The sequence below is a fragment of the Vigna umbellata genome, chromosome 3 (genome assembly GCF_029865625.1).
Source record: "Vigna umbellata cultivar VRB3 chromosome 3, Vumbellata_1.0, whole genome shotgun sequence".
Classification (NCBI taxonomy): Eukaryota; Viridiplantae; Streptophyta; class Magnoliopsida; order Fabales; family Fabaceae; genus Vigna; species Vigna umbellata.
The window spans coordinates 52,976,778-53,048,866 of record NC_142167.1 but is presented as its reverse complement, the minus strand read 5'-3'; the positions used below and the strand labels follow the sequence as shown (position 1 = coordinate 53,048,866).

Here is a 72,089-nt window from a genome sequence, read left to right as displayed (position 1 = left end):
CTTAAGTATGAAACTTAACCGATTACATTAATTTCTTAATCGATTAAAATGCATTTTATATGAAAATCTTTTTCTTGAATAATCATAATTGTCATAACGGTCATATTTTTAAATGTTGTGGCTTGTATGTTTTGATTAATCAATTACATGCTTTTCTTAATCTGTTAAATGATGTGAAATGTAAATTTGTTAATGCTGAAAGAATTGCTTAACCAATTACATTAATTGGGTAATTGATTAAAATGCGGAGAAAATCTATAAATAGACGCATTGCTCATTGTATTCAACAACTTCGTGATTCATATCTTTAATATTTGATTTGTTTGTTGAGATTTTATTGTAGGAGCGTCCTGAAACCCTCCAAGAATCAAGATTACCACATTTGAAAGAAATGATCAAAGATTCTTGAAGAATTGAAGTGTTGTCATAGGCTGATCATATCTGCACATTCAGGTGTATTTTTCCAGATCAGAGTTATCTACAATCAAGGCTAATTGTATCCCTGTTTTTGTGGACAAGAAGAGGACTTGGTGAAGTTCTTTGACTTAGAGTGTTGTATCTCTAAGGGTGACAGAAAGAGGTTGTTTTTTTTCTGGGTTTCTATAGTTGACTTGGAGTTAGGAAGGAGATTACATTGAGATGATTGTTCTCTGTAAGTCTTGCTTTGTAAGAACTCAATCAATATAGTGGAATCCTTTAGTGGTTGAACTAGTATAAACAACTGTGTGAATCTCTCTTTCCCTACACTTTTACATTATTTTCATTTTTTTTAATTACATTCTACAAAAAATCTAAAGATTTCAAAAAGATTTTTAAATAACTTATTTTTAAAAGGGAAACCAATTCAACCCCCCTCCCCCTCTTGGTTGGGACATTGGCCTAATCTTTTTCTACAATTGACGCTAGAGCTGATTTTCGAAAGTTACTCGAATTCTAATCGATTAGGTTATTTGCTTAATCTGTTAAATCAATCGTGATGGTCAATATGTCTCTAGTCATGAGCAAGAGTGAAATTGATGATGATGTCTTGAATACAACAGGAAAAGATATATGTTGTTCTGTGATTAATAATTTCTATGAGCTCATTAAGACAGGAACATCATGGAAATTATCTCAGGAGGAGGAAAGAGTCATCAACATTTTGAAACCTGCTACTGAAACTGAATAAAGCTTAGAAGATGGAGAGACTGATCTAATAATGGTAGAAAGGTTCCCTAAATTTTTGTTATGGAAAAGAAAAAATAACTTGAATTTTGCAGAGAATAAAGAGCACTCTAGAAAGCAAGAGGAAAGTGTTGCTTCTTCCAGTACTGTATGTGAAAGAGAAGGAGACACCAAACTAAAACGTTCTTCACTTAAACTGAAGCAAAGACTAGAAAAAGAAGATGAAGTTAGAGATGAACACCAACCCACTAAAGGAGAAGATATTGACTCATTGATTGTGCAAATGTCTACTGCAGCAACTCCCTATAGACCAAAGAATGACTTTGAAAAACATATGGTCAAGAAAATGCAAACACTGGTTAACATCATTCCACCTACACCTCCAAGCTTGACAAACTGAATCAAGAGATTGATGCACTCCATAAGCTAACTGGGAATCAAGATCTAGGTGATGAAAGAGTAGCAATAGATCATGAGGTTGTGGAAGAAGATAATAGAGATGATGGCAGTGAAGAGAAAGAAGGAGAGCAAGAGAAAACATACTTATGCTTGATGGCAAGATCTACAACATCTTAAAGCAGCGTGGGTAGTGTTGAATCTGAAAGCACCGAAAATAGGTATTATCAACTACTTGATGCTTTTTAAGAATTATATGAGGGAGCTATGAAACTCATACACTTAATCAATAAGTGTAAAAGTGAAAACAAGAGGATGGAAAATAAAATAGTGGTTCTAGATAATGAAAATGATAGTCTTAAATCAAAACTAGAATCTCTAGAAAATATCTCTCAAAACACTATGCATGTGAACAAGAAATGTGATCAAAAGTGTAAAACTTGTCCAAGACAGTTGGAAAGAATCAAATATCTTATGAAAAATCTATCAAAATTCACACCAGGAAGCTCAAATCTTGATGCTCTTCTTGGTTCACAAAGGACTCTATTGAATAGAGAAGGAATAGGGTATATTGGTAAAAATAATAGATTAAGAATGAGAAGGTTTTTTTACATAAGCAAACTCTCTTTAATTGTCTGTTTTTACTGCAAACAATTAGGTCATGCATCAAGTCGAAGCAAATCTCACAATTTAAAGTGATCATGTCATCTTGAGAGTCATCAAAAGTGGTAACAAGCTGTAAATTTGATAAAATGTGCATCATTGGTGTTCTACGTAATCATTTGAATTTGTGTGATGTATGTTTGTTGCTTGGCATGAAAACATTAGGTGAAAATCTGCAAAATATCCATTTCTGCGTATTTTAGCTGATTATGTTAATTAGTAATTTAATTTGTTAAATTTTTCTCATTGCTTTCTTTTATTGTCAAAAACTATTATTCACATAAGTCAAATGATTGAAAGCAATTAACAATGACTATCATGAATGATCGGATAAAATGATCTATGATTGGATAAATGATATGTGATTGTATTAATCTTGTTCTGATTGTTAAAACTAATATTTCGCTTAATGAAATAATTCAATGATCATAGTCTTTCATTGCTCATACATTATAAAATTGTTGGTTCATATCATGATTATTGGATACTAACACAGGTAAATGTTGAGAAAGTATTTTTACACGAATTGGAACAATTAAAACAGATTCTAAAATCATTACCTCTTAAAAACAAAGTCTGCGAATTTTCATAACTGCAAAAGCTAATTTTCTTGATTTCTTCTCATCCATTATGCAGACCTTCTTTTTAATACAAGTGCATGCACCTTGTAAGGAAAAAAGAAGAGGAATTAAAGACAAACCTTCGCCTAGTTAGATCATTTACCATTTTCATTCTTAGAGTGGTCAACACTCAAATCTCCTCAGCATGTCTCTATACTACCAAGAACATGAAATATAAACAAATGTGAAGTGTCAAATGCTTGTAAAATATCACTTCTTTTAAGTTGAATTGAATCATCTTGGTTGGCATGACAATCATGGCCAAATCATGATCACAAATTTTAAGAGAGAATACAGTAATATCTGACACCCCGAAATTATCTTGCTCAAAATAAGGCGGTTTACCAGACAATAGCCACAACTTCAGCTGCCAAATGGTATTAATAATAGAGGAATCACGTTCCTAACTTTGCAAAAGAAATCACAAAGAGTGTCATCATGTGCCTCACTTTGAGTGTCACTGTCACTGAAACTTACATCTTTTAAAAATCTGTGCATAAGTGCATTGATTCTTCCCTCACATGAATCAGAAACGTTCAAACCCCTTAACTTTCCCCACATGTAAGGGAAAAGACTCCTCTAAAAACAACATTATAACAGATTATATTATTATTTTGCCACCATAATTTATGTGTCCACATGCATGTCACAATTTTCAAGTGCTAAATCAAGAAACCAAAGACCCTTATGAAAGGTATTACAGTTATTCAATGAACCTTAACTTCACCACAAATATTCAAACATTCATTATTATTAGTTAATCTTTGACTCTCCCTTCCCAGTTTCAATTTTCTTCACTATTGGTCTCTTCCTTCAAGTTAAGTACTACAAAAGAAAGGAAGATCTGAGAGGGAAAAAAATGGACTCAAGAGTTGAGTTTCCTGGTTTTCAGATTTACAGTCATAAAGATGAGTTTGTGTTCAGAAGGTCCATGAGTAGGCTACAGAAGAGGGCACCATGCCCACTTCAGATAAAACCTAATGAGATAAAATCTTTTGCTTGCAGTGGAGCACAGAACTCAATGGAAACTGCTTCAACTTCCTCTTCAACTTCATCTTCCTTAAATTCCTTCTTCACTAGTAAAGATCCCATACCTCTTCTTTCACCTCTTGTGCTGCTTCAATCCACCTCCATCAGAGAAGAAAACACTGCAAAATCCCATTGATGTGTTACATTTGTATGTTCTGTAATTTTCAGCTTCTTTGGTCTTACAAACTTCTGTACCACAAGTCCTAATGTAAATTAAAGTGACTAAATTTGTTTGAGGTTTCTATTAATTCTGCAGTGCTTCAGTTCTTCTCCACCTATGTTTTTGGATCCACTGTGTTATTTTTTTTTAGAAATTAATTCATGTGTTCTAACTTGTTGAAACAACATTGTTAGAATTAATCATCTCATACGAGATATTGTCTGTTATGGAGACTAAATTCCTATCACTATTTTGTAGTTAAAAGACGTCTAAGAAAATTAAAGGATAAAATTAAATTATTTTTTACTTCAATTTTTAAGTAATATGTGACCATTAAAATATCATAACATTGCATACATTAGTTCTTAATTTTCTTTTGCAAACATTAATGAAATCATGCAAATTAAAGATTGTTGAACCAAAACTGTGCTTTGTTTTTTTTTTAACATGTCATACAAAGTAAATTGTCTCAAATCTCCATCATAGATGATTGGATTTGGTTTAATTGGTTTGTTCTCTCTAACCATAAAACTACAAAAAAATTTAACGCATAAGCTTTGGATTCCTTTTCCCTCATGAACATGTTACCTTTATGCTATGAGTGAAAGATGAGTCATATTCCATTGTTTCTATTATTTTCCACAACTGTTACGTGAATTTTTTATCTTGTTAAAAACTAAAGTTTCTGTATTATCTAAACTGAATGAACACCATTTGTTCAATATATTTCTTAACAACTGAAAATAAAAAAGGAATATTGTTCAACACGAGTTGATTGGAATAAAGTTGCTTCATTTTTGTCTACTCCAGGTATCAAAGTTTCAACAATGAAAGAATGAATATGCATGTGAATATATAATCAGATTAAAATGCAACAAAAATTTAGGAGAATGCTTAATGTATAATATAAGAAAAGAAAAACGTTATTGCTTCGAAAAGAGAAAGTTAGTGTAAACTAGAATTTCACTTTTATTTAGTTGTAAATGATCATGATAAAGTTATTAACTTTAGAGTAATTATCCAAAAAGTTATATTATCGCTTTTAAATGAGAATATATTACACGCTGAGTGTACCGTGTACCATTTAACTCGGAATATTATTGGTAAGTGATGCAGTTAAAAGTTATGATTATGACTAAATTCTACTTTTATTTTTTTATAAACAAAAAGAAACTTGATTTAGTAAGCAAGACTCTTATGAGGTTTGGTTTAGGCTAGGGTAGAATCGAATGCATACCTCATTCCATAGAAAGAATAAGCTCGTTTCGGACAAAATTTCATTTTGGAAAACTTGTTCCATATTATATTTTATATATTTTGACAAAAAAAAATTAGATAGTTCATTCTACAAAACTTGTTCTGGAAAGTATTATATATTATATTGAAACTTGTACCAGAAAACTCTGTTATGAAAATTTTGTTGTGAAAATTATGTTTTAAAGTTTTAGAAGTAATGGGGTGCAGGAAGAGAAAGTCATAGCGTGTATTAATTTGGAGCTAAAAATTCCAAGTACCCACCAGTTAAAGGCCTTTGCTTTCTGCACCCAACAATTTGCATCCTATACCACAAATTTGTAAAATTTTACCCTTATGAATTTATTGGGTTGGTGCTTTGTAAGATTTGACAAGGCCGAAATCGTAGGAGGAGAGAATAAATGATAATGCTTCCTGCACCCCCATAGGGTTTCAATATACAGTCGCTTTTATATTTGTTTATGAGATTATACTTAATTAAGTGGAAATATATAACTACAATATTAGAATAATTTTTTTCTCAACAAACAATGAAACATAAGTTTGAATATTATCTTAAAAACGTAGACGGTTCATTCATAACCAAGAGAATGAATTGATTAAAAAAAACTTTACTTAAAATTGTTATTAATAAAATAATTATAATGCAGTGGTTAATGAGCACAAAAAATAACAGATTAAATAAACATAGGCTAAGAAAATATCAAACACACATTTTTATATTGTTCTTGAATTTACATCTTATTCATCCAAATAACTTTAACTAGATTTTTCACTATATTTTTTAATTATTCAATTATAAAAACACATGTGTAACTAAAATAAGATATGTAAATCACTCTTTGAAACATTCTTCAAAAACATTTACAAAAGTAATGACAAAACTCAATTATTTACACCAACACACCACATACTAGTGTGAGGGAATTCAAATCAAATTATAAGAAAAATAAAAGAAAGATATCACTTATTATTATGATTGATTATATAATGAAAAACCTATAGCATGATTACCTTCTTTCTTTGATGAATTTTGAACACTTATTTTCCAAACGAGAAATAATATATAATACTCTTAGAATAACTCTTTCAGAAAATAACAATGATATCTTTTTTTCAAAATAAATATAGAATGCATACAGTGAAAGATAAAGTTCTCTTTTTGTAAAAGTTTTGAAGTGATTGATTAATATAGACAACTACTTCTAAACATAATTGATTAATATGTTATTCGTGTAACCTAAATTTTTTATTATTATTAAAAGTAATCAATTATTTATAAATGGATGTATTTTTAAGATAATCGATTATTATTTGAAATAATTGATTATTTGTTAAATATATGAAAATTATATTTTAATTAACATAATCAATTATTTTATTCATAAATAATATAGAATAAGTTTTTTAATGCAAATATTTATTCAATATTATCTTAGATGATGATTCACATTCTTTACATTTTAATCAAATTATGATAATAAACCATGGAAAGAGAAACCAACAAGAGGTGAATCCTACGTCAAATCACCACATTATGTTTGCTAACAATCTTTTTTTTTTTTTTATTATAGCCAACCAAAACTACCTTGTGTTGTTAATTAATGAGATTAATTCCTAAAACAATTAACACAAACACATCTCTCCCCTTTGGACATGGTCAAAATGTAAAAATAAATATAAACAAAGTAAATAGAATATAAATTAATATGCAACATGATATTTATTTTGAAAAAGTAATCAAAATACATGAGAAATGAATAAAAATATTAACATCACAAAAAACACAAATTATTATAGACAAATTCTAAAAGTAATATTTAATCACCAACATTATCAATTTTAGCACTATCAACTATAACACTTTGCACCAGTATCTGCCATTCAAACTCCCCATAGGAATAAACATTAAAGACAAAAATCCAATGCATATTATAAAAGAACTTGTTATCAATTATAAAATAAAGTATGAACAATTGATACGACCAAAATCCAATTATAGGAAAAAAATGAGATAGTTGACATGAAGCTTAAAAGGTAGTTGATTACAAAACAATATAATTGAAAAAAAATGCAAAAAAAAAAAAAACAACACAAGTCAAACTATGAAGGTCTCATAAAATATTGTAATGAATGCAAAAATAAAAAAAAATATGTAATTAATATTGCAAAACAAATTAAACAAATTTACCTTCAAACTTATTTTAAGACTTTTATCACTAAGCAAGTTCTGCTCACCATGTCTTTAACAATCACTATAAAGATAACACATATTTTTTTACTACAAGATATATCTACAAAAAAGATTAAAAATATTTTTCTGATACCCAAACTATATTGCGTCCTTTAGGATTAACACTATTGTGATTTTCTTTGGAATTCCAAACATACTTCTCGTTAGGAACACCATGACTTCTAATATAACATGAGTTTGATGTATGACCACTTTTGAAGAAATGGAAACAAGTCTCAAATGGTGATATATATGGTTTTCTAAAATTGAAAAAAAAAATCTCTTTATTATGTTGATCTGTAAAACCAATTCCAACATTAGAGGATCTAAGACAATTCAAGCCACTAGGCGACTAAGACATTCGATGACTCAAATTGTAGAACTCAATGCATCAGTTTTAATGAGTCTTAACATGTTGTATTATTTGGCTAAGTGATTTCATTCATTATCTTTATAGAACATTCAAATTAATATAATAATTTGATAATTTGAAAATATCACTTATAAAATATTCATATTTACAAAAATATCACTTTAAAAATACTTATTATTATCATATATTAATATTATTATGTTATTATTACTAATATTTTTAGGATTATTATTATTAGTATTATTATTGTTATTGTTAAATAATATTATATAATTATTGTCATGATTATATATTATTATTATTTATAATTATTATACGTTAGTATTATTGTTATTATTATTATACGTTAGTATTATTATTACGTTAGTATTATTGTTATTATTATTACTACTGTTATTATTATTATTTTATTGTTATTATCAAATAATATTATTTTTATTATTGTTATTATTATATAAGATTATTATTATAATTATTTTGAATCAATTCAATTTTTACAATATGTTTGATGAAGGAAGTTTCTAGAAAAATAATTTGACAAAATTCTTATAATTAAATATTGAAAAAGAAAAAAGAGAAGCGATAATGATAATAATAATAATAATAATAATAATAATAGTAATAATAATTATAATAATTATACATGACACTAATAATAATAACTATGATTATTATTATAATAATTATACATGACAATGAGTTTTAAATTAATAATAATAATAATTATTATTATTATACTTTTTAAATTAAGATATTATAATTTTAAAGTGAATTTTAGAGTTTTTTTGGTATTTAAACAAAATAGAGTGAGATTTATTGGAAAGAAAATTTTAGATTACATATTTAGATAAGTCGTGGAGTGAGACGATTTCATGAAGTTGTATGCTGCGTGACTTTACCCTAACACAACCTTCAAAATAAAAAATTAAATTTTGGGATTTTCCTATATGTAAAGATATTTATTTATTTACCATCAAATCTCACTTTGCAATTACATCCGAGGGCCAGAAGCGATGGTGTAGACATAACTGTGCGAAGAGGAGCCTTGGAATAAAATACACATAACTAAAATGGGGGGAGTGCGTGACTAAGAGGCAAAACGGGATGCGTAATTGGAAAACCAAATCCAAAATTTCAAACAATCAAAATTTTTCGTGTTCTGAGTTGACCTACCTTCGTTCAGTTTTCAGCAATTCTTAGGCTCTATTTCTTCCTTTTCTCTCTTTCACCCAATTCCATCTCCAATTTCACAATCTTCCTCTCTACGCTCGTAAGCTTCTTCGGTCTCGATTTCGATTCGATTGTTTTATGGAGGTAGGGTTCCGTTTCACATTTTATTTTCCCCAATTTTCTCGAATGTGGTCGATTCCATGCATGTTTTCCTTTTCACTTCACCCATTTCTTGCACTTTAATTAGGGTTTTTGTTCGGTTCTTAGAATGTTAGTGTGGATTGTTGGCTGTAGGGTTACGGATAGTGTGTTCTGAGTCAACTTTTGATTAAATGAAGTATTTGCGTGCTTTATTTTTTTTTTTTTCTGTCGTGAGATATTGGATATTCGAGATCTTTTTTTCTGAATAACTATCTGTTTGTGGGTGTGATTATTGGTTTGCAGATATAGATAGATGACGGGAAAAGGCGTCTCAAGAGAGCACTTTCAGCCCAAGACTTGTTCTGGGAAGAGAGAGGATTTTAGAAAAATTGTGTTTATTGATGTAGACAGTGATCAAGTTGATGAGGTGGTGATCATAGATTACCCTGAGTTCATGTCTAAGTCGCATGGATCCGGTGCCCCGAGTAGAGACCGGGTATGTACGCCACAGAGTGTTATAAGCATTGATGATGACGATGATGAGGAAAGTGATGATGCGGAGATTCCTGGAGTTGTTGCTGGAGGTGTTGGGGAATTGGATAGCGATGCCTCATCTACCAAAATGTCTTCTCCAGACTCAAGTGCTGTGCGAAATTCTATTGACATAGATGTTGATGAAAATGGTGTCCGTGAAAAGGAGTCTGAATTTGATGGGGTAAAAATTCGGAAAGCAGGGCCCGGAGAGGGTACTTCAAGAAATCGCTACGGTTTGGATGGGTCTGAAAGTGAGTCATCAGATAGTGATTGCTCTGATTGCGAACTCATGGATCGGGAACAGTGGGAAAAAATTTCGGTTAAGAGAAAACGCACTGGGTTTAATGACCAACCTTGTTATGACGAGCATGCTAGTTCTTCTGGATTACATTTTAACAATACTGTATGCACTGATATTGATGAGAAAAATAGGAATCGGGAGAGTGCTGGGGGTGCAACTCATTTTTGTCCCACTAACGGTGAAAATGTTGAGAAGAATCAATCTTCCTTTCCTTCTGACTGGGAGACTTTTAAATCTTCTTTGTTTGAATTCACAGAGACGGAAATGCAATCATTGCACCGAAGCTGCGAAATTGAGCACGGAAGAAGTACAAGAAGCAAAGATTTTTCTCCTGGCACCCAGAATGAGAGCAACGATTTCTGTAGTGATGTTACTGGTGTTTCAAGGTTCAATAAAGAATTCAGTGGTGAGGAGTGTGGCTTATCGAACTTGAATCAAGAGGCACATAAAAATCGAGTTACCAATCCTGAACCTACATTGAAGAGTAAGGCTGACTCTTTATTTGATACGAATTCTAAGTGTGCCTCTACTGATGAAAGACATGTTAATTGTGATGGGCCTGCTTTAAATGATCATCATTGTGGCCTTACTGGCACTACTTCAAATGAGAGAGATATAATTAATGAAAGAGAAAAGCTTAAGGAGACTGATGAATATAAGCAAGCAATGGAAGAGGAATGGGCATCAAGGCAGCTCCAATTACAAATTCAGGTAATACAAACATCTCATTATTTAAATGTTTTATGCACTTGTTTGGGTAAGAGGCTTATTAACAGTTAAGAGCTGATGACTTTAGTACCAGTTTTATAAGTACTCTATTTAATAGACGAAGGTCTTTCAATATATGATAAGATGAGCCAAATAATCTTGGGGGAAAGTCTTTCAATTTATGATCTCGTCTCTTCAAATGCGTGTGCTTCGTGATCTCACTCTTTGAGACAGGAAAATTGGTTGTGCTACCTTTGCGGGAGCGTCACAAATAAGCTGAAAAGTGCATATATAGTTGGCGGGGAAAATTGGTTGTGCTGCCTTTAGGTAAGCTTCACAAATAAGCTAAAAAGGGCATATATAGTTAGATGGGAAAATTGGTTGTGCGGCCATTAGATAAGCTTCATAAATAAGCTAAAATGTACATTTAAACAAACACTTTTTCAGCTGAAGAAGTGCTTATATGTTAAAATAAGCCCTAATAAGCTCAACAAAAGCTCTTCCTATGGTCCCCTCATTCTCTTTTGATTTATGCCCTTAGATGTCTTTGCTCTTCAAAATGTGTTCTTGGGGTCTTACAAGTTGGCGAGGGGCCAATTAGTTGTGTAAATGCCAATTCCCTTTAAATGTCTAGTTTATTGTTCAGAAAAATCTAACTTTGTATTTAAGCTTTTGTTGGTGTTGAACTTTATATTTATTGGTTTATTTTCGGGAAATAACCTCTTATTTTGCGTAAGCTCTCTCACAAAGCTGCCAAAAGTCAGGTATTATTTTCTCAAGATCAGCTGAACCAAAACTTGCCACAAAGAGAAAAATTGGTTACAGAATATATAAGGAACTCGCAGTTTGGATCAGGGCTGCATAATAGACATCTTTTTAGTAATTCAAAGCAAAACACCTAATCTTTCCAAATTCGTTGTGGTGCCAGAGGAACCCTTATGTGATATTTTGTTACATTTATGGAAGGATGAACATTCTCGTTGTACTTGGTTTTTAATGAAAGATTGATTTGAATTATTGTCTATCTTTGTGTTTGAGATTAATGAAATCAGAATCTGTTTGGCTAAGTTTCCAAATTTGGGAGTGATAATTCCAAATAATATTTTTCTTCTTACTTTTTTACTATTTTAAGTTCAAGTGGCATTTACATTATTCCACTTGTCCTCATACATCTCAACTAAATGATATAGCAGAAAAGAAAATATGTACTTTGTTGAAACTGTTCCTACCATGTTTCTTGGTGCTAATGTACTAGGCCATCACTGGGGGAATGCCCTCTTCCTCTCTTGACAATTACATTCCATATACTATACTCTTTCTTGATGAACCTTTATTTCATGTCTCTCCTTGTGTCTTTGGGTCTGTATTTTGTTCATGATTCTTCCCAGGTTGGGCAAGCTTTCTGGAAGAGCCATCACGTGTTTTACTAGAATTCTCATCTCTTAAATGGGTATTGATGTATCCAAAATGATTATAAATATGAAATCCTAACAGAGGGAAACATACTCTCTCAAATTCATTCTCATCTCTTTATATCTTTCTCAAGTATGATTATGATGTCATGTGGTTCATTATATTGAGATTTCGTGTGCTTTTCTTTTCAGGCAGAGGAAGCACAGATGTTACGAAAAAGAAGAAAGGCTGAAAAGCGCGAACTGGATATGCAAAGAAGGCAAAAGGAACGCATTGAAGAAGTGAGAGAATCCCAAAAGAAGGTTGCAATTATTTTTTTAGTTTGCACTGAAGCTATTTCTTCTGCTAATTATCCTTCAATTTACCTTCTAGAAATTCCTTCACCTTTTAATTATGCATGACCAGTTGAATGTCTCCTTTCATGCTCACTCTGGACATAATATAAATCATTGAATTTTTTTACTAACCGATTATTTTTCTTTCTGATCTGTGGCAAATAATGCCGAATTCAGGATGAAGAATTTATGAACCTGAAAGAGCAACTGCGGGTTGAAATACGGAAAGGGCTTAATCATTTGGAGATGCGATGCCATGATATGACCTCATTGCTTCGTGGCCTAGGAATACATGTGGGAGGAAGCTTTACCCCTTTGCCCAATGAGGCAAGTTGTGTTTATATATATATATATATATATATATATATATATATATATATATATGTATATTTAATAATATATCATTCTTGATCAAACTTGACAATTTAGAGTCCGTATTGTTTGAATGCTATGCTATATACTTTTTATATTGTTTAGTATATTTATACTATGCATTGTTCAAATGAAATCACTTAAACACATAATTAAATTCTGAGATCATGGTTGCTATTAGATATTTTCTATTAAGAAATCTGGTTAGTTAATACTCCCCTGACAACATTTGTACAAAAGTGCTTATCGTTATGGAAGTTATATTATTTTTTTCTTCATTAGTGCTGTTGATGCATTCAATTTTAAGCTAACCCCGTCCTTAAAACAGTTGTACTAAAAGTGACAAATTTCATTATCACGATCTTTTTTGGCATTATTGTCTGTTTCGGTCATGGAAAACTAGCCAGAGGATGACGTGGAGATGAGCATTCAAGGGTGTTTGTCTTTATTCATATCTGTTACGTTCCTGAGTACGAAACCTAATCAAAACAACTTCTCACACACTCACAACACGTAACAGAACAATGAATGAATGATAATGGATGAGTGAATCTCTTCTATTGATGGTAATATTTGAATAAACAAAAGTAAACAAAGATAACTAGGAGCATAACCTCCCTCACATGACTCTAGCTACCTGTCAACAAAACTCAATAATCAAAAGCATGCCCTCCACCCTAGCGTCTAGGCTTTATTTATATTAAATATTTCCTTAGAATATAGTTCTATTAACTATAATTAACTTATACGGAATATTTCCCTAGGATATAGCTCTAATTACTATAATTAACTTGTATTGATTATTTCTCTTGGATATAACTCTATTTACTATAATTATTACTAAATATTTCCCGCCTATCCTAACTGCAATCCCAGCCTTTGGCCGTTCGGCTCGACTCCTCACCGTCTTCCACCGTTCGGCCTGACCTCTCCCCGCTTCGGTCTGGCCTCTCCCCGCTTTCCACCGTTCAGCTTGGTCTCCCGCCTTCCACCGTTCGACCTTCTCCTTCTCTCCTATACCTTTTTCTCTCATATACCTTCCAACCCTTAACATTACCAACCGCCTGATGATCAACCTTGTCCTCAAGGTTGAAATCTGGATATTGCTCTTTGATAGTTATTGCATCCTCCCACTTTGCTCCATCTGGTCCCCCCTCTTGCCATTCTATTAACACTTGTTGCACCTCGTCCTCCCCTTGTTGGGCCTGATAGGCCAAAAAGACGGCCCCTCCCCTTGCAAGTCTGTTGGCAATTCCTTCTCCACACTTCTTTCCCCTACTACCTTCTTCAACTGGGATACATGGAACACTGGATGTATCCGTGCGATATCTGGCAATTGGAGCCTAAAAGCCACCTCTTCGACCTTCTGTGTGACTTGGAAAGGCCCAAAATACCGAGGGACTAGTTTAGGATGTAGTCTGGTCGGCGTAGACGTTTGCCTGTGCGGTCTAATCTTTAAGTACACCCAATCTCCAACCTCTACATCTACCGGTGTCCTTGTTTTGTTGGCCTGTTGCACCATCAGTTCTTGAGCACGTGCTAAATGAAACTTTAGCTATTTCAGTGCTTCGTCCCTTGTCTGCAGCTCCTGATCGACGACTTCCACTAAGGTTTCCCCTGGTACAAACCTGTGCAGAGAAGGAGGAGATCTCCCATACAATCTTTCAAACAGAGTACACCCCACCACTTCTTGGTAGCTAGTATTGTACCAATACTCAGCCCATTGTAGCACTGAACTCCACCCCTTTGGTTGTTCTAAGCAAAAACATCTCAGATAACCCTCTAACACCCTGTTCAACACCTCAGTCTGCCCGTCCGATTCAAGATGATAGGCAATGCTCATCTGTAGTTGGGTGCCCTGCATTTTAAACAGCTCCTTCCAGAAGATACTTAAAAATAGTGGATCTTTGTCACTAACAATAGACATTGGTACCGCATGCAACCTGACAATCTCCTTAACAAATACCTCAGCTATGGTACGAGCTGAATAAGGATGTTTTAGTGGGATGAAATGCCCATATTTACTGAGACGGTCCACCACCACCAATACAACATCATACCCTTGGGATTTGGGCAACTTCACTATAAAATCCATGCTTACTTCCTCCCAAATAGCGTTGGGTATGGGCAAAGGTAGCAGCAACCCCTGTGGAGAAGATGACAAGTACTTATGTTGTTGACACACCAGGCAGCTTGCAACGAAATTAGTCACTGCTTTCTTCATTCCTATCCAATAAATTGATTGAGCTATCTTGTGGTACGTTCGATATACCCCTGAGTGCCCCCCTGTCTGAGTCATGTGAAACTCAGTTATTAGTTTAGGTACCCAGGCTGATTGAGTCGAGATCATGAGTCTTCCCTTATAGTGCAGTCTTCCATCACCTTCTTCAATGCTTCATCCACGACCCTCAATTCCTTCTCATCCTCTGTACTTTCCTCCTTTTTTCGAGATAGAGCATCTGCAACCCTGTTGATATCCCTTGACTTATACATTATTTCAAAATCATACCCTAGGAGCTTTGCGATCCAATTTTGTTGATTCTGGGTGGTAATGCGTTGCTTCAATAGGTATCGGAGGCTCCTTTGGTCAGTGTGAACTACAAATCTTTGGCCCAATAGATAGGGTCTCCAGTGTCGTATGGCCATGACCAAAGCCATTAGTTCTTTCTCGTATATCGATTTGTTCAACGATCCCTCCGATAAAGCCTTGCTGAAGAAAGTAATGGGCCTTTTTCCTTGTGTGAGAACCGCTCCTACTCCTCCTGGTGCATCACACTCAATATGGAAAGGTTGGTCAAAGTCAGGTAGAATTAATACTGGTGCAGTAGTAACGACCTCCTTCAATCTAGTCATGGCTACATCAGCTTGCTCTATCCATGTAAACTGCCCCTTCTTAAGCAATTCGGTCAATGGCTTGGAAATCTTCCCATAATCCTTCACGAAACGCCTATAGTACCCCGTCAGACCCAAAAACCCCCTTAAAGCCTTCAACGTCTTGGGCTTTTCCCAATCCATCACAACCCTCACTTCATCTTGATCCATCTTTACCCTCCTTTCTGAGATCAAATGTCCAAGATATCTTATCTGGATCATGCCAAACTCACATTTCTTCCTGTTAGCCACCCAACTGTTCTCCTCCAGCTTCCTCAACACTAACCCGAAATGCTTCAAATGCTCCTCCCAAGATCGGCTAGACACCAATATGTCATCAAAGAATACTAACACAAATTTTCGCAGGTAGGGTTGCATCAAACTATTCATAGCACTTTGGAAGGTTGTTGGTGCGTTAGTAAGACCTAACGACATCACCATGAACTCATAATGGCCTTGGTGAGTCCTAAAGGCCGTTTTCTCAATACCCCCTTCCCTTATCCGAATCTAGTGGTATACTGCCTTCAAATCCACTTTAGAGAAATACCTAGCTCCCCTCAGTTCATCCAATAATTCTTCCATCACCAAGATAGGAAACTTGTCAGGTACAGTGGCTCGGATGATCCCTGTCTTAAGCATCTCCATCACCTGCTTCTCGATTTCGCCTTTCATCACATGGGGGTATCTATATGGTCTCACATTTACTGGGTTCGCTCCCTCCTTGAGAGGTATCCAGTGTACCATGCCTCTGTCGGGAGGTAATCCTATGATCTCGCTGAATACCCCTGAGTATTGTTCTAAAATCTGATCCATTGCCAGCTTCTCCTATGCAGATCACTACCTCCTCATAGCACCCTCTCGTCTTCTTTTTCTGCCCATCTCCCAATCTCACCTGATATGGTGGGGTGTCTACCATGGGTAATCCCAGCTCTTTCACCAATTCCTTGCTTATGAAGCTGTGGCTAGCGCCACTGTCTATTAAGATCAACACCTGCTTCTTCCCTATTTGTCCATGTAATTTCATCGTTCTTGGCTGGGTAAGGCCTTCAGCCGAGAAGGCTGACAGCTCCATCTGCATTTGGTCGAGTTCAGTCTCAGCTTCTTCTTCTTCCTCCTCATCTTCTGCCAGTATAACCATCCAAAGGCTCCTTCCCGGACATTGGTGGCTTGGACCGAACGGTCCCCCACACCTGAAGCACCTCCCTTCTTCCCTTCATTTCACAAATTCAGCATAGGGCAGATTCCTCACGTTCCTCCCCCTCTTGTCGGAAGACGATCGACCTATCCTACTCCCTTGTGTTCCTTCCCTTCTTCTTGTCCCCACACTCTCCGTGACTCCGGCTCGACTCTCCATCACAACTCCCACTTGGCTCGGGTTAGGCCGACTGGACTCCATCCGCGTTACTGCACTGCTCAGTTTCCCCAAAGACTGATTCTTGATCATACTTCTGCCTCTAGTCTTCGCGCCCCTATGGAGCTCCTCCAAGTCCCTTGCCATCCTCACGACGATCATCAATTCCCAGGGATTAAGCTGTCGCACTTGATTACGAATCCGCTCTTGTAATCCGGCCATAAAGTATTCGATCAGTTTTTCTTCGGTCACTCCTTTCGTTTGACCCACCAAGATTTCAAAATCTTGGATGTATTCTTCCACGGATCCTGATTGCTTACTGACTGCCAATCTCTCGAAGATTGATCTTTTGTTTCGTCCTCTCAACCTGATCACCAACGCCTCCTTTAAGCCAGCCCACGAATGGTTCCTGGCCTTCTCCCTCCAAAATCTGAACTAGTATCCGACACTTCCCTCCATACTGATGTAGGCTAGGCACACCTTCTCTTCCTCTGACTCTCCTTGTAATTCAAAGAACTTCTCAGCTCTGTTGATCCAATTCAATGGATCAATTCCTTCAAAAACAGGTAACTCTACCCTTTTTCTCTAATTTGGTTGCTCCTGAGCACCACCCTCTTTCTCGCCTTCCTCTTCATCCCGCCGGTCCCTCCTTTTCCCGTTGACAGACCCCGGGCTTCCATCCGAGTTGCCATCTAGTTGTCGGTCTCGTCCTCCCATCATCCTCATTAGTTCTTGTAAATCGTTGCGTATTGCCGCCGTCTCCGCCTCCAATCCCCCCATGGACATCTCCACGTTTTCCAGTTTCCCTTCGACTGCAATCATTCTTCCCTCCATGATGTTCTTCACTCCTCTCGATCAGTATCTGGCAAGTCAAACCAATTGTTATGTACCTAAGTATGAAACCTAACCAGAACAACTTCTCACACACTCACAACACGTAATAGAACAATGAACGAATGATAATGAATCTCTTCTATTGATGGTAATATTTGAATAAACAAAAGTAAACAAAGATAACTGGGAGCATAACCTCCCTCACAGGACTCTAGCTGCCTGTCAACAAAACTCAATAATCAAAAGCATGCCCACCACCCTAGCGTCTAGGCTTTATTTATATTAAATATTTTCCTAGAATATAGTTCTATTTACTATAATTAACTTATACTGAATATTTTCCTAGGATATAGCTCTAATTATTGTAATTAACTTGTACTAAATATTTTCCTAGGATATAGCTCTAATTACTGTAATTAACTTGTACCGAATATTTCTCTAGGATATAGCTCTATTTACTATAATTATTATTAAATATTTCCCGCTTATCCTATCTGCTGTCCCAGTTAGGATAGTCACTCTCCAACCGGTCGGCTCAGAGTTTTCGCTGCTTCCCATCAGTCCGCTCGAGCTTTCACTGTTTCCACCGTTCGGCCTGACCTCTCCCTGCCTTCAACCGTTCGGTTTGGTCTCTCCTCGCTTTCCACCGTTCGGCCTTCTCCTTCTCCCTTATACCTTTTTCTCTCATATACCTTCCAACCCCTAACAATATCTAAGTAGCTTGTGAATTTGAGTTGTTTTCGGTTATTTGAATATTGGGGGTTCTCTTGTTATTGTTGATCTTAGTTATCAACTCTTTTAGATAATGACTGGTGTACTTGGTCATGGGTTAGAGTCCCAAAGGATCTGACATTATATGGTAATAAAGTAGTAGGATCTTGGTTATGGTTTGTTCTGAAATCGGGACGGTATACAGTCATTCGATCGGTAGCCAAGGAGGCAAACATCGCATAAAAGACTATATAAGAAAATCATGATTGACATTGCTTGGCCTAAAACTAGGAGGGTACACGTGAAGGATTACACTAGCAGTTAGTTGAACGATCGATAGGTAAACAATATATAAGATTGACCATAATAATAGATACTCCATATTTTGAATAACGGTTAACCAACTCAATTTAAAATTGAAAGCCCATCAAATCGGGGAAAATAAAAGGGAACAACACCTTTAAATGCTATGGTAATGGGTGATATCCTGGTCGCTGTATGGCTGATTTTGTGACCGGATTATTATCCATTTAAGAAAAAATTACGGGCCTTTCCTGAAATGCAAATTGAGAAACAGGAGTGAATCAGTGCTTGCTGTCCAACTTTCTCGTACTGGATAAATAGTCAATTTGATCTCTCAATGTTTAATATCCTTCAATTACATCATGCTCTTAAGTTTCACGGGATTATTGTCTTTAAGTGTAGTTTTAAGGACTGATTCGATGCTAATTCATGTATTCATGCTATATATAATATTTGTATTATTTACATAACCGGAAACTATATCTGATTAAGAACTAAATTGACAGCACTGGACACTCATGACTAAATTGACCATTTACCCTTTAGATAGAACGAAACAAAACACACACACATACATATATAATTATGTGTCAGATAATCGTGGTTCCGACTTCTGATTTACCGAAAGCCCTTTGCTGTTTTTGATGCTAATGTTTGTCTGTTGATGGACATTTCAGGTTCAAGCAGCCTATAAACGTGCCTTGTTTACGTTTCATCCTGATCGTGCATCAAAAACTGACGTTCGTGCACAGGTTGAGGCCGAGGAGAAGTTCAAGCTCATCTCTCGCTTGAAGGATAAGTTTCTGTTGACTTCTTGTCACTAAAGCTAACAACTGATTAAATGTGATCGTCCGTAATTGGTGTTATAATTGAAGCGCTTTTGCTTCATAGAATCGTAGCTCATTGTTGGTATTCATATCTTAACTGTATCTATTAGTAGTCTCCCCCGTTCATTCCCCCAAAATCTACAGCAGATAATAGGTTAATGGACTATAAAATATGTGAACATTTTGTTTCTTATTAGAAATGCCATTTTTTTTCCAGATGGACAGTAATATTGATATTATTGTCCTCTCATCTTGCTAATCATTTGCACACATTTTTTTCAAGGAAAATACATGCATTAAAATTCATTGTGAAGAAAATCATGCCAGTTTGAGGAATGCACTCCGTAAACCCATTGCCATCAACAGGAAAAGATGTGCCTAGAGATGCAAGAAGACGAACTGGTTTATTCTGACCTGCCAAACATGTTGACTGACATTTTCTAAGCTAATCTGCAATGCTCCAAAATTATAACCAAGTTTGGCCTCTCATTTTTCTTCAAGCAGAATGCTAATAGTGAAGAATCAGATTGAGAGATGCCACTGAAAAGCTAAGGCTTTGGCAGGGGTCAAGGCTTGTTGAGACCCCAACATCTGCAGTTTTCCAAACCTTCCAATTGCAGGGATGATAATGACGCTTCATATACGAAATACAATCACATTCGTTCTTTGAATTCAGAAAAATTAAGATAGTTGTCACTGACTTGTGTGCTTTATATAAGGTTAATTGACCCACTAATGTTTGTGATATATAATATATCCACATCTAATATTTAAATATTATATTTTATATTTGAGAAATCAATTTATATACTTCAATTTAACTTTTTATACCTGAACTGTAATTTCAAAAGTTGGAGAATTAAAACCCACAAAAGCATTATGAGACCAAAAACTGAAAAAATTACTCATCTTATAGGTATTAAAATTATTAATTTTTAATTCTAGAGAAATGAAATATAATTTTTTTATAGGACAAAATGAAATGTGCTTATTATTAAAAACAGTTAAGTATTCAAAATAAGTATCTAGAGTACGAAATAAGCTTCTAAAACATAACTACATCTATCACTTTAATCCTTAAATCAAATAAATTTTAGAATTTTGAACTATAACCATGGATAAATTATACTTTTTAAAATATTTTTTTATAAATTTCTTATTTAGATGTTAATGTGCAAGGTGTTACAAATTTGGTAAAATAAAATGATGTTTATCTCTTTTCTTTTGAAGTTGAGGCTGGTTGAAGTGAATATTTAAAAACAATAATCTTTTTGCCAAGCTAACACTTCCACAAATATCAATTGGACATGGCCGAGAAAAACATTTCAATCACAAATAAATAGAGCGTAATCCACATTTATAGAAGTTATTCATTGCGTAAATTGTTTAGATAATCCTTTAATATGTATAGACTATTTTTAGTAATATTTTTAAAATTAAATATACTTTTGGTTCTAAATTATTATAAAAGAAAATTGTTTTTTTTTCTTAAACTAAATTATGAAATATTTTGTCTTTGTATTTTTTGAAAGGCGCGTAAAATATTTTTCTAATAATAAGTTTAATAGAAATTATAATATAACTCAACATAAAAGAAGGAATATTTTAAATTACTTTCATAAAATATAAGAATAAAATACTTTATAATTTAATTTAAAGTCAAACATAATTATTAATAATGAAAAATATATTTAATTGTTTTTTCTAGTTAGGAGTTCGTTATTATCTTAATAACCATGTCTGCCCTTCTTCATTAGTTGAAGTTGGTCATTTTGTTATATTTGTTGTTCCTCCTAAAGTGCCAACATCACCACTCAATAGAATAAATTGCATAGGAGATGTGAAATTCATTATACTAAAATTTCATACTCATTCCATTGGTATCCAAATTTTGATCTAAATTCAACTCATGTTTTTACCCATTCTATGCAGTTTGTAGCTTTTAAATATAGATTGGACCGACCTATAAATTAATGAATAAATCAATATTTTAAAACAATAATTATAATGTAAAAGATATATTATTTTATAATATATTTAGCTGTTATAAATAGGTAACTAAATTTAAAAATACGTTTTATTCTTTATAGGAAAGAAAAAATGGAATTTTATTGTTGAGAGTGGGATTTGAACCCACGCCCTTTCGGACCAGAACCTTAATCTGGCGCCTTAGACCAACTCGGCCATCTCAACTTTGGTAACAAGTTTAATTTACATTTTGCATAACTATTTTATAATGAATTTGTTAGTTCATAACTAAAACAAATCAAATTAATTGAAATTATTGAGAATCATATATATTAATAAAATATTTATGCAGTGAGAACTTTATATTATAATTAATATATTATTTCAATATTCCTTGTTTTAATTGGAATTATTTTATATATGAAAATATTGAAAATCATCTGCTAATTAATCACATAATCAGATGTTTCTAAGAATGTTGTAATAATTCAGTAAAATCAAGTTGTGACAACTTTCTTCCTAACTTTATGATTTTTCAAATGTTTGACACAATAGTTATTTCTTTAATTTCTTTTTCCAATTTTAAACAAAATGTGGAGGAATAAATTTTGTGTGGTATTATCATTTTTAAAATTTCTAAAACAAGTGAATTAAGTTATTAGAATGTCTAAAGTTTTTTATTAAATAATTTAATAATTGATATACATTTTTCTATACAAAATATATATGAATCTTTTTACGTAAAAATATTGATCATTCATTTTTGTAATATGCCATTTTTAATAGAATATTATTAATTAATATTCAAAAATAAATAATTCATAACTAGAGGAAATTATTACCATCATCCAAAAATAATTATAACAATAAAACATAAGCAAGATGATGTACAATTCTATAAATTTAAAGATTATAACATAAAATAAAATATCTCTTGGTAAGATACAAACAAAGTCCCACGTCGGATAAAATAAGATATGAACATGAGTTTATATACATATAAGATACATCCATTGGTAAGAAGCCTTCTAGAGTGGTACCAAAAGCAAATATTGTAAGATGTAGAGAAGAGGAGAAAGATGTTTAACCCTATAATTCAGCTTGATGATGAGTATAATACTTGGTGTGTGAAACACCAAAGTTTATATCCACCAAAATAACACTCTTAACACACAAAAGCCATAACAAAAATTATTTTTATTTTATTTAATTATTTTCCTTGAGTATCCAAAAAGCATGTAATAGAGAAAATGAAAATGAAAGAAAGGAAACAAAGCTTCATTTATTAAAAAGAAGAAATTAATACAACACTATACTTTTGAATGAATAGAAGATTCCTATATTTATTGGAAAACAAAAAAGAAAGACGCCTAGCACTGTAGAGAAAGATTCTTTAGCGAAATTAAAGCACACAAATTAGAGAATAATTTTCAATAATTAATTATATTTATACATAATCAATTATTGAAACAATATAATTTATACTCTTCTAAATACATCCAAAATCAAAATTTTATGTACTTACCAAACCGATTAAATCTTGTGAATATAAAATTTAACAAACCTTTTTGGTCTATCTAGACACAAACCGACGTTTTCTATCTGGTCACAAGTAAATCTATTTTATCCGATCATAATTTTTTAACTTAGTATATTTTAGATCAAAGAATTAGATTATGAGATAATGGAACATTAGACCCACCTTAATCCCTTTAGGTGAGGGTTTATAAATATCGTAATTATTTTATTAATAGTAGAGATAAATAATTTAAATTTATGTATTTGAGAAATTTGGAAAGTATATCAGTCCATCTTTATTCAATTGTAGAAAGATAAATATCCAGTGAAGAAAAAGAAGAAGAGTTGACACAAGAATAATTAAGAAAGTCGGTAAATATCTTCAAATAATATACTTGAATATGTAAGAACACTTTCCATTTTATCTTTTCAAAGAAAAAAAATTGAACAGTGAGAAGAGGAAGGGACGTAGAAAAAGCTTCACAGGACGAACTTTCAAAGCTTCTTTGCTTTTTCATTTTTAATTTGATTTTCACAATTATGCAAGAATTTAGAAAAGTTGTTAACGAAGCAGTTATCAATGCAATTATAATAGTGATTGGACAGAGTACAGTGACTGATAATTTGGAAGTTCGGTTTACATGGATCAAGTTTACTTTGACTTAGACCAAATATCTTCTTTGAATTACATTAAATTGGAAGAAGATAAAAAACCACAACAAATTATAATATAGAAAAACTGAAACAAAATAATGCGATAAGAAAAATAAAAATTGTTATAAAAGTAATCTATTTCAGTAGATTGGTTTAAACCAACTAGAGGTAAAAGAAGTCACTGAAGTGAGTTTCATTATATAATTTTGTTGCTTTTAAATAAAGTTTTGACCGCAATTTAATCGACCTAAAAAGTATGGAAGGAAAATAATTTTTGATTAAAAATAGTATTTCTCTATTTTTAATATAGATTAGTCAAGGAAGAATTAATAATAATAACATGGTTATAGATTAGTCAAGGAAGGATTAATAATAATAACATGGTTAAAGAAAAACACAATTTCTCATAACCACAACACTCATATTGTTGCATCTCAACAATCATTTGATTCTTTGATTGCCTTTGATACACCTAATTCACAGTTTCTCATATTAGTTCTGACCATGTTTCTACTAATAATGATCCTATTATTGTTGAACCAATTATACAATTCAATGATGATTCTAATAATTCTGTACAACGTGTTGATCAACTTACTAGACTTTCAATTAAACTTAGGAAACCACTTGCTTATTTGTCTATGATTGTTCACCTCTTTCTTTTGCTAATATTTTCGGCTGCACTCGTTATCCTTTACATTCATACTTGTCTTATTCCAATTGTTCCGACTCTCACACTGCGTTTTGTATGTCTTTATCTGCCATCATTGAGCCTACCTCTTTCAAAGAGGCTTGTCAACATGATAATTGGCAGTAGGCCATGCTTGCGGAGATTCAGGCTCTTGAGAGGAATTGGTCATTGGTTCGATTGCCACCAAAGAAAAGGGTTGTTAGTTGCAAATGGGTCTACAAGACTAAATTGAATGCAGCTGGGTCTATAGAAAGATATAAGGCACGCCTTGTTGCCAAAGGATTCACACAAACCGAAGGCATGGATTTCTTTGAAACTTTTTCACCTGTTGTGAAGATAACCACAATCAGATTTCTTCTCTCCATTGTCGTTTCTCGCAAATGGTTCTTACACCAACTTGACGTTGATAACGCTTTCTTGCATGGTGATTTAGATGAAGAAGTTTATATGAAACCTCCTCCAGGTTTGATCCTCCCAGAACCTAACTTGGTTTGCAAACTGGACAAATCTCTCTATGGACTCAGACAAGCTTCTCGCCAATGGAATTCTAAGCTCACATATGCTTTAATTTCTTGTGGTTTTTCTCAGAGCCTTGCTGATCATTCTTTATTCATCTGCAACTCTGCTACTTCTTTTACTGCTCTATGTTGATGATATAGTGGTCACTGTTGATAACATAGATGATATTATTGATGTTAAGCAATTTTTAAATCAGAAATCAGAATCAAAGACTTGGCAACCTCAAATATTTTCTTGGTTTTGAAGTTGCTAGGTCACGACAGGGCATTATTTTGAATCAATGAAAATATTGCTTAGAAATCCTTGCTGAATTTGGTCTCACTGGATGCAAGCCTACCCACTCTCCTTCGAACCCTAATGATAAGCTCAAAGATGATGATGGTGATCTTCTTCTAGATCCTACATCCTATAGGAGATTAATTGGAAAATTGCAGTATCTTACAAATACCCGTCCTGATATTTCTTTTGCTGTCCAACAAGCTAGTCAATTTATATCTAAACCAAGATCCTCTCATCTCAGTGTTGTATTCAGGATCCTGAAATATCTCAAAGGATGCCTTGGTTTAGACCTTTTCTATCCTTCCATAAATCCTCATAAACTTCAGGTGTTTTTTGATTCAGATTGGGCTACTTGTTGTATCTCTAGAAAATCCACAACTGGTTATTGTATATTCTATAGTAATTGTCTTATCTCCTAGAAATCGAAGAAGCAATCCACCGTGTCTAGAAGCTCTACCAAAGCTGAATATAGAGCTTTAGCCTCTGTTGTGTATGAATTACAATGGCTAAAGTACATTGTTGATGACTTATGTCTTCAAATACCACTTTATTTCCCTTCATTTTGTGATAATCAATTTGCCGTTCAATTGGCTAAGAATCCATCTTTTTATGAACGCACCAAACATATTAAAGTAGATTATCATTTCCTTCATGATAACGTTCTTGATGGACCCATTGTTCTTTCTCATGTTTTCAAATCATCAAATGACAGACATGTTTACTAACCACTTTATTCTGGGCCTTTCAATATTAATTTATCTAAGATGAACTTGTTGAGTATTCACCACCCATTGAGGGAGAGTGTGAGAAAGACACATTTTCTGTTTTACTCCACAGCTGGCAATATTCTCTTTATCCCACTGCATATTATATTTGCTGCTTTATTTAGTTTGTTAGGATGGTTATTTAACCTTTCTAGAATCATCTCTTGTTTTTACTCTGCTGTATAAATTGAACAATGAAGATTGAGGTTTACCCATACTAAATTCTATTCCCACTTTTATTCTCTGATATATATATATATATATATATATATATATATATATATATATATATATATATATATATATATATTACATATTTCAATATATCTTTTGAAATGACTGTAATAGATTAATCATATATTATATATTTTATGTATCCATAATTGACATAGTTATTGTGTTTTTCTTTCTTTTGAAATGACTGTAATAGTTTAATCATATATTATATATTATATATATTGACATATATATATTATCTTGTAAATAGAACATAACAATATTGTGTTTTTCTTTCTTTTCTTCCTTCCTTCTACATCTTTCTCTTTTCCTTTTATGCAATATGAAGGATCACATAAATTAATTTTAAAGACATTAGTTATTGTTTTGATATCATTATTTATCACTTAATTATTTCTATTTGTAGTTGTTTAAACATTACTATTAATATAATTTTGATTACTTCCAATGTTAAATATCAACATAAAACATATATATATGAAATATCAAATATATTTTTTTTCATATAATCAAATGTAATTCTTAGAACTGGAAAGTGAAAAATTCGCCCCACTGAAGAAGTTGTGAGAATCAATGGATAAAGGTTGGAAAGTGTTCCTATCTTGTTGAAAAGTAGTGCAGAAGACCCATCTTAATATAAATGAAAATAATAAATGTAAGAAGCAACCATATTGATAGTTGTAAAATGGCTTAATACCCTATTTTGTCCCCAGTTTCGATCGAAAATGTCAAATTAATACATCCTTTAAAAAATGCGTCAATTACGTCCTCACTTAATAAAATTTGCATCAATGAAATCGCTTCCGTTAAATCCGTACAAACGGCGTTAATTATTTTTCTCTCTTATTAAGTAACGTCGTTTGTACGGATTTAACGGAAGGGATTTCATTCATCCAAATTTTATTAAGTGAGGACGTAATTGACGCATTTTTTAAAGGATGGACTAATTTGACATTTTCGAGCGAAACTGGGGACAAAATAGGGTATTAAGCCTTGTAAAATTCATAGTGCTTTGAATATTTGACTGTTTGAGATATCTTAGGTTTCCTATACTTAGAATACCACATAAAGTTTGACTAGGAATACCACTCCATAAAGCAGAACCATGTTAATCAAACTGTTAAAACATTTTCCAATACAAGCTTGGAACTAGTGAGATGTTGAACATTTTATCTTTTGTTTTGACACTATTCAAACTTGAAAATATAGAAGAAGATTGAAGGGATACTCTAATGCTAATACCAAGATTCTCACGGGAACATTTGACCAATGAAAGTTGGTAAAACGTAAAAAAATTAAAATTAAAATGAGGAGCATCTTCATGAGATAAAAGTTGAAAGTTATAAATTGTTGGAAATAAAAAGAAGTGTCATTTAATAATTATAAATTGAACAAATTGGAAACTGTAACTTCTCATCTCGCTATTTTAAATGAAAGATCAGTTTTTTAAATTAAGCAAATTGTGAAATGGAAATATGATTTGCAAATATTATTACTCAGGAAATAAAGCTGACTTGTGTTTCTGCAAAGTAAATAATTCAAGTTGTAAAGCTTATAAATTAAAAGCTCAACAAATTTATCCAGATAAGGAGGAGGAAGGCACGAAGAAAAGACAACATCGGATAGAAACTTAGGAAATTTCTTTGTTTTTTTCTTTTTTAATTTGATTTTTACAATTATGCAAGATTGTCATAAAACTATTGGTGACAAAACTTGTTCCCGAAGGAGTTATCAGTGTAAATATAAAAATAATTGGACAGAGCAGAGTAAGTGATTGGTAGTTCGGTTTAAATTACAAGGATGAAATTAATTTTGACTTAGTAAAAAATATGTTCTTTGAATTATACTATTTTAGAAAGAGATAAGAAAATATCGGATTATTATAAAAAAAATTGAAACAAAATTATGTGATAAAAAATAAATAAAAACTGTTATAAAAGTAATATATTTCAATAGATAGGCTTACGATTCTAATAGGAGGAAAAAAAGAGTCAACCGGGTTAATCATACATGGTTAAAATAAAATATTTAATATTGGAACTATCGTTGCTTAAAAATATAACATTTTAAAAATTATTTCAATTTTTAAAATATCTTTTATATAGTAACTATCTTTTAATAATGTGATTCCTACAATACAAAATTATTAGGACACATATTGATGTATTGGAAAATAACTCGGAAAGAATAAATTTGAAACTTAGCATCGAAGGATAAATTTTTGGTGTGAGACGATAGTAGGGTCCACCAGAGGATTTGTTTTAAGAACTGAGTGGTATTTGAAAAGGGTAAAAGTGGAAAAATTTGAAACTTAGCATCGAAGGAGAAGACACAGAGAAGGTGTTGTGTGAGTATAAATTCCACCCTCAAACTCTTCCTCCTCAAACATACACATATATCAAACAATCCAACCAAACTCATTCATTTGCAGCATCAATATGAGTGGCAGCAAGGACGACGAAGGAAGCAGCTGGACCTCCAGGTTTCTGAAAGTGGCCAGTGCAGCCGCCGCTACCGTCGCCGTCGCCGGCGGTATATATGCCGTTCTCTCATCGTCATCTGCTAACTCCGAGCATGAAGCAGCGTTTGGCGCAAGGCGTGAGAGCGAAGAACAGCTTTATAATAAGGGTGGCGCCGCCCTGGTGGTATGATAATTTTTTTTTTCTCTTCACTCACAATACTTGTTTTGTGGATTTCACCTCATGTATACAATACCATTAATTTTTTCACACCCACATGATTTTGAAAGCAATTTACATTCCTAACATTGATATGCGAAGTGGGAGAAACCTGAGGCTGGTTGGGTGAAGCTGAACGTGGATGGTTCGCAAGACCTTTTCAAGGGACCCTCTGCAGGTTGTGGAGGGGTTGTGAGAGATTCATCAGGAAAGTGGGTGGGTGGCTTTGCTAAAAAACTGGGCTCATCTTTGAAAGCGCACCAGACAGAGTTACAAGCCATTCTCACGGGGCTGCAGTTTGCTTCACGCATGAAGCTTAAGAAAGTGGTTTTGGAATCAGACCATAACTCGGCGGTGAGCATGGTGGAGAACGGGGTTAAGCCCAATCACGAAGATTACGATGTGGTGGAACAGATAAAGGAGAAGCTAGCCCGTTTTGAGGGGGAAGTGAGGCTTGTTCGTATCAACACCATGGCCAACAGTGTTGCCGACAGGCTCGCCAACAATGCTCGTGATCCGTCTTTTAATTCTGTGTACCAGGAGTATGTTGATCCACCTAAAAACTGTGTCCAGTATCTCCAAAGGGATCAGATGGGATGTGTCAGCAGCTTCTAGATATATCTTATTAAAATAACAAACACAAACATGGAGTTAGGAAATTTCAACCCACTACTTCATCAACTGCTTTTACGTTTTATCTTTATGAACATCTTACCCTTGTTTGTTTTAGTTTTTGTTGAGATGTTGGATGTCCGGTTCCGTTATAATTCAGTTCACTACTAGTAAAGACTATATTATGATATTCATAAATTATCTATATTTTATCTTAAGAAAACTACTGCTTAACATCTAATTTCTACAGCTTCAACTTCATGTTAAAAACAACTTTTTAGTCATATAATTTTTTTTAGATATTTTGAGATGTCTTAGTCTAACTACAGCTAAGTTTAAATAATCTAAATAACAAGAATCCAAGCCAAACATTCATAATGGCAAGAAAAAAAATAAAAAAGTGAAGAATTTTAGTTAAGTCTGAAGGAATAAGGAACAATAATTGGACCTCATGATTTTTTTCTATATTTTCTACGAGATTTGATAATTATTAAATCTTTATGATTAAAAATAATTTGAGAGAATTATATCTTTATATATTTTATTTGATATTTTTAAATAATTGTTTTATTTAACTATGTTATTAAATATTAAAATATATTATTTTCCAAGTCTTTTTGAATCCTGCAAAAATGTCCTTACATATTTTTAGATATCTACAATAATCAAATATATCTTGAAAATATTTGATTATTTAGAAGAGATTAAACTTTCAAAAAGAATATTACAATAACTGAAGAGCCTAAAACAAAATCCACTCAAAATTATAAAATGACTTAGGGAAACACATTAAGGAAGCTTAGGACCCTTTCGCGGAGCTAATTTCCTCCACTCTACCATCTTTCACATTCTCTACCCTCTCATTTTCTATTTTTATGTTACTTCTACATTGAATGGAGTGTTAAGTCTCTAGAGTTAATTATGCTATAATTTTTAATGAATTATGAGGTTAGAATTCAATAATTAGTTTGTTCTTTTGATTATTATTGTGATTTATTTTTATTTATGTCTTTTACTTCTTAATCAAGTAAAATTAATAATTTTTATATTATAGCAAAGTTAGCATAGTGTTAAATCTACATAACATATCAATAATTTGAGTCCAAGGGTTTTTAATTTTAACTGAGAATCCACTTTGATTAAATTTAGAAACTTTCATGCGATTGAACAAATTTTTGCTAATAATTGAGAATGCACTTTGATTAAAGGTGAAAATTTTAAAAAGAATTAATCAAGAATGTTCTTTGATTAATTAGCTTTTTACTTTATATAAGAGGTTAAAGAATAAACATGATTAGACATAATAATATTTAACTAAGAATGTACTTTGGTTAAATTTGTTATGATTAATTTGGTTAATAGTGAGAACATGAACAAATTAATTGAGAATTTACATTAGTTAATTTGAAAATATAAGAAAATAATTAATTGAACAATAATCCTTAAATAATCAATGATGAATCTTACTTTTGGAAAAGTATTGGAATCAACCTACTTTGTTTATTATTATTTTTATCTCTTTTTATATTTTTCTAATTTTATTTCTTTCTTTCATTTACTATTTTGTTAATTAATCTTTTACTTATTTTGTTTATCCTTTTCTTCTTATATTATTTTTATTTTATTCGATTAACCCTTTTTGTATAGTTTTTATAAGAACTAATTTATTAGAAATCAATTTCATGTTTGTTGAGAGACGACTTATGGTTGACTATTTCGTAACTAATTTGTTAACTATTGACTTGACAATACTGAAGTTGCTATAGTAAAGTAGCATTACTTTGATTGATCAATGATTGAGTTATCATTGGACAAAGGTTTTTCTTACTGAGCGAAACCAAAGTTAGAGAGTTCACTAACTTGGTGCCACTAAGCGTTGATCAGGATTGATGAGTGCAACTTATGTAGGGATTCTCTGATTGGTTTGTCGTTGGACGAAACTTTTTACTATTGGGCGCCATTTTCAGGATTTAAATCCTAGGAGCTCTAGTGGCAGTTTCGTGAGACAAGTCTTGGGTTGGTGGGTGAGAAAGTCGCTTTGGGAGCCATGTTGACCAGGTTGAGCAATAACCTCTAGTGGCACCTCTGAATTTGTGACGTTAGGTGAAAATTCTTTATCGTTAGAAGATACCATACAACTTCATTTTGCTTGAATATAATGTTTATTAGATGTGGATTTGTGATTTGGAGTGGAATACTATGAGAAATGAAAGGGTGGATGATATAGGGAATTTCAGGGAGAAAATCCTTTTGATGTGTGTTTCTTAGGGTATGCATTAAAGTAGAGACATAAAATGGAGGTTATCTTGAGACTTTACTAATCATTCGTACTCAAATAGAGAATGATGAATTAGGATGTGAGAGTAGTAGGAGATCTTTGTCTAAAGAACAATGTAGTTCTTATGAGAGTAAGGGATTAACCTTATCAAGTGAAAGGGTATCCACCACATGTGCATAACTTCCAAGTTGTCTGACATCAATGCTTTTTTATATTATTGAGTCTAGAAGATTCTTTATCTTGTGTGACTTGTGTTTTATAACTATGTGGATTCTTTAGTATGAATATAACATGTTTATTTGCTATTCAATGCACCTATTGCTATATTAGTTTATTGTATTTCTTGTTGGTCTGTTTTCTATTTTGTATTCTTTTTTTGCAATGATCACTTTAATGGGGTGAATAATTGAGGATGCACGTTTGGAGACTTCTCATAGAAAGATGTTAGTGATGTGAGATATAAGAGTTGCAGCTTTGGGTTTAGACTATTCACTAGTGCAAAAAAGACCTTCAACGTCACCCTTTAGGCGTCTGACCCTCGAATATCCAACGTAAAAAATGATCGGTGGCATTTTTCGTAAATAAAACAACTATTTAGACGTCGGCTATGGAGGGGCCCGACGTCTAAATACTCATTTACGTCGGCTCCCCCGAATAGACGCCAAAACTAAACGAAAAAGTTAAAAAAAAAATTTAATCTATTTAGACGTCTGTTATGGGGGGAACCGACTTCTAAAGCACTTTAGACGTCTGTTATTGGGGGAACCGACGCCTAAATACACAACCCAGAAATTTTAAAAGTCACTTTTTGACTCCATTTAGACGTTTGATCCCGCCACTCCGACTTCTTAAGCACTTTAGACGTCTGTTATCGGGGGAACCGACGTCTAAATACACAACCCAAGAATTTAAAAAGTCACTTTTTGACTACATTTAGACGTCTGATCCCGCCACCCCGACTTCTAAAGCACTTTAGACGTCTGTTATCAGGGGAAGCGACGTCTAAATACATAACCTAGAAATTTAAAAAGTCACTTTTTAACTCCATTTAGACGTCTGATCCCGCCACTTCGACCTCTAAAGCACTTTAGACGTCTGTTATTGGGGGAATCGACGTCTAAATACACAACCTAAGAATTTAAAAAGTCACTTTTTGACTACATTTAGACGTCTGATCCAGCCACTCCGACTTCTAAAGCAATTTAGACGTCTGTTATCGGAGGAACTGACATCTAAATACTCATTTATGTCGGCTCCCCCGAATAGACGCCAAAACCAAACGAAAAAGTTAAAAAAAAAATTATTCTATTTAGACGTCTGTTATGGGGGGAATCGACTTCTAAAGCACTTTAGACGTCTGTTATCGGGGGAACCGACGTCTAAATACACAACCCAAGAATTTAAAAAGTCACTTTTTGACTACATTTAGACGTCTGATCTCGCCACTCCGACTTCTAAAGCACTTTAGACATCTATTATCGGGGGAAACGACGTCTAAATACTCAACCCAGAAATTTAAAAAGTCACTTTTTGACTCCGTTTAAACGTTTGATCCTGCCACTCCGACTTCTAAAGCACTTTAGACGTCTGTTATTGGGGAACCGACATCTAAATGTCGGCATTAAAACACCGTGAACGCGAGACAACCGTTACACGCACTCATTGTTCATCACCTTCATCGCGTTTTCTCTCTATGGGTTACGCTTTTTAGGTTCGTTTTCTCACTTTTGCACCGTTTTAAATTAATTTTACTCCGATTACATCACTCTTTGATGCATTATCTTTAATTTGAACCAATTAAAATGTGTTTTCGTTGGGTTTTGGTGCAGTTATTCTCGTGTCCTTAGGCGGCGTTTTTCGGCGACGATTTCTTGCGTTTTGCACTCCTCCAATTCCGTCCACTACGTTTTTAAAACCATCCAATAAAAAAATGTACAATACATTCTCTTCAACTAAAACATAAAGTTGTAAACTCGAATCACCATGAGTCAAGAGCAACCTCAGAGACGTTTGACGTGTATGGATCGGACGTCTATATAGATGTCTGACCTATATAGGTCCGACATCTCATTAACGTCACCCATATAGACGTCGGACAGAGATCAGACATTAAAAGTCCAAAATAACTTATGTCTAAAGTCCTTTCTGCGCTAGTGATTTTTTGAAAAACTTTGTATATTCTTAATTATATTTTCCAGAAAGAAAATTGTTTTGATTGTTGAGAGTGGGATTTGAACCCACGCCCTTTCGGACCAGAACCTTAATCTGGCGCCTTAGACCAACTCGGCCATCTCAACTTTGGTAATAAATTCAATTTAAATTTTAGATAAACATTTTATAAGAATTTGTTAGTTCATAAAAAAATAAATCAAATTAATTGAAATTATTGAGAATCATATATATTAATAAAATATTTATGCATTGAGAACTTTATATTATAATTAAATATTATTTCAATATTCAATTTTTTTTAGTGGGAATTATTTTATATATTAAAATATTGAAAATCATCTCTGTGCTAATTAATAATTTCACATAATCAGATGTTTCTAGAATGTTGTAATAATTCAGTAAAATCAAGTTGTGACAACTTTCTTCCTAACTTTATGATATTTCAAATGTTTGACACAATAGTTATTTCTTTAATTTCTTTTTCCAATTTTAAACAAAATGTGGAGGAATAAATTGTGTGGTATTATCATTTTTAAAATTTCTAAAACAAGTGAATTAAGTTATTAGAATGTCTAAAGTTTTTTATTAAATAATTTAATAAATGATATACACTTTTCTATACAAAATATATGAATCTTTTTACGTAAAAATATTGATGATTTATTTTTGTAATATCCCATTTTTAATATAATATTATTAATTAATATTCAAAAATAAATAATTCATAACTTGTAATCTCATAAAAATATTTTTTGAATTAAGTATTCTAAGTCATATTTCCTGATCAAAAAATAAATCTAAAATATAAAAATAATTTTCCAAATTATTACAGAAAATATTTCAAAAACAATATTCTAAAACATTCAATAAGTATATAAAAAAAGTGTATTCTAAGTTAGATATTAGTTAAAATATTTTTGGATTCAAAGAATACGCTGTTTGGGAAAGTATCCTTGCTGGACTGCTTCTAACCTTACCACTGTAAAGGAGTCCTTCTTTGGTTACGAAGGTGAGTTTTGGTGTTCTTATCTTTAAGTATTTGGAAGCCAATTTGCTTGAAATTGGGTCCTTCTCATGGAATGACTTACGTTCTTCATTGGTGGGATCCCTTTATGGTCTTCATGTATTAGATATTTGATAGCAACAATGAAATGTTGTTTGATTTATCACCATTGATGGACGAAATGGAGGTGCAGGGGATGGAGTGGGTGCAGCGGCGCTGTGCAGAGGAACACGGGAGAAGAAGTGGACGATGAAGTGATTTTAGGTATAAGTTGGTCCATTTTGCATTCATATGATATAAAGATAAACAGAAAATGTAATATTTGAAGTTATTGATCATATAATTTAATCACAATTAGTAATAAAGTATTTGGAATTAGGTTACACACTAATCACAAGCTATTGTAGAAATTGTATGAGGTTCTTGTTCCTCTAAACTATCATGCAAGTAAAGGATCCTCTCTAAAGTATTGAGGACCTCTCCCATAGTTGGCCTATCTGCAGTTCTATCAGCCAAGCAGTGGATGCCTAAGTCCACAAACGCCCTCAGGCATTCTGGCCTGACATTCCCTGCTAAATGAGGATCAACTAATTCATCGATGCTTCCACACTTGTAACAGTGCATGGCCCATGTAGCCAATCCAACTTTCTCATTTTCCTCTTCCACTGCCACAGGATTCACAGCTGCTCTTCCACACAACACCTCAAACAAAACCACTCCAAATGAATACACATCAGATTTTTGAGTCAGTTTTCTTCTCTTATAGTACTCAGGGTCTAAATATCCTAAAGTACCTTTAACCTCCGTGCTTACATGTGAGTGGTAAAGTGAGGGAACTGTTCTACACAACCCAAAATCTGCAATCTTGGCTACCCAATTCTCATCCAATAATATGTTGGCTGACTTCACATCACGGTGAATCACTGGGTGCCTTGTGCTAGTGTGGAGGTAATGTAGTCCTCGAGCTGCACCAATACAGATCTTTATTCTTTGAATCCAAGACAGTGGCTGTTTTCTTTTCTTGTATAAGTGGTCAGACAGAGGACCCCCAGCCATGTATTCATACACAAGTATCAGTTCATTTCCCTCTTGGCAGTATCCCAGCAGTGACACTAGATTCATGTGACAGAATGAGAAAAAATTGATCTCAGTTTGAAACTCTTTATATCCTTGACCAGATCTACGATTAGAGCGCTTTACTGCAACAGCAGTAACTCCATCATGATGCATGATGCCTTTGTACACCTTTCCGAAGCCTCCCTCCCCGATGACTAGATCTTCACTGAAGTTGCTTGTAGCTATGCTGATTTCTTCAAGTGTGAATTGATGGCAAAGACCCGAGGTTACTGTGGGTTGAATGTCTTTGTGACTACTACCAGAATTTGATGGAAGTATATGAGAAGTTCTCCACTTCAATTTTTTCCCTGCTCTGTGGATATTAATGAAAAATGTGAAGAACAGTCCGAAGATAGTACCTAAAGTAGCAGCAACCACAATGATGACATGTTGAACTTTCTTATTTCTTTGTTCGCTTCTCAATTGGAACATTGCTGCAAGGCTATGATTACTATCACTTATCTTCATGATCTCAATTCCATTCAGTATGGCATCGGCATATTTTGGTTTTGACTCCAAGTTTGGTTGAAGCGAGATCCACAAATCTTTCCTCCTCCCAGTTTCCGTAGGAACCATAACAACATAGTCCTTGTGCAAAGGAGTAAATGGTGCTCCGGCAGAAGCAACTACGTCCATCCTCTCCTCTGCTGTTTGGTTGTTTATGTACACTTTGAACACCCTTTGATTGGGCTTCGTTACCCCAATAGATATCTCACAGAAATGAAGCCTAACGAGGTACTTGAATCCAGAATCAACAGGGAAAGACCATGTTAAATTGTACTTCATGTTAGCATCTCCATCACTACCCATTGTCCTGGCAGTCCAATATATCTCCTCCGGTGCTGAATAATTGTAATCCTTTGAAGATAAAGTGGTATAATTCAAGCTAACAGTAACAGACTTTATATTAAGGACACCTCCAATGTGTGAACGAGATATGTATCTAGAATCATCTGACCACATTCCAAAAGCATTTTCTCCACCACAAATGCCAACTCTGTAAAGCGTCTCTAGAGCATATTCATCATTAGTCAACAAAATTTTCTGGTGCCCAAGGTAAGGAACAGGAACCTTGGAAAACGGAAAGTATATACTTTTGGGCACCGGGAATATCTCAATGCCATTTACAAAAGCAAATGCTTTGGAAATTAAAGGAGATGGAGTAAGTGTAATGGTCAGTTTGTCTTCCCTAACATTTAGTAAGAAATCCTTGGTGAAAAACTTCGAGTTTAGCTCTTCTGCAAAATCTGATGGATTGAAATCACTTACAAGAGTGTAAGGCCCAGCTTTTACAGAGAAATAAGCCTTGTCGGAGGGGATCATCATCAGATATAAAGATGAGAGAAAGTAAAGACGAATGAATTTAAGGCCAGGGGAGGAAGGAAAGGAGTAGGTCAATGGAGAATGAGTTATTCTTGCTGTTGAGTATGGAACTTTTGGTACTAGAGAGTTTTTCATGTTTGAGAGCAAGAGTGTGGAAGAGCTGTTGCCATACTGTGGAGGCAAGAAACTAGATACACCATCTCCTACCCAAATTTCTCCATTGAATGATGATGCTTCAGAAGTACCACAGTTTAGGAGGATTTTATCAGGGACATTAATTGGATAACAAGAGATTAAATGGATGAATGTTACCAACAAAAAGAGGTGTAGTAGTACACAGCTATTGATGCTATTCCTACTTGACTCTATCATGTGGGATTCCATCATGGTGACTCAGGAATATGGTGTGAAGGCATAGATTATGAGTTCATATGTAAAATTATGAATGCAAAGGTGTCCTAATTTTGTTGCGTGGTCTAACTTTTTTGTATTGAAAGCTCAACAATGCTTCTAGCTGGAGACACCCAACCACCCTTGAAAACTGAAGATAGATTTTGCCTTTGATTATCAATATAATATTTCAATTTCAATTAAAACAAAACACTATTGAAAACACCCTTATTATACTTGGTGCTATCCACAAAATTTATCCATTATGAGATTTAGAAATTGTGGTAAAATGTAAGGTGGAAATGGCCTGAATATTTGGTGTCATGCATTGATGGATACGAGTTGACTGATAGTTTAGCTGACTCCAAGCCACTTCTTTATTACTGTTGTTTTTACTAGTCCACGCGGAGAGTTTCAATGTTGGCATTTTGCAATAGACAATACAGAAGTGAACGAATTCTGCAAGGACATCAAAGTCCCTTTCATAAGCTGTGAAGTTATTGTTCTTAATTGGAGTATGTTATACCGACATATTTTTTAATATAAAATTTGATTAAATAATTAAAAATGGATAATTTGTTATGACCTTAGTTAGGGTACTTAGCAATCAGAACAATTATGATACAAACAATCATATTTTTCACATTTCAAGATCTGTGGTTAATAAAAATGAGGAAGTAATTTTTCGGCCTTTTGGCGATTGCAACTCAATCTGTATTTTCAAATATTGAAAGTAGATGTTAACGCGTGGGAGGCATGGATTTTTTGTTGAAAAATATTATAGTCAATTTAATTAAAAAAGTGGAGGCCTTTATTCCATTGAAAAATAAATAGTATAAAAGTCATGAATATTATGAATAAAAGTTTGAGAGTCTACAACGTTATATTTATATGTATTGTTGTTAGATAAAATTTATTTTCATCATGGAATTTGTGAGATCAAATAATAATTTTTTTATTAACAATTTAGATATTTTAATATTTAAAGTTTAAAATAACGCAAGTAAAAGAGAATAACTACTGAATTTTCTTTAATTGCAATCAAATTAGTTTCATTTTTCAACATACATATTGTTCTTAAATGGTTGATAGTTTCTTAATCTACTGGAATGTTAAAGATTATTCAATACTAAATTTTCAATTATTTTCTATATGTGGTAAACTATTAATGGGATGTTGGCTGCATGCAGAATTCCCCTTACATACTAGCACTTGCCGTAAGCCATTTGTACGAAGCAATTGGCCTGTTGTTTACGGGAAAGTTCAGAAAAAAACTCAGAATTGCAGCAGTGGTAGCGCAATACAAATGATTTCTAGTAGTGCTTTTGATTCCTACAACACATTATTTGAAATGGAAATGTCTTAATGTCTAAAAGCATTGAGGCAATTTGTTTGTGGAAAGATCACGTTCACCGACCAATAGGCGTCATGATTTCAGAGAACTCAACCCCAGGTGTCAAATCTGAATTACCCTGCAGAGCAGCATTATGATTTCCATTTGGGACACTGCCTTCATTTTTCTGAAGATGCATTGCCAGAACAAGGCTCTCTAGCACTTCACCAATGGATGGCCTTTCCGTTCCTCTTTCAGCCAAACATTTCATTGCAACTCCTAAATATAACTCAAAGCACTCCTTAATTATCTTTTCTTTCAAGTTGGGATCAACTATTTCCTCCACATTTCCATTCTCAAGGCACGACACAGTCCATTCAGCCAAGTTAATATGCTCATCATCTTCACCTACACTTAGAGCAGGTCTTGCACTCAGAACCTCCAATAACACCACCCCAAGTGAGTATATATCAGATTTCTCAGTCAACTTGTGGCTTTCATAGCATTCGGGATCTAAGTAACCAATGCTACCCTTCACGTTGGTAGTGACAAAGGAAGGGAAACCTGCCTTTGACAACCCAAAATCTGAAATTTTGGGCACCCAGTTGTGATCTAAGAGTATGTTGGTTGTCTTGATGTCGCGGTGAATGATCCTGTCCTTTGTGCCAGTGTGAAGGTAGTGCAAACCCCTTGCAATTCCCATGCATATCTCAAGACGTTGAATCCAATCCAAAGGGGATCCATCTCTCTGCCTCAGATGAAGATGATCGTGCAGACTTCCATTGGCCATGAAGTCATACACCAATATCATCTCCCCATCCTCATTGCAATAACCCAAAAGGGATACCAGGTTATGATGCTTAAGCTGTGAGAGCAAAAGGATCTCTGCCTCAAATTCTGAAATACCTTGCTCTGACATTGGATTGGCACGTTTAACAGCCACGTAAGTTGCACCATCGGTGAAGCTACCCTTGTAAACACTGCCAAATCCACCAGTGCCTATAAGTAAATCCTCGTGGAAGTCATTTGTCGCCAATTTTATATCTCGCATTGAAAATTGAGTGCAAAGTGACCACTTTTTTGCCTTTTCAATTCGATTAGGTGTGTGGACAGTGAGACCGCACAGTGAAACGACCCTTCTAAGCTTGATCACCTTTAACCTGATTAGGAGTAAGCAAAGGAGAACTGGCAGCACCACTGCAAGAAGTCCACATCCAATCAGGACGAATTTGAGTTTCTTCGAACTTTTATTAAAATGTGCAACATGGGAAGCCTTTTCATCTGACCCAGACAAGAAGCTTTTGGAAGGGTTGAGCCCTGCAAGACTCTTATCACCAAAATTGCTGAGTTTAAAGATCTCCACACCATTCAAGTAAGCATTATAGTACATGGGTTTAGAATCCTTGTATGGGTGCAGATCAAGCCACAAATCCTGCTTTCCCTCATTAACGTGTGGAACCATCACTACGTAATCTCTGTGTACAGCAACTCCGGGCTTCCCAACCAAAGCAATTATATCAACTTGCTCTTCAGCAGTTTGATTATTTAAAAATACGGTAAAAACTACCTGATTGACCTTTGTTATATCTTGATCAATTTCACAGAAGTGAAGCCTGACCAGATAAAGGAAACCAGAATCAACGGGAAAAAACCATGTCAAATTGAAATTTAAATTTATAAGTCCATCATCGAAAGGTGACATTGAGCGGGATGTGCGGTAAACGTCTACTGGGGCTGAATATGGTGGAGCATTATCAGAATACAAAACCAGCATGCTAATATCAAAGGGTCGAATACCAATAGCCCCTAAACTGTAAACTTCATCAAAGTCCCAACTCCGAAACATGCCAGTGTCATATTTGGGTGGGATTTGCTCACCTCCTACATTCAATCTGTACAAGTTCTCCATGGCAGTGTCATTATAAATGTTAACAACTTTGTTATGGCCAACTAAGGGAAGAGGAGCATCATCACCACCCGTCGTGTATAAATTAAGTGGCATTGAAACAACTTCAATACCATTCACAAATGCAAAGGCATGGGAGGTATTATATGATGGGGAGAAAGTGAGTTGTAAAACACTCCCACTAACATGCACAATGAATTCTTTCATGAAATAGGTCAAGTTATAGTAATCAGCGTTGAGGGAAGCACTGAAGTTATGGAGAAGAGTGAAGTTAGCAGCACTTACTGATAAGAAAGCATTGGAGATGTTGAGATTGATGTAGGAAGCTGGGTAGAAGTGAAGGCGAATGAATTTGGGACCTGGAGTTACATTGAAGGTGTAGGTGAATTTAGAGTGAAAGATCCTTGCAGTCATATAGGGAACTTCTGGAATGGATTCAAGAGTGTTAGGGGCTCTCACTGCCAGGGACTTGGTGTCAGCATCAGAGGGAACATACGGTGAAACAATATCCCCATTCCAATTCCTTCCATCATATTGAACATATTCTGAAGTGTTGGAGCCGCAGCTGAGAACTATGTTCTCTGTAGGAACATAACTACCATCATCAGCAACTGCAACTAGTTGTAGGTTTGAGAGATACAATATAAAAATGTAGCCTGAGCATATGATAGGGTTCATAATTCTTCTCATCAATCTTGTGTCTCAACAAAGATATTTGAGAAAGGAAAAAACTATGAGCTATAGCACTTTGTCCTAATTTCCTAATTTCCTAATTATATAGCTTGATTTTTCAACAAAATAATTGTTTGCTTATTTTCAGTTTCAACGTTGACTTGGCCACTAAAGCTTGTGTTTTTCCTTACGAGACCTCCATTGATAATATATTCCAATATCCAGCTAACATTACTAGTTTGCTACGAATGACAACTTATATCTTTCAAGTAGCCTTGACTAAAGGTAAGGAAATTGTCCCCATTGTCAATTCTTAATTTTCTGTAGTGTCATTTATTCAATGTGATTGGCAATTTGTACCGTATGAAATTACAAAACTATTTAAACACTTATGCTGCCGACTTAACTTGTTAAAATATTAATTCTATTGGAATTTTGAAACTTTCCGCACTAAATTAATGTCAAAAGAATTTATATTAACATTCTTTTATGAAATATGGTAACATGGATGTAGTCTCTTATTTAAGAGAGCTACATTCCCGTAAGACATATTGACACATCACTTAACACTTAACAATTGTTAGTACATGTGGCAAAAATTAATTTTACGAATCAAATAAAAGATCTCAATATTTTTGCTGCAAAAGTTCCTTTTTCTTCCTTTTCATCTGTTCCGGACAGCAACCAAATTAATTTCTCACATCATGGGAACATGGCCTAAATGGATCCAAACATGGCATACTGTGCGAAAACTTAGTCCTTCTAATCCAAGAGTTACTATCTTCGCCCATCTTTTTTTCAACTTTTCCTCTCAAAACTAGGTTGAGACCCTTCAACCAGAATGAGGGGAGGAATGACCAAAAACCCCATTGTTTACATTTGAAAAAGAAAAGGGTAGTATTCCATTAGAAGTTGAAGATAGAGGCAAAACAAGATATTATTCAACAAAAGAACAAGACCATCCATAGACTCAACATCAAGCATCCCATTCTAGCCAAAACCCATCTTCCGTAAATAAGCCTGAAAAAAATCCACACAAATATCTCAACAAATTAATCCATCCAACAAAAAGGTAAAACGATCACAGAAACCTTGAAATATACAAAAATAAAAGAAAATAACTCATTTCTGTTGGTAATGAAAAACAACCTTAATCACCTCCATAACAGCCACAGAGGTGGGAAAATCCGTAAAAGAATGACAGCGATATCAAACTAATATGTCGGTATAACATACTCCAATTAAGAACAATAACTTCACAGCTTATGAAAGGGACTTTGATGTCCTTGCAGAATACGTTCACTTCTGTATTGTCTATTGCAAAATGCCAACATTTGAACTCTCCGCGTGGACTAGGAAAAACAACATTAATAAAGAAGGGGCTTGGAGTCAGCTAAACTACTCAATCAGTCAACTCGTATTCATCGATGCATGACACCAAATATTCATGCCATTCCCACTTTCCATTTAATAAAGGTAGTTATAGATTAAATTTTTCAAAATTGAGTTTAGATTTAATTTAAATAAAATAGATTGATATATATTCAGATCTAGATTTGGACTTTTTTTTTCAATTTAATTTGGAGAAAATTTATTTTTGTGATTAGATTGAATATAATAAAATCGGTTTAATATACAATATAATTAGGTTTATTGGACACCTGTACTTAGATGGACTAGTGTTGACTCAGTTCTTGTTAATTTAGCTTGACTTGGTCTTGGTTGCGTCACTTCAACATCGACCAAAGCTTACTTGAGACTCATCCTTGCATATCGACTTAGCTCAACCTACACCCATGCCTATTTGACTCAACCTTGGGCTCAGGATGAGTTGGCTAGGCCCTCAACCTAGACCGACTCAAATTGACCTTCAACCTAGGACTACTTTCTACCATTTTTTTTTCCTAATTTGATTCACTCATGTTTTGCTTATTCTTTAATAATTACCTTGATTATCTGTTTTGCAACTTTGTTTACATGCATGAATTGAGATGATTGAAATATTTTTTGTTTTAGGCCACTCAGTGTAACTTACCATGATGATAATTTACTTGTAACTCCTTTAAGTTTGTGAATCATTTTTCTTGTTTTTAAGATTATTGCAAAACCTTAAAAGAAAAAAACTATATTTTTTCATATATTGAAAGATAAAGAAACTTTGGAATAGTCTTGAAAATAGATTGTTGATAAGTGTGAGAGTAGTAACCTCTCCATGAAAATATTTCTCCATCAAAATAGTTTGCCATGAAAACCTTTGACAAAGTAAAGAAAAAAAAAGTGAAAAGAAAGAAGAGGAAAAAGATACAAAATATAGTTATTTTCAAATATTTGTTCATTTGTTCTTTCTTTTGCTCTTCTCTTGTAAAATCTAAAAGTTATCTACCTTCGCCTTGACTTATTACATTCTTGTAAAGTCTTCTTGATCCAAGATTCCATGCTATATTTAAATCTTGTTAAGTGGTGATAGTGTTTGCTTAAACGAGTATTTGATGTAAATATTTTAGGGATTAAAATTTTTATCTTGAATAGATTCTATCCAATTTTATCTATCTTGCTTACATTAATATTTTTTTTATCATGATTAATTACTAAAAGACATCATTTTTCTTATTTATTAAATCTTTTTATTATGGTTTATTAACTAAGTCATAACTATTAAACAAAATTATACCAATTACAATTTATATTCTAAATTAAATTACACAAACCAAATCAATATTTCTTTATTTTAAATAGTTTAATTTTATTATGTAGATTATTTTTAATTTATGATATTATTTTAAAACCCAAAAACAAAATCATATTAAATATTTGCTATTATTTTTATAATTTTTATTACGTTTTAATTTTTATTATTTTAACAAAATCATATTAAATATTTGCTATTATTTTTATAATTTTTATTACGTTTTAATTTTTATTATTTTAACAAAATCATATTAAATATTTGCTATTATTTTTATAATTTTTATTACGTTTTAATTTTTATTATTTTTTTTAATCTTTTTTTTTAATATTTTGCAAAGAAATAGAAAAACCAAATAGAATTTAATATTCAACGAATCAAATTCTGACCAAATTTTCGATAATAGAAACCATTGTTTATGGTTCAAAATTAGGCTTCTTGCAAATCAAATTCTGAATTGGAAAATGAAGACGTATTTCCTTGTAAATAATGTTGAGATAGATTTATTTCGATAATTTTTTTTAAAAAAAATTATTTGATAAAAAAATTTGTCGTTTGGATTAATGTTAAATGGGTTGTCAATATAATCTTATAAGTTATTTTGGTGTAATTTGATGTACACCACTCAACTCAATCTTGAATTTCATGAACACCCGCAGTTTGGTTAGTAACGACCAAGTCAACCAATGGATTATGAAATTCAAACATTATATAGTCTTTAAGAATTGCAAGGCTTAAATCATGCACAAATTTTAGAAAAATGTCAAGAATGCCACATTTTAGCATATAATTTTTAATAATTTGTTTTAAAATTTGTTAAAAATGAAAAAAGGGCTTACTAGATTTTACAAGTAAAATTGTAATTTTAATTAGTGATAAACATAGGCAGCAATTGTGTATTAATTTTCAAACCCTTTATTTAACTATTACCAAAGTTAGGGTTACCTATTGTGAACTAAATTGATCTATATGCTTTCAACTAAAAAAATGAATTTAATGTATTATTACTGCAGCCATAACTGTCTGTGTATTTGTGGTGAAACCCTCATTCATCACATGCTCTGATTCTGCTCTGTAGCAAGGAACCTAAAGTTCACAATGCCACCATGTAGTACCCATTATGGATAATGGCCCACATAAGGACACCATGCTCCTTTTCCACTCTTAATTCCAATCCCTTTTTTTTTCATTCTCTGCACACTTTATTATGTACAAACATTGTGGATTACAGACACCAAAAACATGATTCATGATTTATACTTGTATATATCTTGAAGCTCAAAACACCCCATAAATTTGGTTCATTGATTAAGCCAATAGCCAGAAATCTTTGTGACGCTTGGTAGTAATCATGTATCCACCACTCTTCTTGCTTTTTCTTCTCACTGCAATGGCCATGCAATGTGCATTCTGAATGCAGTACTCTACCACCCCACCAGTTACTCTCTGCCCTGCCCACATCATCAGAAGACGCCATGTTGTGGACCTCTTCTTCTGCCCCAAAACCAGAAGTGCCACGCCTTGCTTTTTTGCCTCCTCCACTATTTTTTTACCCTTTTCCTTTCCCTCTATCACTGTTATCTCTGTTTGTACCTACCAGAATCATGTTGTTTGATATGAGTTCATTAAGTGGTAATACATATATATGTATGCCTCACTTATTACCATTGATGACTTTCCAACATCGTGTAATTCAATGGAATTGTGAATGTGCAATTTTGATTGAAAATCCAAAGAAGAAATTCAACAACTTTTTACATGGGTCACCTACTTTTGATTAATTCTAGCATTTTGAGACACATTACAAACAAGGTGTTTGATGGGGGTAAGAAAATGTTGAATATTATAGGTAATGGTATATACCTTAAGCTACAAAGTCTAAAGGGAACTAATTGAGCTTACCTCAGGTCTCTTTACTTGACACATGTTCTTGAAGGAGGAAGCAAGTTCATTAGCCCTTGGAGCTATTTCCTTGCTGGATTCTTCATCATCTGTGCCTGCTACATTGTGTTAACCAAATTCAATCACTTTCTTTCTTAACAAATAAGTCAACGTTGAATGGAAAAACAAAGCCATGATAAATGTTTTCACCTTGTTTATTAGAAGGCTTCATGACATGAAGAAGAACTATAGTGTCCTGGTTCTGAACTGTATGAGTGAGTGCCCACTGCACAGCACCCTTGGCCTCAAGGCTAGAATCAACCACAATCATGATCTTCCTACCAATCACAGACCCTTGTTTGACACCTTCATCAGATTTCTCCTCACACGAACTGCAAGAATTCTCAGTTTTCTGATCAATTGTGCTGGCAATTGTGGTCTTTTCATGCTTGTTGGCTTGTGCAGGAGGTGAACGCACCCTTGCATGAGGCCTTATTCTGTTGAGGCAGAAGCCTGGTAACCTTGCTCCTCTCTTTCCCATGCTTTGCAGTGTAGATGGAGAAAGACACCAATTATATTATAAGGGAGAATGAACAGAACAACAGAGAAAGAGCAACAATAATACCTGCTGGGGCTGACAAATTTTGTAAAATGTTGGCCTGGGACATAGCTCATTTTCTGCTTTGCTTTCTCTTTTACTTTTCCGATTATCATTTTCTTAGTTCTTGGTTTCTTTTGGTTCCATTTTCTCCTTTGTGTGGGGGGCCTTGAATTGCTCCACATCAACGTGCTTCTCATCAAGCAGTAGGACCCTTCAAACATGGTTAAAAAATCAATTTCATTATTAGACCACTTCGTTTCTCCTTCTAACAACTCATTGGAGGCTTGTTCTCTGATTGATTGCAATTTGGAAAGCCCCATTTGCTTATCATTACAGGATGTTTCTCTTTACCTTTTGCTTTTCCAACTTTATTTGTTTTCTTTTGTTAAGGTATACCAAGGACTGTTAGGTTCTCAGCTTTAAAATGCTATGGTTGTGAAAGACTATAACTGTGTACCCTTCACTCTTGGCATAGTATGATGCAGCTTTTGGTTATTATATATACACATCAGTCATGAAAATCAGTTATTGTAACAAAAACAAGGTCTGCTACAATGGCAAAGAGATTAGAGAACTTGGGTTGCAATTATTGCAGAAATTCTTGTCAAAAACGTTGTGAACTATCATGACAAACCTATAGTCAGTTCTTTTTTTCATTTGGCTTTCTTCCTACGCTTCATGCTCTTGTTCATTTTGATGATACTAATAATAGAGTCATGTTCCCCATTAGAAAAGGATAAAACAATTATTAATGTGATAAAGGCTCACCTTCAAATAATGTCAATGACTTCTCTTTCAAAAAAGAGAACTTCAAAGGTTTTGTGACATCTAAGAAAACTGAAATAAAATAAAATATTCCCTCAACATTATCCAGCTTTTTATCAATATTTTCAGTGTCATGTTTTCTGAGAATGACATTTCATATTTTCTTACACCAACCAAAATGAAAAACTATGCAGTTTTTTGACATTCATATTCTATGAACAGGGGCAGCTGACATATATCAACCCAGTTAGTTCTTACACAAAAATCAAACTACAAAAGGTGATTCTTTAATGTGACATAGTTATATGATTTTATTCTGTGGTCCAACATCTCTAATTATGAGTTGAAAAAATTTCTAAGTTTTGGCATCCTAGGTGAAAATGTTCATTTGGAGACAATTTAGAAGCAAATGAACAAGTGACATGTGATGCACATGAAGTCTCTCCTAACAAAGCTTATTTTTTTGTCCATGCAAATTAATGGCAGTAAATTGGACAACTAATGTTGGAGATGCTACTTTAAACACCAATATTAAAGAGAAAAAGGAAGAACATGAAAGCTACATTATAACTTCTAAGTTTGACTCTCCACCTAAAATCTCCAATCCTCAATTGATTTGAAGGCCAAAGAAGATTCTCCCATCTTACCAACAAAACCATTCTTGATTGGAATGGTAAAAGTCATTAGGTTATTTGAGTGAAACCTGGTATGACTTCAACTTGTTTCTAATTACCATTTTAGTTATGGTGTCACATTCATGAAATCTTTATCTATTTTAGATTTTTCTAATTTTTGCTTTTGTTCTAAACAAGAAAATTATAAGTCAATTTGAAAAGTGATTGTTTGCCTCGTTGTCTAATTTAGGAATGCTGACCTTATTCCCTAATCAAATTGGGAGAAACAAATTGAAAAAGGAAAGATAAAAAAGCCCACACTGAAGGTCCAACATCTGTTTTCTTTTTCTTTTCCTTATAGGTATACATAAGTTGGAGATTTATTTTTATTTTGAATACCTAATACAATTTTTCTTTAAATTAAATAGTTTTTAACTCCTAAATGAAATATTTGTTTGTGAAAAAAAATGCAGATGATGGGACATATTACGATTTCAAATGGGAGAAATGCACAACACTATTAGTCAACTGAAAATATTTTTTTATAGTTAAAAACTATGTAAGTTAATCTCTAATGTATATAAACAGTGGAAAACAAAAATTATAAGCTGCAGAATTTCTACTTTTTTCAGTATCGAAAAATCCTTGTTCTTAACGAATTCTTTTATTCATATATATATATATATATATATATATATATATATGGGTTTGCTAATACGTCTGTTTTTCAGTTGGTACATTTTAACAATGTGTACCGGGTTTTAGTAGACAAAAATATCCTTATATATCATGCATTCTAAATTTTAAGGTTAAGGATATTTTAATAATTTTCATTCTCAAAACTAAAAAAAAAACTCCAACTCTTACTCATCTCTCTCATTCCTCTCAACCCTTTCTCTTTTCTCTTTCTCATTCCAATCTTTTCTCTGTCATCCCTACTGTAGCCCCAATTGAAAAAATCAGAAACTGTCAGTTAAACAATCTTACAAAAAAGTGATTTTATGATGAGTTTTCATCTTATAATTTTTGTCTTATGTAATTTTATCCAATTTTCACAAGCATAAAAGAATTGGTAATTGACCTGGAAAAAATCAGAAATACTCGCCGTTAAACAATTTCTTACAAAAAATGATTTTATAATGAGTTTTTATTTTATAATTTTTGTCTTATCTAATTTTATCTAATTTTCACAAGCATAATGACATCAAAGGAATTGGTAATTGGCTCGGAAAAAAATCAGAAACACTCATTGTTAAACAATTTCTTACAAAAAATGACTTTATAATGAGTTTTCATTTTATAATTTTTGTCGTATATAATTTTATCTAATTTTCACAAGCATAATGACATTAGAAAGAATTGGTAATTGGCCTTTAGAGATGATGATTCAACCTATGCAGATGATGAAATTAGAGCGGTTAGTGAAGATGGTGAAATTGAAGAGATCTTGAATGAAGCTTTGCTTGAAGGTGAATATGTCAATGACTCAACTCTTTACAAAGGCAAATTTTTTAAAGACAAGTGTTTCTGATTTTTTCAATTGGGGTTACAGTGGGGATGACAGAGAAAAGGTTGGAGTGAGAGAGATGAAAGAGAAAGGATTCAGAAGAATGAGAGAGGTGAGTAAGGGTTTGGGGTTTGAGAATAAAAATTATTAAAATATCCTTAACCTTAAAACTTAGAATCCATGATATATAAGGGTATTTTTGTATACTAAAATCCGGTACACATTGCTAAAATGTACCAACGGAAAAACAGACGTACGGAAAAACAGACGTACGCGTGTTAGCAAACCCATATATATATATATATATATATATATATATATATATATATATATATATATATATATGCACACAGGTGAATTTAATTTGATTAATTTTTTTAATATTTTTAATAGAGTATTAATGTTGAAAATTATAAATAAAACTTGAATGAGTTTCAATTTAATGTATATCGGGTTTTGTACATTCCTTAAAAGAAATAGGTTTATTTTTTATACATATTATTATGATTAATTTGCAAAGCCTTTTACGTGTAATTTAGAAAGAAATGCTTTTACTTTATATATAAATTAATTTTAATTTAATAAATCAAATTCATGTCTTATACGTTTTTTTTTTCTCTTCAAAAAATTATTGTACTCCTAAATATTTATCTAAACATGAATACATTTAATATGTAATTTTTAATTCTTTAAATAATAGTCTTATTACCATCTTAAACGAGAAAAATAGAATATTTGTTATCACGAATAAATCTCAATAAAATATTAATTTATTATTTATAACATTTCATTTTAATAGTATCAAACTATTAAAGAAAACCTCATGAAAAAACATATAGCTCAAGAAAAATATATACATACATTATGTCATTACAATTATTTCAAATATAACTCTAATATAAAAAACATACATATATATACATGTTTTATGTAACTAAAGATATTATTACACTGAGTCAAAAATATGCTAAAATTTTTAAAACAAAACATATACAAAGCCCAATCATTCTAATCTTATACTTATCAACACCATGTTCTTTGATTGGGTCAACCACAACATATAACAAGCGTACAAAGAGAAAGTGTGTATGTGTTTGTGTGTTTATGTTTGTATGTGTTTGTTTGTGTCAGTATTTGTATGTGTTTGTATTTACATGTGTCTGTGTGTATGTGTGTCTATTTGTGTCTGTGTTTGTGTCTGTGTATGTGTTCGTGTCTCTATGTCTGTGTGTGTTTATTTGCGTTTGTGTCTGTGTATGTGTTCGTGTCTCTATGTCTGTGTGTGTTTATTTGCGTTTGTGTTTGTGATGTCCGTGTGTCTGTATGTTTTTGTGTCTACATATGTGTTTGTTTGTGTTTATGTGTGCTTGTGTCTGTTTGTGTTGGTGTGTCTCTATGTCTTTGTGTTTTTTTGTGTCTGTGTGTTTGTTTGCGTTTATGTTTGTGTATGTGTTTGTGTCTGTGTCTATGTGTGTGTTGATGTGTCTTTGCGCATATATGTATCTATATGTGTTTGTGTGTCTGTCTCTGTTTGTATTTGTATGTCTCTATGTCTTTATGTGTTTGTGTATATGTGTATCTCTGTTTGTATCTTTGTGTGTGTCTCTATGTCTCAATATGTTTGTATGTGTTTGTCTCTGTGCTTGTGTATGTGTTTTTATATGTATGTTTGTGTGTCTTTGTATGTATATCTGTATGTTTTTTTTTGTGGTGTGTGTTTGTATAGTGTATTCATTGATATACTTATTGTATGAAGATGAAATTTTACTCTTTCTCGTGGTAACCTCCTCTTTCTCTTTTTTTATGTAAAAAAAAAATTCAGAAACTTATTCCATTATATATAATTATTAATTGAAATATTAAATCATTCTTATGTTTTGTTAGTATTATTTGTATCTATTCATTCTCTTTGGAAAAATTCATCATTAAAATTCATGTAGCATAGTACCCATAATATAAAAATTAACTTTTAATTTCTTGATTTAATCATTCCGGAGGTTCCTATTTTTAGGCAGAATCTCAATTCGGTCCTTTTCTTTCTCGGCGTCTCAATTGGGTCCTATTTTTGTAAAAATTGTAACAATTCGGTCCTTGCCGTTAAATTGAACCCAACAGTGTCAGTGTCTTGTTGACGTGGCACGCTGGAATGAGTATGTGTAAGGGCTACTCTGTCTGACGTGTATATTTATATTTTTTTTAAAAACAAACAAATGAAAAGTAGGGTTTTGGTGTTTTTGATGATGGTGCTAAAGACAGAAATGGTAGCTGCGGAGGTGGCGGCTGGGGAGAAACCCACTGACCCTGACGGTGGTCGTCGATGGAGTCTAGAGGAGGCAGAGCTCTTACCTTTAGGGTATGAATTTGGGGATTTAGGTTTTAATTAAGTTGACGTTGACAGAGAGCATGCACAAACCCAAACCCTTGTCGTTCCACGTTGACAGATTGCAAAGTTCAATCAATTTCACTGACTTTTTTAGATGTGGTTTCTGCAAATCCACCTTCTTACAATGCCTCCCTTCTTCTAGGGTTCTCTTCCATCTTATTTCACTCTCCCAAGCTGGAGGCTCATTACTGGCTCATGAAGAATTTTACTTGAGAAAATCTTTTTCCATTATTGCAGAAGCAAAAGAAAAACAAAATGGAATCTGGAGTTAGGTTCTACTCAGTTGATGAGTTCAGATTGGACCCCAAATGGCTGATTGATCCTAAGCATCTCTTTGTTGGGCCACAGATTGAAGAGGGAACTCATGCTAAAGTCTATGAGGGAAAGTAAGTTCGTATATTCAAACCCCATTTCCTATTTCCTATTTCCCCTCCCCAAGGTTAAGTTTTTAATCTTTTCTTATTGGGAAATTGCATATCTCATGCCTGGATGTCATTTACTTTTGGATTTGTAATTATTGATTGTGTATGTTATTTACTGATTTGTAAAGCTTATTGGAAAATTGCACATCTCATGCCTTGATCTAAATAATTGTTTTGAAATTTTTGATGAAGTTTCTTGTTTTGTCAATCAGCTTCTAATTCTTTTTGCTGGGTTTTAAAATCCCTCCACTCTATCCTTTAACTTTTCTCCTAATTTTACAAGGTTTTTAATTTTAAAACTATCTTAATACACATCATTTATCCACGTCAAGCAAAAAAATCAGTACAAATCAGTACAGCGTGCCACGTTTATAAGATACTGACGCCGTTTGACTCAATTTAACGGCAAGGGCCGAATTTGTTGCAATTTTTACAAAAACAGTACCTAATTGAGACACCGAGAAAAAAAAGAACCAAATTGAGATTCTGTCTACAAATAGAGACCTCCGAAATGATTAAACTTAATTTCTTTTATGTAATAACAATTCCTATAAATTGATTGTTTGATATTTGATTTTCTTTTTGCGTTGTTGACAGCTGGCATCAAGATAAAATAAGATGAATGTAAATTCAGTGCACCTGTATCGGCGGCGGAAGCTGATGGAACTATATACATTGCCAAATTGTACGGACTATTCAGAATCCACCGTAGTAACATCTTCGTCTATCTCTGTCCATTTTTTTTTTCATAGGACATAATGAATTTAATATTACGCAGATAGCACAGTTTTATCTTTACTTAGTAACATTTTTTTTAAGGTCAGAATTTGGTTTTTGAATTTTAACTTGTTTTTTTTTTTAATTTTAGGTTAGAATTTGGTTTTTCGGAAACTAAATTGCGAATATATATATATATATATATATATATATATATATATATATATATATATATAATTCAGGATTCGGTTCCGAGAAATCGAATTCTATCGTAAGATTATAAAGAAAATATATGTTAAAATTCGCTTTTCCAATATTCGAATTCTGACATTAAAAAAATGTGCTAATGTAAATATAAAACAGTATGCTATTTGGGTAATATTAAATACGTTCTGTTATGTCAGAAAAAAAAAATCGTCTTACCTCTTTTGAATAAGGTGATTTTAGCTTTAAATTAATGTGATTTAATTAAGTTTAAATGACCATTTATTAAATATTGTTGTCCATTAAATTCTTAATTTTTTCTATTTTTTAATTAATTTTTTTATCAAGTAATATAGTTTGTATCTTTTCCAATTATTTAACCAACTTTCATGCATTAAGAAATTTGAAGTTTGATTTTTAATATACGACATTATTTTGGACTCTAAGTGACTTTTGCTATTTTTTTTAATTTTCATATAAATTATGGTAAATAACTAATCATCATTATCATTACCAATAAAAAAAACTCAATAAAAAAATATAAAAGAATATATGCATATCATTTTTGAAAATTAAAACTTTATGTGGTAGTTATTCTTAGAAACTGATTTGATAAAAAGAAGATTTGTAACTTATTCTGTTGTGTGTATATATAAGTGTGTTTTGAAGACTTGGTTTTAGTGATAAAGTTTATAATGGGTTGCTTTGTTTCTTGTTTTAGGGGAAGGCAACATCGGGAAGATGAGATAAATGTAGATGATATAGATATTGTCAATGAATTGCGATTCCTTGCGGTGATTACTTCCTCTTCTTCTCTTTTCATGTAAAAATGTCTCATAAACTTATTGCATTATAATTTTGAATTGAAATACAAGGTCATTTTTATGTTTTATTAGTCTTTGTTTCTTTCTATTCATTATTCTCTTTGGAAAAATTCATCATTATAACTTCATCTCATGCAGTAGCACATATTTGTTTAGTTTTTTTACATAGTAAAATAAATTGATTATTTGATATTTGTTTTTGTTTTGGCATTGACAGCCCTCAAGGCAGAATGGATCAAATAATTCAGTGACACCTGTACATGTGGTGGCGGCGGAAGCTGGTGTAACTATACCGCCCAAAAGTATGGAGGACTATACAAAATCGACTCCTAACTCTTCTTCCGACGACGATAACTGTCCTACCTGTTTTGAAGGTGATTTTAGTTTTATGTTATTATAATTTAATTAAGTTTAAATGTTTTCTATTGACTTTTTATCAAATATTTTTGTCTATTAAATTCTACTTTTTATATTTTTTAATTAATTTTTTTTATAAGTGAGTAATATCTTCTCTAATTATTTAATTATTTAATATAAGACGAAATTTTCTTCATATGACTATCCGTGACTTTTTGTTAGTTTGTTTTTTCATAAAAATTATGTTAAAAAATTATACATATAATTTTTGAAAAAATTGAAATTGAAATTTTAAGTGTTAGTTATTGTTATAAACTCATACATATAATTTTTGAAAAATTGAAATTAAATTTGATAAAGGATAAAGGAAGAGTTAATCTGTTTTATATATATTATATTTTAGTGAATGATAGTTTCCGTATATGCAGTTACGATTTTTAATAAATATTTTTCAAATATCCATTTGAGAAAAAGATTAGGAATATTAACATATACTTATAATTGAATTGATAATTAGGGTACATGTTTGTTTATATGTGACAGAATACAGCGAAGAAAACCCCAAGATTACAACAAAGTGCAATCACCATTATCACCTTTGCTGTATATTAGAGTGGCAGGAGCGAAATAACACCTGTCCATTTTGTAGGCAGGTAAGTACATGAAATCTTCCAGAGATAAAATTTAGTTAAACAATTTGTTACTCTTATTCTTATACAAAGACTCAGAAAATGCATGATTTGATATATATAACACTGACACTCTTTTGTTCCTATGTGGGTGCAGGTGATTGATTTTGATGAACTATAGCTTAACACAGAATCAAGACTATGTATTTTCTTTTTTCTTTATTTACATCTCCATTCATCCGTGAATATTATATTTAAATCGTAATTTAGATTATTTTATTTTGTGTAATCTCAACTAATTTGTTAGCTTCTTTAGAGATTTAAGTCATTTAAAATATATTGTAACCATCATGGTTGAGTTATAGACTAATTCGGAAAATTAGTAAAAGTTATATATTGGAACAAACTTTTTATTAAACGGACTCAATTTTGAGTACACAGAATTCCATACTAGATATCATAATACATATAAAATTCTTTGGAAAGCCATATTCTATGGAAGTCGTATGTATCGCTTGGAGGGAGATCTTATATGGTGCCAAAAAGCCAAAATAAATAATTTTAACCCTTCTAAAAGTTCTAAAAAAAATGGATTCTCTTATGTCACGGTGAGGCACTGCAGAAGAAAAAACCGCAAAATCCAATCCAATTTATCGTAATCGATTAGTTAACATGAAACAAGGAAAAAAATCATTGGCTTTATCAAATTCTGAAAAAGTGGCTTATCAAATTCTGAAAAAGAAAAAGGTAAATCAAATTACTAAAATAAAAATAATATGGAAAAAAAATATATAACTCTTTTCTATCTTTTCCCCAACCCAATAAGCCCTTCTTTTTCTTCATTTTCTTGTCTTCATTTTTTCTTCTTCTTTCATATATGCTTCTCTTGGTATATCATGGCTTACTATCTCGTTGTACTTCTTTTTCTCAAAGTCTATTGAATTTCTACATCCTCTTGATTCCATAATGATGGGGAAAAATATGAATTAAAGACTATGTATTTGATATATTAAAATTTTATCTGTCAAGATTATCGAATTTATCTCAAAAACCTTGAACATTTTAAATTTTTATTTATTTACTTTAATACATCAATATTTGCTTGCAATATTTAGATTTTTTTTAAAAATAACGTCGTTGCTTCTAGTGATGGTATTTAAAGGTAGTGATTGAATTCTTTTTATATGCGATAAGCTAATTACTTAATTGTGTTTTTGAATTTCTTTTTTAGGAAAACAAATAATTGATAAATAGGTTATTTTGAGGATTTTAGTTTTTATTAATAGTAAACAATGAAGAATAATATTAAATCTTTTTCAATTTTACTTATTGTTTATTATCTTAATTATTGATGGACCCTTTAAATAATTAATTTTGATATTGATGTATGATTTTTCGTTCATCACAAGGAAAATTCTTCTATGATCCAAATTTTGATATATATAAATAACGTAAAGTTTTGAAAACACATATCATCCAAATTTTGTAATGAAATATTCTCATAACTATAATGTGTGAAACAATAATCCTTTGTGAGAATTTTTGGAGTAATTTTGGAGGAGCCAACATAAATTGTGAAGATTCAAAGGTTCAAGCTTTCCGTATAAATCTTTGTGTGATTTCTTTTATTGTTCTTACTTATTAATCTTTTAATTCTTTAAAAAATTGACAAGTTCCTCTTTAACCTATTTTATACACCTAATTTTTCCAATGATAAAACCAGTTTTAAACCAATTCACCCATTTCTTGATTGATATATTGATCATTCAATTTTAACAATTGGCACCAGAGCTTGTTAATCGAATTTTAATCAATAAAATGATCCTATCATGGTCAATATATCTCAAACTTTTACGAAGGGGCACCCATAAATAGACTACCTTTGTTTGCTGGAGAAAAGTACCTTTTTTGAAAAAGTAGAATGAAAATCTTAGAATCAGTGGACAAAGGTGTATAGGATGTTGTTGTCAACAGACCTTTTCAACCTACAAAGATTGAAAATGAGAAAATTATGCCTAAGGAGTTTTCATAATGGAATCTGGATGAAAAATAAGAGGGCACATTATGATGTGAGGGGTAAAAATATAATATCATTTGCACTAACCCTTGATGAATTCTATAAAGTTTCTATGTGTGAAATATCTAAAGAAATGTGGGATGTTCTTCAAGTAACACATGAAGGTACATATGAAGTTAAAAGGGCTAGAACACCTTTATTCAAGAGTATGAAATGTTTAGGATGAAAAATGGAAAGAGCATATGTAATGTGTAGAAAAGATTTACTCATATAGTCAATCATCTATTGGCTCTTGGAAAAAACATTTGATAAGAGGAACTAGACATCAAGATTTTGAAGAGCTTAAACAGAACGTCACAGCCCAAAGTCACTACAATATCAAAATCCAGAGATCTCACTACAATGAACATGGCCACAATGTTTGGAAAATTGAGAGAACACGAGTTGAAATTATGGAGACTCAAAGAAGAAGAAGGAGAGAAAAGAGACACGATTGCGTTGAAATCTGTTGTCAGAACTACTGCAAAATCCACTTTTGAATGTGGAAAAGTATGACATATCAAGCTAGAGTGTCGTGTACTGAAACTGAAGTAGAAACTAGAAGAGAAAAATGATGTCAATAGACACAAAAAGAAAAAGAAAGCATGGGAGGACAATGCATCCAACACCTCTAATGAATCCAATGAGAACTTTGAAGAAGAAACAAATTTTTGCTTGATGGCCGAATCTACATCATTTGAAAGCAGTGTGAGTAGTTTTGAATTTGAAAGCATTGAAAATAAGTATTATCAACTACTTGATGTATTTCAAGAACTGCATGAGAAAGCTAGAAAACTCTAGTACTCAAACAACAAGTATAAAAGTGAAAACAAGTGGCTGAAAAATAGAATAGAGGTTCTAAGTAGTGAAAATGAAAGTCTAAAATCAAAACTGGAATTTCTAGAAAATATCTCTAAAAACACCATGCATGAGAACAAGAAATGTGATCAAAATTGCGAAAATTGTCCAAGACAAATGGAAACAATCAACCCTAGAGACTTAACATCCATGGAATGATGAAATAACCTGAAAATAGAAGAATATAGGATGAAGAACATGAAAGAAGAGAGGATGAAATTTGAACCCCCAAAAGGTTCCTAAGTTCCCTAATGTGTTTCCTAAGTCTTTTTATATAGAAATTGGATTGAGCTTTGTTTAAGGCTTTTTTGTTGATGTAATCTTCTTAATGATAATGTAATCTCCTCTAATTATCTTTTAAATAATCCAATATCTTCAAAATATATTTGATTGTTGTGAAGATCTAAAAATATTTGAGAAGATATACACTAGATTAAAAAAGATTTGGTAAATATTATCTTTTGATATTTATTGATATAGTTAAATAATATCAAATAAAATATTTTAAGATATATTTCCCCAAATTATTTTAATCATAAACATTTATCAATTATCAAACCTGGTGTACTAGAAAAATAAATAAATAAATAAAACCGCAAGATCTAATTTTTGATGCATCTTCCCTCTTCTTGGTTTAGCCAAATTTCTTCACTTTTTCATGCTATGCTTGGATTGACTTCTTATGGTCTTGATTATTTGCTATCATTGGATTTATCTTTAAGGTATCATGAAACTTTAACTAATTTATTTTCACACCTCAATGAGTTCAACTTAACTGCAGTTGCACTAACACACCTCAAAATATCCAAAGAACATTTATGCAACTAAAAAACTATTTTTAACATGTTTTTGTATCTCATGCTAAATAAACCCAATTATAGCAAATCCTAATTAAAATATTCTATAAAATTATAAAAACTAATTAAGAATCCAATATTAAAGGCTAAATGAAGATATCAATATGCATTCATCACTAACGCACTTAAATAATTTAAGGGTTAGAGTGTCTTCTGCAGACATAACCCCTATTCGGCTAGGAGAGGACAAGTACCCCTGAAGTTGGAAGCTTTGAGTGTTTGTAGTGCTTGTTAGAGTTTTCGTAGGATATATTTTACTTTTTGTAAGAACAATAGGCAGATATATTTTACTTTATAAGAACATATATATTTGCCTATTGTTCTTACATGACCAAAAATACCCTACAAAAACTTCATAAGTAAGCTCTTCAACTCTTAAGCCAAAATGCTTCAAGATCTTGGTATTGCTCCAAATTGAAAGAAGTGTGCTAGCAAAAGACACTCCGCTCAAGTTAGGAGTATACATCTAGAAGTAATAAATGTTGTAATAATGAACATAGTTAATTTACCTCGTGAACTGTGTTATTTATACTATATTCATAGACTTTTACCTTCATGAGTCTTGTCCACAAGTATAAGGTTTATTAATTTGCTTAATGCTTTGTCAAGACGCTTTAGCGGTTAACTTAACTAATAAATTTATCTCCAAGTTTGCTAAGTCCTAGCTGACATTGTTTGGTGTTGATCAAGGAAATATCAGTCATCTAGACATGATATGAGATGTTAGGTACTTATTGATTTGAGTCAATATTGAGAATACACCGAGATTTTATCATATTAGGTGACTGAGATGATCTTGGAAAGTTTCCGTACAATTATATAAATTATATTTTAGATTTATAATATATCATTTAAATTGTGACATTTTTTGAATATTGACAATTTCATTTTAAAACTATTAAATTCTAATGTAAAAATTAAAAAAGAGAAAACTTAAAGGAAATAAATAGGTAAAATATCATAATGTATATAAAAATGATCTATTTTGACAAGGTTGTATGTAAATTCACGTGTTTTATGAAAAAGTTCATCACATCCGAAAATACAATTTATATCCAAATTCAAGTTACTTAGAACAAAAGAATTTCAATTTATTTCAAGCATTATTTTTTAGTTAATATCATCATAATTATACCTTATAATGGAAATACGAAATATGATTTGTAGAAATAAAATGACAAAGGAGTGGAAATAGAAAAGAGATAAATAAATAGAGTGGTATTTGGTAAAAGAAGAAGTAGAAGAAGGAAGAAAGAGTTGTAAGGATATATTATAGATTTTATTTTTTAACACAAGTGAATAAAAATAATAAATATGACAGATTTTTAGAAGTGCATGTATAAGATCATCATTAATCAATATTATTGATGTCTTGTTAATTTTTAAACTAAACAATTTACACTTGTTTGTTAACCATTCTCCCTTTTCTTTATTCCTATCCAATACAATTAATGTAATAATCTTAAAATCATAGACTCAACAAAAGATAAAATATACAACACACATAAAAAAGGAACACTAAAAATTACATATCACAAACCTTACAAATTAAGGTGATCTTCAAAGTAAGGAAAACAGTATAAATTAACAAAAGTTTACACTATTAGGCTTCAAATTCAATATGTTTACAAACAAGAGTTTCTCAAACTAGTGTCTTCAAAGTAGGGTAAAACCATAGACCCAAATAAACATATAAAGCATTAAAACATACTACTACTTATGGTTATATATGCGAACAATTATATAGTGTTATCCACCTCAGAGAGGAAACAAGTTTTCAGAAGCATCCAAGGTGGCAAGAATACAGTGGTTCCAGGGTCAGATCAAGACCATTCCTTCCTAGTTCTGGTGCAGCATCTTGATTGAAATTATTGCCACTGCACAAACAACATTACACATGGTGGGAGGGTTGCAGTACCAAAAGAAGAATTCCAAAGAGGTAAAGCAATTTTCCAACAAGAATATGGACAAATGCAACTGCAATTTTTCTTTTTACTTTCTCAGTAAAATAGATGGTTTTTTTAAGTAAGATAAAAGATAATGTTTTTGTAACTAAAAAATTTAAAAGGGTAATTAAACAAAATGAAGATGAGAAATTATAACTTCATGTCATAAGAAAGGTTACCCTACCCTATGTTCAAGCTTGGAAGTGGTTGCTGCTGTGGTAAGAAAGATGTGTCAACCCTGTAGTTTGGCTGTTCCCATTGTACAGCATGTTGTGCTACAGCTTGCTCTTTCTCCTTGATCTGATTTCGTATCAGATATAGTTAAAAGGAAGACACATATATGGCTAACAATAAAGCAATAACAACCTACAATAATATGGCTAAAACTTCATTCATTGAGTTCTCATTCCATAATTATAGGAAAGATCACTTTCTGTCAGTTACAAATTACAACTATAACTGTCAAAAGTTAAGACAATAATAACCTTGTATTAGTTTCAATGGCAATTGTAACCTAAGGTGAGTTTATACAAATAATAAATATGATTCTAAAATTGAAACTTTCTTTAGAAATAAAATGTATACTGGGATATGGAAACATTATAGAGAATTATTAGATTCAAATTCAGTTAGTTCTTTTAATTGTTAAAACAGGAATGAGACATGAAACAATGGTTTTGTGGTGATGAAGGAAAGATTTGATTAAGATGATTGGAAGCATGGATATAAACCTAGGGCTAAATCAGGAAGAAAAAATAATTTGTAAGAAAGGTGTGTATGAATTTGTGAGACCAATAGGAAGATAGCATTTTCTTAAGTAACTCATTGGACATTTATAAATTTACTCAAATGAATATAATTGTCGAGGAATTTTATGTTAAGGAATACAAATAATTTCACTGTTCAACATCTAGAAGTTCTTATGTTATGACCACATTAGGTTAAGAATTAACAAGCAAAAGAGAGAATATATGTGAAAAAGTAATAGAACAATCAAACTAATATTATGAAACACTCTTACAATAGTGTCTATAAGCAACAAACTGGACTAAATTAAGCATTGATTATTGTGGTAAAATGAAGTTTAGCTGGTCGGAGAAAAAGGAAAGTTGTAAAGGAAAATCTTGGTCACCTTCTTTGCAAGGATGCTATTCTGCTCTTGTATCCTTTTCTCCTGTCACACATAGAGAATCAGAAGACAGTACAAATCTCCATATCAGTTTCTTTTAGACAGAGAGACACAACCATTTTATATTTGCTTCCACCAATATTATAATTATCTTTCACTTTAGGGACAGAAAGCTAAAAATAAAGCCAAGAGAAACTTGAAGTTAAAGCCACACCTTTTTCTGAAGCTCAGAAATAGACTCGTACATGAGATCGTTCTATTAAAACATAACACAGATCAGTGCCAAAGTTACACACATACACATGAAATATGAAAGCAAATTAACATGATAAGGTATATGTTCTATGCGTACCCTCCTATTGCGGATGTTTTTGAGAGAAGTATCTAACTGCTGCTCCAAACTCTGAAGCTCTTTGAGGCTCATCGAAGCCAAATCTTCTCCCATATAGTGCCTGTAAAAGGGTTCAAGTGTGAGAGGATGATCAAATCAAACTGACAGAAAATTAAAGCATGAATGTAGATTAGATATAGGTCCTCGTGTACCTGTAGTTTCTTTGCAAAAGGTCAATCTTTGCCTTGAGTCTAGTATATTCAATGGTCCAGTTTCCCTGCACAATTTACACATATACATGTAGAGCATAGTTTTGTAGTTTTGCCCGGTACTGTTATTTAAATATTGGTTTTGATTCCATCACTTTTGCAGCATTGCATATTTCCAACACATTCATATATGCATGACTTAGTCTTTTAAGTTCCTATATAGCTTAGACCAAACTGTGTGCCTATTGTATAACAAGAATCAATTGTGTACTGCAGAACGTTAATGCAAAATAATGATGCAAATGAGAATTTACACATGCCTACACTCAGGAGTGTGTATATTTCAAGACAAACCTGTGTCTCAGAATCATTTGCCACTAGCTGCCTCTCTGCATAGGCATACCTCTCATGGCGTTCCAGTATCTTCTCCATGCTGTTCAATCATAAGAGTTCTCAATGAATATTATTCTCCTATGATGATATCAATTTACACTGTATTTGCAGTACATATTACTGCGTTTAAATAACAAAATATATCTGTGTTGCGCAATAACGTGATGAAATAGGTGTTTATAAATATATGCTGTATGATATGACTCTAGTAGTTACTGTGAAGATATTTTATCATGTTCAAATTAAAAGTTCCTGTATGTTAATAGCGCTATTTGACAATCTTTAAAATAAGTTCATCCAAATCTATGAAATTAAGGAATTTCCTCAGTTTTACTGTAAAAATTATTTATCTGGGATGCTGCACCCATCAACGAAAAGTAACCCTTTAATAACAAGAATGTCAAATCGTGATGCTTTTGAGTTTTGATAATTCAAAAGAAGAAGAAAAGGTACAGAACTCTAAACCAAAAGAAGGTCTAGCAAATCTTGCTTGAGGTGCTGAACTGAAAGGACATAAGATAGAAAACAAGAAGACAAATATGAAGCAAGGACTGTCACAACCTCCACACAGTCTGCAAGAGATTCACCCCGTCTTGAATTTCACCAAAAGAAAAACAAAAATTAGGGTTCTTGTACCGGTTATGGTCGTACTCTATGATTTTCTAGCTAGGACAGGCAGAATCTCGCATTCGGGGTAATGTATTTTCTTCTTTCTGATGAGAGAAACATATACACTCGAAAGAGTATATATATATATATATATACATATATGCACTTAATTATAGCACTACTAAACCATTGACGCGTGTTTACCCCAAAAATTGCAAACAAACTCAGAGAGAAGTGTAACTGTATATTTTGCTGGTTCAAATTGAGAAAACTATCTGCACAACAATACCTCCTTTTCAAAAAAAAGGATCAACTGGTTTTGTATCTGTCTCTGCACAATCAATATAAATCATAAACGAGGCTTGATATGAAATAAAAAACAAGTATTAACAAAATAAAGGAGAGGAATGAAGTTTCCTTTCAAGTTTCGAACCCCAAACCACAAAAAGCCCTTAGAGCAAAAAAAAGGCAAGAAAATTAAGAAAAAAATAGTAGTTCAAAATAATTCAAGACTGAAATAGAAAACTGAGTGCATATATATACTAGGTATATATGTTTACACGACCTGAATTAACGACCAACACACATAATATATATATATGTCTGATATAGATCTATATGGTTGATATGCATAGATATAGATATTTATTATGATAGAATATAGGGCATTTGCATTACCATGAATCAGTGGCATACTCAAAGAGCTTTCCTTTGTGAGAGAAGACAATCAAAGCAACCTCAGCATCACAGAGTACAGAGATCTCATGAGCTTTCTTGAGCAAGCCACCTCTCCTTTTGGAGAAAGTTACCTGGCGATTGATCTTGTTCTCTATCCTCTTGAGCTGTACCCTACCCCTTCCCATCTTAGTTGTTGTTACGTTGATTTTGTTTAAATGATTATTTGTGAGTTATATATGCGTATATAAAGGTAGTGAGTTAAGCAATTAGTAAAATTTTGAAGGAAGAAAACCCAGGAGCCAAAGAAGGAAAAAAGGAAGGAAAAACGGAAGAAGGAAGGGTAAAAGGGTGGCAAAAATGGTGAAGCGAGGGTGGGAATGTTAGTTCATGGATGTTTCTTCTTCTGGACAGGAATAGAGTGGTGTCATGGGAAAAAAGCACAGTGAGCGGAAGTGTGCAATGTTATGGTAACCATAAAAGGTGAGAACCAAAATGGAAGTGGTGAAAAAATATCTGAAGCTGGGGTTTGGTGACAAGTGGTTTTGGTTTCTGGTTTGGGAAAGGAGAAGTAGTTTATGGAGGATGCGTTGTCGGCGTCTCATTGGTTCACCACTGTACTGCGTTCATGTGTGTCGTATAGCTCTTTATGGCCACACAGTGATGATGATATTACTTTTATTTTAATGACGGAGGGTCCCACATGTTAAGGGCTTTGCCTTTTTCGAATATGACTGCCTGCCCTTCCTCCCTAGCTCACCCATAGCCATAGGAGAGGAATAGGAATAGCATAAATACACATCACAAACAAAGAATGACATGGTTCAATCACAATAATCACATTTCATTTCTCAATTCCTTTCTACCATTAACTCATAATCATCTTTTTAATGTAAATATATGGTAAGAATTGGACATCACAGAGGATTATGGTGTTAGATAAGATGGCCTTTGCAAAAAGTTCCACTCTTTAATATTCACAAAACATTCCAATTTCACTTCTATAGTATTACTATTGCTTAAGATACTCTTGTCTGTAAAAATAAATTACTTCTTTAATTTATTAAGGTGAGAGACCAAACAAATATTAAAGACTATTGTCTCCAAAATAAACAAATTATAGCCATAATTTCTCAAATATTAAAAGTAGTATCAATATATATATATATATATATATATATATATATATATATATATATATATATATATATATATATATATATATATATATATATATATATATATATATATATATGGGTTTGTTAAGCGTACGCCTGTTTTTCAGGTGATACATTTTAGCAATGTGTACCGATTTTTAGTTTTGGGAATTAAAATTATTACAAATACCCTTACCCTTAAAACTTAGAATCCTTGATAGATAAAGATATTTTTGTCTACTAAAACCCGGTACACATTGCTAAAATGTACCAACTAAAAAATAGACGTACATGCGTTAAATATATATATATATATATATATATATATATATATATATATATATATATATATATATATATATATATATAAACTAAAATGTCATTCAAAAATAATTGTGTATTATTGGAGACGTAATATATTGATAATAACCAAAATTTGTCATTAATTCAATTTTATTAATGAATTATCAAATACTAACAATTTGTTCATAAAGTTGTTGATAAATTTTATCGACAAATTTCATAATTGGTCGGTAATTATCTATAATAAAAAATTCATGAGTAAATATTTGTCAATAAATATTTCAGTAACTATTATCGAATTCTAATAATTGGTAATTTGTTAGTAACAACTTAGTCTTCTTTTACCTCCACCTCTTCTCTTCTTTATCTATTTTATTCTTCCTCCATTGTCACCATCATCACCATCGCAACTACTATCACCTCTAACGTATCCTCTTTATTCTCTCCTTCAACTTCTCCTCCTCTTTCACCACCGTTGTACCTATATGTCATCGCCTCGCTTTTGTATCACCATCAAGTCATTGCCCCCAAGTCATCGCTAGAATTGTCAAATACTTCAAATAAAACAAGCATAGCTGATGGTGAAAATCTGTCAAAAACATCAAAATCCATCGACAACGACATTTATTATATTGAATAAAAATATGTCAATAAAAATGTATTCAATAATTTTCAAAGGAAAAATCTGTTGGTAAATTCCATCAATAATTTTCAAAGAAAAAATTTATTGGTAATTATCAAAGAAAAAATTCTTCAATAAATTTCGTCGATAAATTCTGCAATTTGGTTCACCTTCTTCCTTCTTTCTTTTTTTTTTTATTTGTGCATGGTGAATCTTGTGGCGAGTTCTCATTTGCTTGTGACAACGTGGAGGACCTATGGTGGTTGTGACACTATCGTGGTGGTGAGTAGATTTGAAGGAGCTACAAGCAACTTCTGTCTCTTTGTAGCGCTTAAGTGTAAAACTTTGTTTGACTTATCAATCTTCTAGATTATAGCGTCCTCATCCCTGTTCTATTTCACATTTTTCTCTTATTTATATTTGTTGTGTTTTTTTAGGATTCAAATTCAAAATTTTCAAAGTTCTTTTGAGAATTTGTTAAATGTTTTCAATCTTTGAAAATTCTGAATTTGAATTCTCAAGAGGAACAACAAAAATAAATCAAAGAAGAATGCAAAATAAGACAGGAACGAGGACGCCATAATCTAGGAGATTGATAAGTGAAATGATGATCTGCCATAAAGATGTTAATTTTTTATAAGAATCAGAGTCCTAATCTAAAAACCAAGAGAATCCCCCCTTAATGAAAACACATATAATATGACTAAAAATTGTTTGCATAAGAAAACAAAAGTTTAAGAAAACCTAGAAACCCTAAAAGAAATCCCAAAACACATAAAAAATTACAGACACGAACTTTCACCTAGTGAGGTTCACTCACCCAATATACATAAGCTAGCTCGCCCAGCGAATTTAACATCCTGCAAAATTAAAATAAAATTAAAATTTATTTAATTTCCTAAATTATTCTTTAATTGTGTTCATGCTCTTCATGTTTTTTAAGTTCTCTTCTTCATGAAACATTATAAGATTCAAAAGAGACGTATTTTGATCTTCGACCTTGTCATAGATATTTTGAATTGTAAATAAATTCATATCACTTGAAGAATAGTTATCATAATACAAGTAGGCTCGAATGTCTTAACCTGCACAAGTTACTAAGGTCAGATCTTATATATTCACAAGTTATTTACCTCTCAAATCATTAAGCTCGAGTCTCAATCATCTAAAAGATTCTCAAATTAAAATCATTCATTAAGCTCATTAAAGCTTGGATTATAAATATTCAAAAGTTATTTACATGATAAAATCCACTAAGTTTGAATCAATTCATCAAATTTCTACTTAAAATAAATTAAATCAAAGTTACTTAATGCATTCCATTAATTACATCAAACTATTCCAAATTAAATATGAGTTTTTTTTTAAATAAATGGTCATTTAATCAAGTTAAAGTAATCTTCTAAAATCATTTTAGAAATATAATTAATTAGTTGATAACAAGTGAGTGATAAAACTCATTCATCCACCAATTAAGTACATATATATCTCATTTATGGATTTTGAGCATGAGGGCATGTGTATTGCATACTCGTATCATTCTCTCATTCACTATTATAATGATATATTGTAATTTGTTTAAAGCTCTTAGAGTTTTAACCATAAGAAAATCTTTTGCACTTAAATTTCTCATTCACTTCTCTTCAGAAATCGAAACTCTTTTACTAGACATTAACTCAACTCGTGATAACCTCGTACTCTATATAAAAAAAATAAGATAATGATACTTTGACAATATTTTAACACCATCTACGTGTCATTCTGTTATTGGTCCAAAATTACTCAACAATAACCATAAACACCAACATGGACCAATCACAGAATGACACGTAGATGATGTTAGAATGTTGTCAAAGTATCATTATTCTAAAAAGTATTTTGTTCAATCTGACAAGAAGATTTATAAATAAAATTACATTTAAATTATAATTGTCAGCATTTCATTAATTATTTCATTAATTAAATAGAAATAAGTGTAAAAGTTAAAAATGTTGTTGAATATTTTGGTAAAATAAAATTAATAAAGAAGAAGAGATTAAGTCGTGCAATTGTTTTACGTAGTTGAAAACAGTGTTTCCACGTCTTAACTACTATCCTGGTTGGCTGGGACTCTTATTACAATGATAAATGTGGAGACTGCGACCATTAACTTCTTTCACACGCTTACACAAAATAAACAAATAATTGTAATAGAAAATGAAAACATCATTTTAAATGTGAACATTTTTACACTATTTCCTATTCATTTTCATGTGCTAATGTAAACATCTCTTACACCTGTATCCAGCTACTTACGCTGACATCACACACCAATTCCACGCTATAATGAATATGATATCTATACATGTACGAATACATAAATTAACAGAATGATCACGAATACATAAATTAAAACAATGATGCATTAGATTTGTTGGGTTGTTTTCAAATTGAACAATACATAAAAGAAAAAAACTATAAATTTATTATTTTAAAATTTTTGATTGAAAATGATATTACTAATAATATTACAGTCATTTGAGATATTTATAGATAATATTATAGTCTATTTATCTTAATAATTAACTCAAAATAACGAGAGACAAAAAATTAAGGCTTGTAGATTTCTTGTTTTGAAATTTTTTTTGAAAAATATTTTAGACAAACATACGTTTTAGATATATAAAAGTTAGAACGTATCAATATAAAAGAGATTCAAACCCTGGAAAAGATCTAACTAGATTGACTGTTATAAGACTATGTAAAGATAGTTAAGTAAATATTATAAATCATTTTCAAGATGACAATGATGAATATAAAATTGAAACTTAATTTCACACAGTAGCAGTTGTATTTTTATTCGTCAAATCATAATTATACTAACTATAATATTGGAATTTATAAATAAAGATGGAGAAAAATATAAGAGACTTAGATGAGATTTGCTTCTTCTGTTTTTATAACTAGGAAAATATTATTTATGGCACTTATTAGAAAATGGATATAGATCGTTTATCCACAATTTTTGCAGTTAGTTATATAAAATATGATCCATTATCTTTTAAATCACTATCAGAACAGCTGTGTGGAAGTTTTCGGTGTCACGTTTGATACTATATTTTTACATTTTTATGACTCTACGACAGACAAAGTACTATAAATTTTTACATTTTTACAACATATTATACCATTAAAGGTTTAGAGTGAAAATTTGAAATTGTGCAGGTACATTAAAAAGTTCTCGTAGAGGTTAGTGTTCTTTTCAGTTTACAAGACTATGAAATATCTTAATAAATAAAATTTGAACTTGGAATTCTAAAGTAACCTATTGACAAAAGAAGATGGACATCTTATTAAGTTTTGATGATTAAAATTCATGTAGAAGTTTTGAAGATTTAAAAAACTTTGAGATTTAAGAAATACATTTAACAATTTAGTCTTTGAAGTTTTATAATCTTTGTATATTATTTAAATTATCAAGTTATTTAAATTATCAAGAGTTAATAAGTAGAATCCAAGCAACAAAACATTCAAGAAAATATTTATTTTTTTATAAAAATCTTTATAATAATGGATTATAACTAATGATAATCGATTTTTCAATTAAAATAAGTTTTTCAAAAAGTATCTTTGTGATAATCGATTATCGTCTTTTGGTAATCAATTATTATAATGAGAAAATGTTTTTTGAAAATATTTATGTGATAATCAATTATCATAATAATCGATTATCAGTGGCAATTGTGACCTGACTCTTCGGTCTCTTTTGATTCAATTTTCAAAAGTAAGACTTTATTTCACTCAGAGATGTAAAGTTGTGATTGCTAAAAAAACTCTTCCTGTTAAAGAAAATGAGCTTTGAAAATCCTAGTGTGACTAGAACGAGAACTTTCACTAAGTGTACCTTAAGTGTGATTGAGTGTTCCTGTTGCTAGAAAAGTTGAAGTTCTCTTAGTATCAAAAAATACTTGGGATTGATGATTTTAGGAAACTTATTTTTTCTTTTCTTATTGACAAATTAACTCTAAGATAACCAAATAGCTTAAGAACCCTTAAAACACCCTTAGACTCACATGAAGTTTTATTTTTTATTATAAATAACACAAACATGATTAAGATATATCATTAAGATCATTATTTAGTAAAGACTCTTAAAAAAAGACTCAACATGCGAACAAAGATGGTCTACATGTACAGAAAGAACATATTAACCAAGAAGAAAGGAATAAAAAATCCACTTACTTTATTTAAAAAAAGTAATTGAAGAACTTATTTCAAATATCATCCTAACAATTTTCAATCTTCAAACAAATACATCATTAGTGAAAAAATCTAAAGAAAAAGGAAAAAACTACAAGAGAAAAATAGTTTGAAAAAATTATGTATTTTTAAATTAGTGAAACTAATTTATAGAATTTCTATTTATATTTAAAATTTTTATTATTAAAATAATTGAGTTCCTTTATTCCAAACATATTTTGTAAACTGTTACATTAATAAATATTTATATATTTTATGTAGTTATCAAATTTTTTATTTTAGCAATATTTTTCTAGAAAGAATGATCTACTTCTTAAATAAGTAGTTTTTTAAAATTTAGTTTAAAAAATTATTTAAAAAATTGAAATAAAGTTGTTCATAATATTATAGAGTAGATAGACTTGATAGAGCAGGATGGGAGAGTCGCTATCAGCCGTCAACGGATCCGATGGTTAGTTTTATGTGCAAATCATATTAATTTCTTTTGTTGATCAAGTGAGAATACGTTTTTGTTTTAAGAATATTATTTTCTTAAAAGTTTACATCTACAATTATATATAAAAGGTTTAAAAATTATTTAGTCGTCACATAATATTGTAATAAATTAAATTTATTTTCCTTTTAAGCATTTTGAGAAAATATGATATAAAATTTTTATAGTTTTCTTATTTTTCATTTTCTATAATAAAAAATGTTATTATTTGATATGAATTCGAATTACACACGAAAGTAAAAGAAACGATAAATATATAATAAAACTGGACATATTTGCTATGTAGTGACACAACTGTACACGATTTTTAAAATAAATAAATAAAAATTATTTATAACAAAATTATAAAAATTATTTATATTTAATTTCATAATTATAATAATAATAAAAATAATACTATAATAATTTTATTATTTCTTATATTAATGAAAAATTCAAACTTTAATTCAGTAGGTTGTGAAAGATTAATTTTTTTCTTCTAGACTAAACGTGATAATTATTGTGAAAGTTTTTCTAAATAATTTAGATAAATTGGACGAAAAACTATCTTATATAATGAGAACTAATTAAAAATACTTTTGTATTGGAGAATGAATTGAAAGGAAGTGGCTGGTGTATATTAAATGATTGATTATGATTTAAAATATTAATTAGATTGTATATATACGAAAGAAAAAGTGATGGTTCCTGGTGAAGTAGGGAACTGACTTTTTGAATGTTAATGTTGCTATTTAATATATATAATA

The 72,089-nt window shown here is 31.9% G+C and overlaps 4 protein-coding genes, 2 non-coding genes and 2 pseudogenes across 9 annotated transcripts; 2 read left to right on the top strand and 6 right to left on the bottom strand.

The window, feature by feature from the left end:
• Positions 1 to 8,890: 8,890 nt before the first annotated feature.
• LOC148202930 (Chaperone DnaJ-domain superfamily protein) lies at positions 8,891 to 19,981 on the top strand. Of its 2 annotated transcripts, XM_088111090.1 has the most exons (5): positions 8,904 to 9,206; positions 9,507 to 10,749; positions 12,351 to 12,461; positions 12,672 to 12,821; positions 19,614 to 19,981. In XM_088111090.1, exons 2-5 carry the CDS (start codon positions 9,517 to 9,519, stop codon positions 19,758 to 19,760), a joined length of 1,641 nt encoding a protein of 546 aa, XP_087967216.1. In that variant the 5' UTR covers positions 8,904 to 9,206; positions 9,507 to 9,516; the 3' UTR covers positions 19,761 to 19,981. The 2 variants fall into 2 exon arrangements, with proteins under 2 accessions (XP_087967217.1, XP_087967216.1); XM_088111091.1 differs by lacking the exons at positions 12,351 to 12,461; positions 12,672 to 12,821; positions 19,614 to 19,981 and adding an exon at positions 10,981 to 11,228 and having other exon boundaries at positions 8,891 to 9,206.
• A 1,894-nt stretch (positions 19,982 to 21,875) lies between these two features.
• On the bottom strand, positions 21,876 to 21,956 carry TRNAL-AAG (transfer RNA leucine (anticodon AAG)). The gene has a single exon. It is a non-coding gene; the product is annotated as a tRNA-Leu (tRNA).
• Positions 21,957 to 34,177: 12,221 nt separating this feature from the next.
• On the bottom strand, positions 34,178 to 34,258 carry TRNAL-AAG (transfer RNA leucine (anticodon AAG)). Its single transcript has one exon. It is a non-coding gene; the product is annotated as a tRNA-Leu (tRNA).
• A 1,194-nt stretch (positions 34,259 to 35,452) lies between these two features.
• On the bottom strand, positions 35,453 to 38,461 carry LOC148202928 (receptor-like protein kinase FERONIA pseudogene; annotated as a pseudogene).
• A 634-nt stretch (positions 38,462 to 39,095) lies between these two features.
• LOC148202927 (receptor-like protein kinase FERONIA pseudogene) lies at positions 39,096 to 42,027 on the bottom strand (annotated as a pseudogene).
• A 3,550-nt stretch (positions 42,028 to 45,577) lies between these two features.
• LOC148202926 (uncharacterized) lies at positions 45,578 to 47,397 on the bottom strand. 3 transcript variants are annotated; one of them, XM_088110475.1, is made up of 4 exons: positions 47,069 to 47,397; positions 46,654 to 46,985; positions 46,465 to 46,562; positions 45,578 to 46,155 (listed from the first exon to the last, which is right to left on the bottom strand). In XM_088110475.1, the coding sequence occupies exons 1-4, from the start codon at positions 47,362 to 47,364 to the stop codon at positions 45,871 to 45,873; spliced, it is 1,011 nt and encodes a 336-aa protein (XP_087966601.1). In that variant the 5' UTR covers positions 47,365 to 47,397; the 3' UTR covers positions 45,578 to 45,870. The 3 variants fall into 3 exon arrangements, with proteins under 3 accessions (XP_087966601.1, XP_087966603.1, XP_087966604.1); XM_088110477.1 differs by having other exon boundaries at positions 46,465 to 46,559; positions 47,069 to 47,386; XM_088110478.1 differs by having other exon boundaries at positions 47,047 to 47,219.
• A 4,791-nt stretch (positions 47,398 to 52,188) lies between these two features.
• On the top strand, positions 52,189 to 55,647 carry LOC148202925 (uncharacterized). Its single transcript, XM_088109705.1, has 6 exons — positions 52,189 to 52,283; positions 52,610 to 52,699; positions 54,378 to 54,450; positions 54,698 to 54,854; positions 55,381 to 55,490; positions 55,624 to 55,647. Exons 1-6 carry the CDS (start codon positions 52,189 to 52,191, stop codon positions 55,645 to 55,647), a joined length of 549 nt encoding a protein of 182 aa, XP_087965831.1.
• Positions 55,648 to 60,815: 5,168 nt separating this feature from the next.
• LOC124844022 (agamous-like MADS-box protein AP1) lies at positions 60,816 to 65,079 on the bottom strand. The gene is made up of 8 exons (XM_047320874.2): positions 64,533 to 65,079; positions 63,207 to 63,285; positions 62,856 to 62,920; positions 62,665 to 62,764; positions 62,527 to 62,568; positions 62,316 to 62,357; positions 61,368 to 61,483; positions 60,816 to 61,114 (listed from the first exon to the last, which is right to left on the bottom strand). Exons 1-8 carry the CDS (start codon positions 64,715 to 64,717, stop codon positions 61,015 to 61,017), a joined length of 729 nt encoding a protein of 242 aa, XP_047176830.1. The 5' UTR covers positions 64,718 to 65,079; the 3' UTR covers positions 60,816 to 61,014.
• Positions 65,080 to 72,089: the final 7,010 nt, after the last annotated feature.

Bases quoted from the DNA above. Each gene is read 5' to 3' on its own strand.
- LOC148202930 (XM_088111090.1), top strand. From the start codon at position 9,517: ATGACGGGAAAAGGCGTCTCAAGAGAGCACTTTCAGCCCAAGACTTGT. The intron at 12,462-12,671 runs GTTGCAATTATT...TGCCGAATTCAG, and splicing joins TGAGAGAATCCCAAAAGAAG to GATGAAGAATTTATGAACCT. The intron at 12,822-19,613 runs GCAAGTTGTGTT...TGGACATTTCAG, and splicing joins TTACCCCTTTGCCCAATGAG to GTTCAAGCAGCCTATAAACG.
- LOC148202925 (XM_088109705.1), top strand. From the start codon at position 52,189: ATGGTAGCTGCGGAGGTGGCGGCTGGGGAGAAACCCACTGACCCTGAC. The intron at 54,451-54,697 runs GTGATTACTTCC...TGGCATTGACAG, and splicing joins ATGAATTGCGATTCCTTGCG to CCCTCAAGGCAGAATGGATC. The intron at 54,855-55,380 runs GTGATTTTAGTT...TATATGTGACAG, and splicing joins CTGTCCTACCTGTTTTGAAG to AATACAGCGAAGAAAACCCC.
- LOC148202926 (XM_088110475.1), bottom strand. From the start codon at position 47,364: ATGGGGCTTTCCAAATTGCAATCAATCAGAGAACAAGCCTCCAATGAG. The intron at 46,563-46,653 runs GTGAAAACATTT...AACACAATGTAG, and splicing joins GAAGCCTTCTAATAAACAAG to CAGGCACAGATGATGAAGAA. The intron at 46,156-46,464 runs GTAAGCTCAATT...TGATTCTGGTAG, and splicing joins GTCAAGTAAAGAGACCTGAG to GTACAAACAGAGATAACAGT.
- LOC124844022 (XM_047320874.2), bottom strand. From the start codon at position 64,717: ATGGGAAGGGGTAGGGTACAGCTCAAGAGGATAGAGAACAAGATCAAT. The intron at 62,358-62,526 runs GTGTGGCTTTAA...TATGTGTGACAG, and splicing joins TTTCTGAGCTTCAGAAAAAG to GAGAAAAGGATACAAGAGCA. The intron at 61,115-61,367 runs GTAGGGTAACCT...TTGTTTGTGCAG, and splicing joins CTTCCAAGCTTGAACATAGG to TGGCAATAATTTCAATCAAG.